Source organism: Triticum aestivum, chromosome 5B (genome assembly GCF_018294505.1).
Source record: "Triticum aestivum cultivar Chinese Spring chromosome 5B, IWGSC CS RefSeq v2.1, whole genome shotgun sequence".
NCBI lineage: Eukaryota > Viridiplantae > Streptophyta > Magnoliopsida > Poales > Poaceae > Triticum > Triticum aestivum.
Window position 1 is genome coordinate 700,271,362 of NC_057807.1, and position 72,089 is coordinate 700,343,450.

General features: G+C 41.8%; 1 pseudogene; it reads left to right on the plus strand.

Annotated features, from left to right (window-relative positions):
* Positions 1-6,585: 6,585 nt before the first annotated feature.
* LOC123114341 (parkeol synthase-like) lies at positions 6,586-44,486 on the plus strand (annotated as a pseudogene).
* Positions 44,487-72,089: the final 27,603 nt, after the last annotated feature.

Here is a 72,089-nt window from a genome sequence, read left to right on the forward strand (position 1 = left end):
CATCGCCGCCCGCGTCCCGCGCCACCGCGCCCCGACATCGTCGCCAGCTGTCGCCCCTGCCCCGAGCCCGCCGTCCCCGTCGCCGCCCCCGAGCCCTCTGTCCTCGTCGCCCCTGCCCCGCGCCGCCCCGAGCCCGTCGTCGCCCCTGCAACGCGCTGCCTCGACGCCGACGTGAGCGTTTTTTTATTTTTGTTAGATTTTTTTAGATTCTTTTTGTAGTTCATAGATTTTTTTTGTTAGGTTAGATGTGTAGTAATTTAGATATGTAGTTCATAGATTTTTTTGTTAGATTAGATTTTTTTGTGTTAGATTACATGTGTAGTAATTAATTTGTTCATATTATGTTAGATTTTTTTCTGTTAATAGATTTTTTTGGTGATATTATTATTGAATATGCATGTTTGGTGATATTATTCTTAATAGATTTTTTTTGGTGATATTTAGATTGTTTAATTAATTTTGTTCATAGAATTTTAATGATTTTTTTGTTCATAGTATTTAGAAAAAGGAAAAAAATAAGAAGTAGTTTATATATAGTTGAACTAGCTAGTTGATTTAATAAACTAATTTATTTTACTATATAATGAAGTAGTTTGTTTTTAGTAAGTACTACTTATTTATTTATAGTAAGTGCTTAGTAGTTGAACTAGATAGTTGATTTAATTAGATTTTTTTGTTAGATTACATGTGTAGTAATTAAGTTTTTCATATTATGTTAGATATTTTTGTTAGATTAATTAGATTTTTTTTGTTAGATTAGATATGTGTAGTAATTAATTTCTTCATATTATGTTAGATTTTTTTTCTGTTAATAGATTTTTTTGGTGATATTATTATTGAATATGCATGTTTGGTGATATTATTATTAATAGATTTTTTTTGGTGATATTTAGATTGTGTAATTAATTTTGTTCATAGAATTTTAATGATTTTTTTGTTCATAGTATTTAGAACAAGGAAAAAAATAAGAAGTAGTTTATATATAGTTGAACTAGCTAGTTGATTTAATAAACTAATTTATTTTACTATATAATGAAGTAGTTTGTTTTTAGTTAGTACTACTTATTTATTTATAGTAAGTGCTTAGTAGTTGAACTACATAGTTGATTTAATTAATAAAACTACTTTTATTTAACTATATATAGAAGTAATTCCCGCGTCGACGTCGGCGATGCCTATCCCGCATCCTCGTCGTCGTCGACTCGGCGGTGGAGGCCTGCTTGATCAGGGCCATGTTCGGGACTGGGCTCCGCCGGGTTGGTATTGGGAGGTGCTACCTTCCGGGGGACGTAGGTTGGTGAGGAGGCAGCCCATTGTTGACCCGATCCTTGTTTGGTGGCGGTCACGTGGGCCAGTGACGGTGGTGAGGCATCCGGACACCGCGGAGGTGGTACGTCACCGTGTCAGCGAGGAGGACGAGCACGTCCGTCGCTACATGGTTGCATTGGAGGGGAGGTTCGACAATACCTGGCAGGTTCTTCAGGGATCTCACTCGAGCTATGATCCTGTGATGGTTCCTTATCTTTGGGTGTCCACCGCCCGCGTCGATACCCGTCGGGAGCTACGGTTCTAGTTGTATTAGTGATAATATTCGACGATGTACGGACACCAAGAGATGATGTACTTTTGCTTATAATTATTGAATGCATGCTAATTTGAATACCATACTTTATTTTATGATTTGGTTTTGCTTATTTTATGATTTGGTTTTGCTTATTGAATGCTCATATTGGATAATTTCTCCTTCATTCCCGTGTGCTAGACAATTTGATATAATTAATAATGCATTCGAGAATGAAAGGAGGAGCTACGTACATCGATCATCGATAGTCAACCCGTGATTAATAATAATGATCTAGTTTAATATTTGAATTATGAACGTATAGGCCGGAAATGTCGTACTCATCGGACGACGAAAACCGCCCGGGGAAGTGCGACTGGTGCCACGACGATCGAGGTATCTGCGACAGGTTCATTGTGCTGGACGAAGATCGGCGCTTCAGCATTAAGCTCGAGGAGACCTTCGATGTTCATACGGTATGCAACCGACGATAATAGTTTTTTTCGTAATTACTCATGACTTCAACTATTTTAATCATGACAATATTTTTCATTTTTTCCAATGCTTTGCAAGACGCTATGTCTTGGAGAGGATGGGTTTTGAAGACCATGAAAGGTTCGAAACCAAAAAAATTATCCTAAGTACCCATCATGGTGTGGATTTTCAAGTAAAGCTGTACAATGCTCAGAGTGTAACCCATTTTGGTTGCAAAAATTGGGAAGCACTTTGCAAGATGTATGGTTTTGATGAGGGTATGCTTGTTACCATGGATCTTGGTGATCCTACAATCGAGCAAGAGAGACCTACGATTTTCGTCCTTGTGGATACACCTCCAATTCTTCCCCCATGTGAGCTTAACATAGTTATTAAGTAATTTATATTGTTTATTTGAAAATAGTTGACAACTTATTCTCCATTGACAGCTTATTTTCATTCTTCAAAGAATGTGCGGAAGATGGTAGACAGAACCTACTACACCGAAGGCTCCGAACTAACTTATCAGGAGAAAAATCATCTGGTCGGATTTTGTACTGATCTTGAGAATTACAATGTCTACAATCGAACTCCTCAACATTATGGTCAATACGTGCCACTAGTGCACGTGTTGAACTACGGTAACTACCATGGAGATACCCTGGTATGATTTTTTACTATTACAACATTCGTGCATCTTTTTGCACACTTCTAAAACTAGTAGATCATATCATTGTTAACTACGAAGTTATTACTATATTTTTCAACAGATAATCCCAAATGATTGTGTGCCTCATCTGATGTATACACGGGGTAGCCTTCATGTTTTGAACATACACCCAGGTCGTCCTACGAATCTCAACTGTCCATACCGGGTTTCTAAAAAAAGTGGAGACATGATAATCAAAGAATGGAAAAAATGTATGGACAGTCGTAAGGAGCTTCTTGGAAGCAACATTCAGCGAAGGGCAAAAATTGGAGACAGGATGATCGCCATTCTTAATAATGGAGAGTCAGGGTCTATATTGTTTTATGCTATTTTACCTTAAGGGTTTTTAGGTCCTACCTGATACTGATGATCATGTGCTAAGAACAATTATGTAGGGTTGGGTTCGATGACTATGAGGATGATGATCGTATGACTTATTATTAATAACGAGTAGAAGTTGTATATGATGATGCATGATTAGTAGGACTTGTTATTATATATATATATATATATATATATATATATATATATATATATATATATATATATATGATGTATGATGCAAGCATGCATGAGCATTTTATATCTGCGGGTGCAATGAACATAGCAGCAGCGTTGATAAACCAAGGACGAAAATAACCCCTAGAGCAGCCACTTTTTAAAAAAAATGACTTTTGGTCCCGGTTGGAGCCACCAACCGGGACAAAAGGCCCCCTGACTGGGGTGGGCGCACAGGGCCACGTGGAGGCACATTGGTCCCGGTTCTGGTTTGAACCGGGACTAATGAATGGAGGTATTAGTAACGACCCATTAGTCCTGGTTCATGAACCGGGACTAAAGGCCCTTACGAACCGGGACTAATGGCTGGTTTTCTACTAGTGTTTTCTCCCACGTGCCCAAGTTCACACTGCTCTACACCCTAGCTTGCGCCACCATCGTCCACACACCAAGAAGGCCGGTGACCCCCTTGTCGTTGGCGTGTTGCTACTGCACCACCATCATTGTTGTCGCCCTCTCCCTACTCTAGCTAGCCGGGCTAAGGAGCCCCATAACATAATGTCTAATAGGATTCATGTACGGGGTGGGTATGAACCTGAAGCTTTGTTCTCCTCCTCGATCAAAGTCTTCTTGGTCCTCCCAGAACCCAATTATACAAATTTATACATAAACAATAGAATTCTACTTGCATAGAAAGTACAAATAACTACAAACTTTCGACTAACATTTAGAGCTCATTTAACAAAAAAGTGGAACTGGTTTCAAACTACCATTGCCGGAGAATGAGAATTTGACTCTAACAATACTTAGTCCCTTTGGTTTTAAATTGTTGACGCCGGTTTAGTACAAATTTGCACTAACCGGCGTCAATAATTTAAAACTGGAGGTAGTAGCTAACGCAAAACTTGATATAAATATATCATACATATGCTGTGATAGGATTTAATATTGTGTTCTTAAGGTGTTTTTTTGTCTTACACGGAAATACATGGCAAAGTATACTATGAGCATTGCTATACAAACGATATATTTGGGCCCAACGCCTGCACGATCCAATGCGGCAGCATCTACAGCCAGCATGCACGCTTCAAGCAATTGTTTTTCTTACGAACATCAGTACAAACACAAGCGCTCATATACACGCACACACACTCATCCCTATAAACGCACACACGCACACCATACCCCTATGAGCACCTCCGAAAGACTGAGCCGGCATATCATCTTGAGATTTACAAAATCACCGTAGGCGCCTCGTCGTCGACGTGAAGGTCTCCTCCCACTGAATGCGCATCGCCGGAAATTCTGAAATAAATCTAGGAATAAATGCGAACACCAGAACTTGAACCCTGATGGGCTGGAGATACCATAATCCCTCTAACCATCCAACCACAGGTTGGTTCGCAGGCAATTGTTTTGTTTTTAAAGCTGCTGCTAGCGTTCGTAGTACAAAAGTTGTTGTTCGATAGGCTTGGAGTTAATGTGCATGACATCTGTCCAGTAAGAATAAAAGCAATGCACAACAACTGGTTCGGTCAGTGCATGTTCAGAAATAATGTTGTTGGATAGGTTTGGAGTTAATGTGCATGACATCTGTCGAAATAGAGTATTTAACAAAACAATAGGAGTACCACAACTCGTGCTACCGTGCCTACAAACTACTCCCTCCGTTGCAAAATAATGTTCAGATTCAACTTTGACCACAAATCTAACCAACAAGACCGACTGCGGCGGGAGTGGAAACTATACCAGTGAATTTGCATTCAAAAAAGTTTTCAATTATATAATTTTTACTTCCACCGCAGTCGGTCTTGTTGGTTAAATTATGGTTAAAGTTGAAGCACGAAAACTGAGGACGCACTGTATTTTGAAACGGAGGGAGTAACACTTTACAAATTTGTGCCAAAAATATCATTTTCTCACTAATTCTTGACTAAAAGATACCATGTCTGAAAAGAGCCCGATTTGGCTCTTTTAAACTCGATTATGACAGAGTTGGCCCACACATCAGTGTCTCTCCTCTTGCTCCTTCTGTATCTCTCTTAGGCATTTTAACAAACACCTCATCTTCGTGCCCCACAGAGGGGAGCTTGCCGGCGAGGTAGTTGTTGGCGAGGCCCAGCACGCCAAGCCCAGGCGCCCTGAGGAGCGCTGCGGGGAGCCAGCCCGCGAGCGCGTTGTTGGAGAGGTTGAGCTCCTAGAGCGCCCGCGCGTAGGACGCGTCCTGTAGCATGCCGGAGAGGTCGTTGCCAGCGACTGAGAGCATGCACAGCTCGGTGGCGTTGAGCAGCACCGCGGCGGGGAGGGTGCCGTTGAGGCCGTTCCCGGATAGGTCGAGGTGTCGCAGGTGCTCGACGCGGGCCAGCTCGGCAGGGAGTGACCCAGACAGCTGTCCACCGGGAGAGGAGTTAGCCGGCCTCCGCTGACTGCTGCAAACAGGGGAAGGGTGCATGTCGGTGCACGTCCTTGCCACCGCCACCCGCTGCTACCTCCGGCTGCTCGCCACCCCTGGTTTGGCCACTCGCCGCCGCCACCTTTTTCTACCCCGAGCAGCTCGCCTGAGGCCGCATGGGAGGTCGGCCGGCGTGCGGCAAGGCCCACGCAACCAGCCGTAGCTTGGAGTTGGCCACCGCTCATGGCTGCCTCCGCCCGTGGCTGGCCACAACCACGGCTTGGCCACAGCCACGACCGGCTACAGGACTGGATTGCTTTATTGAAAAAAAAACTAGGGAACCGATTGCTTTCTGAGCCCGATTATGTGTGGGCCCAACTGGCCAGAAACGCGTTTAAAAGAGCCAAATCGGGCTCTTTTCAGATATGATAGTTTTTAGTTAAGGATTGGTAAAAAAATGATAGTTTTCGGCACAAATTGTAAAGTGGTAGAAGTAGTTTGTAGGCACGGTTTCACGAATTGTGGTAGTTTTTTGTTAAAAACTCGTCGAAATAAGAAGAAAAGTAATTCACAGCAATTGGTTAGGTGAGTGCATGTCAGAAATAATGTGAAGTCGATGGCATTGAAGACTACTCCTGTATGGCACTAGTGCCGGGTCCATAGGATAGTACATGTAACAGGAGATGTAACATGCACAACATTAATATGAAATCGATCGCTGTTGTGCCTTAAGTTTTAAAATACTAGTACAAAAATAAGTTGAACATAGTACCATCACGCAGTAAGTGTCTTGTACTCCAACTAACTGTGCAAGAAACATTTAATCACCTCTGCCCAATCAGTGGCTCTCTATAAAAGACAAGACTTGCACCATGCGCCTCCAAGTCGCAGCTAATAGACCACTTCTTGGGTCCTTGAGCATCGTATTGCTGGTTACGGAGGCGTACGTGTATGTGGAGGCTGAAGGTGTCGGAGGGAGCAGCCCATGGCTGCGGTCGGTGAACAACCTCCTCGGGCGGCAAGTGTGGGAGTTCGATCCTGAACTCGGCACGCCAGAAGAGCGCGCCGAGGTGGAGAAGGCACGGCGGGAGTTCGCGGAGCACCGCTTCGAGCGACAGCATTCTAGCGACCTCCTCATGCGGATGCAGGTATTTGTCCATGCCTACGTCTGCTCGACACATACATGATCTCAACAACTCAAACTATGTTATGCTTTTAGAAAAATAACTAAAATAATGTTATAAGTAACACGAGTTTCATTTGGAAGATTGGAACATATAGGGCCGAGCTAGAAAAAACGTGGTTCGTCCTGATACGATCTAGCTCGGCGGAGTAATAAAGGAGGTGACATTACTTCAACATTAAATAAATGTGCCGAACTCGAGCTTTCATACAGGCATATGGGCGGGAAATGAAAGGACACTAAACAAACGGTGTTTAGGTACGGGCCAAATCCCATTTTCATGAACGGTTTAGGTACGGGCCGGCGTGGTTGCTCCCATGCTCCCCGTACCACTGGGCCACACGCCCATCCGCTTTGAAAGTACGTTTTCAAGGGCAGTTGTCCTAATGGCCTATTGACCCGGGGGTTAAAAATGCCAAATGAACTAATGGATGGTAGCAAAAAAATGGCCTAAAAGGACTGTGGCTATACAAAAATGATATTATGGCCACATGTGCTCTACAAAAATGATATTATGGCCACATGTGCTCTACATTGCCCAGCTGGAATAAGTGAGTAGGAAAGTTGAGACGTCACTTGAGGTGCCCAGCCCGATTAGCACCTTCATCAGCTCCGTGCCTGGACAACCACCTTCATCAGGTCTGTGATTTCCCGTCGCCCTTAGATAAATGCTGACAAAAGCTCACTGATCCAAGGGAAGAATCTCGCGCTCGTTGTCTGGAGGCAAGATGTTGTGTGTGGCGTGGAGGGACCGCTCCGTTTAGAATGGATGTGGGCCGTGCCCGGTCCTCTCTTGTTCGTGCCGTCTCATGCCGAGAAAAATGTCCGTCGCGCCCCGTCGTGCCGTGCCATGGCCAGGCTGAAGCACGGCCTCTCGCAAAAAAAAAAAATAACAAAAAAAAACACGGCCGTGCCGTTGTCATGCGATGCCGGTCCAAACATGACCGGCGATTTAATCTTTTATTATGCTATTTAACACAAATATGTTTATTAGGTGAAACTCTTTTATAATACGAGAATCATAAATTCCGAGCCACCTGGATTTAGGGACAAAACCGAACGATTCTGTCACCGTTCGATCTGGATCGAGCGCTCGTTCCATTCTCTTTCTCTAGTGTTTCCTCTGTGTCATTCTTTTATTTTTTGAAACGAGGCAAAAGATTTGCCATTTTCATTGATTAAGAAGAAAAGAGTTGCCTGGTTAATTAGAGGAAAACTGGGCACCGACTTCGGTCATGGCAGGCGATGGCGGCGTCTTCGGTGTCGTTTCCTTGTTGAGGCATCGTTGTTGCAGTTTGCGTCATCAAGCTAGGGATGATTGGGGGAAACCCTAGATTTGGGTCTCCCGAACCAGACGATGACGACGCCGTCGGTGTCGTTCACCCTCCTGGGGGGGCTCATTTTGGAGCACGTGCTGGCTGGAGGGGACTAGGGAGTGCGATATTCCATCTACCGTGAGGCCGACGGCGGATCCTGGTGGCATGGCGCTGCGGAGCTTCGGCGACGGGTGTGGGCTGATGGATACGTGCAGTATTCAGCTTGGATATTCGGCACCACTTCATAAAGGGCATATGAGTAGCGACAAGTGTTGCCAAGATGATGGTTTCAAGCTTACTGATGTATTATTTTGTAAGGTCTTTGTGAATAATTAATTAAGTGGGTGTATGCATCACCCAGATGTAGAGGCCGGGGGTGTAAAAAGACACCTAGATTACAAACCCCACGGGACACGTGGAAGACTTGGCCACAAACGCCAAACAGTCGACCGAAGCACTGAAGGCAAGCCAGCTTCGATTTTGCTAACAAGCATCACAAAGGTAGTTGAAAGCCTCGCACCGACCTAGTCCAGTGCAACATTCTGAGAGCACCCATTAGTAGAAAAGAGGGCTTTGGTCCACCCCGGGTTAGCCCATTAGTCCCGGTTCAGTCTAGAACCGGGACTAATGGGGCATTAGTCCCGGTTCATGCGCCCAGAGGCCACGTGGGCCACTTGTACCGGTTCGTCTGGACCTTTTAGTCCCGGTTGGTGCAACGAACCGGGACTAAAGGGTGATGCCCTTTAGTACCGGTTCGTGGCACCAACCGGGACTAAAGGTTAGACCTTTGGTCCTGGTTCGAGCCACCAACCGGTACTAATGGGGTTTGAGGCATTAGTACCGGTTCATGGCACGAACCGGTACTAAATGTCACATTTTCAAACTTCACCCCCCCCCCAGTTGATCGCCTTTTCAGTTTAAAAAATAAATAAAAGAAAATGATGAAAATGTCAAAAAAATAAAAAAATAAGTTTCTCATGTGATATGTGGTCTAGTTGTTGGAAAAATTTGCAAATGTGAATTTCGACATTATTTGCAAAATCTCTCTAGAATTTAGTAAAATGGGCATAACTTTTGCATACTGACTCGGATGAAAAAGTTTTCTATATGAAAAATCATCTACTCGAAAAGTTAAACATTTTCAAAATCCTCAAAAACCTAACAGAAAAAAAGTTACGGGGCTTTTAAGATCTAGAGTAGAAAAAATCGAAAAAAATTCAAACTGTGGTCAAACAATGGTCAAACTAATTATTCTAGAATATTAGTGTTACTAAATAATTATTTCAGTTATTTTGAATTTTGGTTAAATCTGGTGAAACTGTGGTCAAACAATGGTCAAACAATGGTCAAACTAATTATTCAAGAAATATTAGTGTTACTAAATAATTATTGTTTTTTAAAACAATAATTTCAAACTCAAACAGTGAAATGTGTCACTTCATGCTCACGCAAAATTCCTGAGGGTTAATAGGATTGACATCTTACTATTGTCAGGAAAACAACAAGTGCAGTCTTGGAAACGAGGGAGAATAGAACTCGGAAGTTAAGCATGCTCAGGCTGGGGGAGTGGGAGGATGGGTGACCGTTCGGGAAGTTAGATGATTAGGAATGATGAGGGGTGATTAGAGATTAGAGGATAAATTGAGCAGTGATTAGGGATGGTGATTAGAGATTAGATGTTAAAATAATTCAGAAATTTGAAAATAAAAAAAATTCAAAAAATAATGAAAAAAATCATAAATTTCCTTTAGTCCCGGTTGGTGTTACCAACCGGAACTAAAGGTGGAGTTCCACGTGGCCGCGACCTTTAGTCCCGGTTTCAGTTTGAACCGGGACTAAAGGGGGAGGCATTAGTAACGACCCTTTAGTCCCGGTTCAAGAACCGGGACTAAAGACCCTTACGAACCGGGACTGATGCCCCCATTTTCTACTAGTGACCGCCCGTTAAAAACCGTCCTCATCGAAATCCCCTCCAACCGTAAGATCCTTCCACATGACAAGGAGATGCCCTGCCACTGCATGGACTTAGTCCGGCAACGGCGAGGGGGAGCCAGAGATGAGAGAGGGCCGGTGGCGGTTCGATCTAGGGTTCCGTCTGAGCCACCCCTAAAGGGGCCGCATGGGACAGGGTGGTGCTTGTTTGCAAGTGCATTTGTCGTGTCGTTTGTTTCCTTTAAAAGTACGTGTGCGTGTACCAGCGGTCGAGCTCTTGACCTCTGGTCACGCTCGGTTTAGGCAAGCATATTGACCAACTAGTCTAGGCTATGTTTATATCTACAATGAAGAAAATTTATCTACTTTTAAAACTACAAACTTAATTTGGCACAGACCACAAAATAAAGCATCGATTTGGCATAAAGTAAAGAATTAATTTTGCACACTACAAAACTGAAACAGATAACGGGCGAAGGCCTTCATTTTAGGGATACCTTCGAATGACTCATGAGCCGCATGATCCGGATCTAACGCTCTCACACTTCTGCTTTTCTTTCTTGATTTCTGTTCGCCTCTATCGCACCACGTGTCTGATTTTTTGATGATTACCTACCAACTAGGCTACCGAATCAGTTATGCACGAATGCTAAGTTAGATCCTATTTCTATCCACATGAATCACGGTTGAGCCTAGTAGCAGTCAGGACATCGAACTAGCAAATTGAAAGTTTGATTGGCTCGGTCACCGATCATATTTTTTTGTATTTCACATTTTTACTGGTTGCTCGGTGACCGGTCATATTTACCATTGTAACTATCGACCCCGGGGATAAAAGTTGTTTGAAAAAACATACCTCGCCGGTAGTCACTATGTAAATAGCATGACAATATACGCACATCAGAGATGATAACTCACCTACAAATACCGCGATAATTTTTGACCCGGAATAAAAGTTGTTGAAAAACATACCCAGTAACCTATGTCCAAATACCATGGTAATCCACGCAGAGCAAATATGATAATAGTGTGGTAATATACACAGAGCAAAGGTGATAACTCACGTAGAAACACCATGATAACTTTTGACCCGTGATTAAAATTATTGGAAATATTCCCCTGGTATCGTCTGTGTAAATACCATGGTAATCCACGCAGAGCAAATATGATAACTCACGTAGAAACAACACGGTAACGTTGGACCCCATGATGTCAATGACATGGTAATATAGGAAGAGCAAAGATGATAAGTCATGTAGAAACACCGCGGTAGCTCCCCCCCCCCCCCCCCCCCCCCCCCCCAATATTCCGGGGATAAAAGTTGTTTGAAAAAACATACCTCCCCGGTAGCCACTGTGTAAATAGCATGATAATATACACACATCAGATATGATAACTCACCTACAAATACCGTGATAATTTTTTACCCGGAATAAACGTTGTTGAAAAACATACCCAGTAACCTATGTGTAAATACCATGGTAATCCACGCAGAGCAAATATGATAATAGTGTGGTAATATACACAGAGCAAAGGTGATAACTCACGTAGAAACACCATGATAACTTTTGACCCGTGATTAAAATTGTTGGAAATATTCCCCTGGTATCGTCTGTGTAAATACCATGGTAATCCACGCAGAGCAAATATGATAACTCACGTAGAAACAACACGGTAACGTTGGACCCCATGCTGTCAATGGCATGGTAATATAGGAAGAGCAAAGATGATAAGTCATGTAGAAACACCGCGGTAACTTTGGACCTTGCCATCCCCCCCCCCCCCCCCCCGCGCAACCTTTGTGTAAATAGCATGGTAATACACGCAGAGCAAAGGTGATAACTACATAGAAACAATGTCGTAACTTTGGACCCCGGCATAAAAATTGTTGGAAAACATACCAAGTAACCCCTACGTAAATAGCATGGTCATATACGCACATCAGAGATGATAGTTTACTTAGTCCATGTGTGCTAAACTTTTAACCCGACAAAAAAAGTTATTGAAACATTCCCTGGTAACTCATGTGTTAAACACAATGTGATAATAAAAAAAATAAAAAAAATCCTAAAATAATACATTCTATTTGTTACATAAAAACTAAAAACATCAAATTGCATAAGGGTCTAGATTGCACCGACATGAATTGTTTGAGGGAGTAAATCCAACCAAAATTTTATTTAGGGTGTCAAGCAGACATAATGAATTGTTGGAGTAAAATGGACCTCTTCCATAGGTATTCATAAGATTCATTAGGTATGGCCGTTTTCATTCTTGCAAATAGTCTATCATCTAAACTCTTGCTAAAACTAATGCATATATATAATTTCCCTTTATTTTTGGATTAGCATAGGTATTTCGTACTAATTTTTTCCAACAATCATGAAGCTCGAGCAGGCCACCATAGTACATTTATATGCTTTTAGTTATTTACTTGGGAATCATACTCCTAATTGTACATGGTATACTTCTTGATATTTTTAATTCTGGCTTAGAGTGTCCCAAGGGAATTGTAGCCGGATCATGCGTGAATAAACAAACCACATCTTATTATTTGATTTGCTTTGGATTTTCTATATTTAATTAATGCAATGGAGCTGGACTCAAGTTCGACTATATTCTAACTGCAATAAAATAAGAAAAAACATCAAGTTATTGTCTTTTACGTTTCTTTTTGTTGCGGAGGTTTCAGATGAAGATATGATCTATTGTCGATTGATGACTATAGTTTGTCTAGAATCCTAACCAAAGGATAGATCTTTTGTTTTTTGTGATATTTTTTGAATTTTCCTTTCGTGTGGAGACCTGAAAATAAGCCTCCAATTAGTGAATATAAGAGTATGTAACCAAAGGGAATAAATTTTGAGACCCCATAGCTAAATGATATCACGCATGTTCTACTGTCTGCCATGACCTAAATTGCATTTCTGTGTGCGGTCCACCTTGAGAAACCATCCCTAGAAATCAATTTCTAAGGGTGGTTAGGCTCCTGGCCCACTGGGAATTTGGCAACGGGGGCTCCGTTCTTGATAATGGAAACTGAAAGGAGGTATAACTAAAACTCGTTTCTTAGTAGTGGGAGCCATATTCAAGCAGTCCTAGAAGGTTAATTCACACTAAAGCACTTACCTTCTTGTAAAATTGGTACTGAACGAAAAACAAGGATGCCCTGTGCTTGATTGGTTAATTCTTCTCAGGGATCTCATTCTGAACTGATGACTGGAGTGACTCGCTTATATACCTTCTTCTGTCGTCGTGCAGTTAGCTAAAGCAAACCCTCAGAAGGTGGACCTTCCAGTTGTCAAGCTTGGGGAGCATGAAGATGTCACCGAGGAAGCCACATGGAGCTCTTTGAAAAGGGCAGTAAGCCGCGTCTGTAATTTGCAGGCACATGATGGACACTGGCCCGCGGATTATGGAGGACTTTTGTTCATTTTGCCAGGCTTGGTACCTGCTCGAGCTTGTTCTCTCTTGCATTCCCCGCACATCTTGCTATTTTCGTTACCCACACTTCCAAAATTATTACAACATTATTATGTTTTGACTTGCATGTGCTCAGATTACAACATTGTATGTGACTGGAGCTCTGAACACTGTTTTATCATTGGAACATAAGAAGGAGATGCTCCGGTACATCTATAATCATCAGGCAAGATTATTTTGTTGATAAACTATACAATTCTACATTGGGAGAAACCAAAATTCATTACTTCCAATTTTGTGAATACAATTGTAGAATGAAGACGGAGGGTGGGGAATGCATATTGAGGGCCACAGTACCATGATTGGCTCATCCTTGAACTATGTTGCCTTGAGATTGCTCGGGGAGGGCCCAAATGGTGGGGATGGAGCCATAGAGAAAGGTCGGAACTGGATTTTAGACCACGGAGGAGCCACATTTGCACCATCGTGGGGGAAGTTCTGGCTCTTGGTAAGGGATCGATTATACTTCTCTGCATATGGATTTTATGCAATGTCAAACTTTCTCAAACTGCAGGTTTTCATAGCAAGAATTTCCTTATATATATTTTACATATTTCAGGTACTTGGAGCATATGATTGGTCTGGTACTAACCCAGTGCCACCAGAATTATGGCTGTTACCATATCACCTGCCATTTCACCCAGGTTCTGCATATTTCTTGAGGCATTGTACTCATGCATGTGTGTAGGTCATGTTTGCGTTGAGCCCCACCAAATTTTAGTGACGAACAAAATTTTGGTAACCTGGGGTGTTTGGATTATAGCTCTATGCCAACATTATCATATATCCATCAACCAAGTCTGCAGCATGTGGGCTCTATGTGCATATTTTGTTTGAGCCCCATGGGCAGCCACCGCACCCCCATCCTGTTTTTTCAGCGAGCAGTAAGCAAAGGACGGGGATACTATAGTACTAACATGGGCCGGCTGGGACTATTGTACTCTCCCTACCGGTGGTGCTTGCTGTCAGTGTCAACCAGCAGGAATATCTGCTCAAAGGCTAAAAATATAATTCATCTGTTCTTAAATTATTGTCTCTGGCTAGATCAATTTTGAACTAACCGATGACAATAAAAAAAGAACGGAGGGAGTATGTTGCTTCCATCCCGGCTTGTGTTAGCCTGGGCACACACGAGCTGCCTACTTTGGTACTCCACTTGTTTTTAAATTGTTGTCGCTGATAGTGCAAATTTATAATTTTATACTAGCCGACGGCGGTAATTTAAAATAAAAGGAATAGTTCATGTCATCTCCTAGTAAGAAAAGTCTTCGTGCACACATTTCACACATTCTCAAATGGCAGGCCACGCAGGGCGCAGAAACAAAATTGACTGAATGCTATCATCAAATACCGATGCACATACCAAATTGATCTTATTCCTTGGATATTCATGATGTGTTAAAATTCCGTAATTTTACGTATATGCAAATTCATAGACGTTCAAATTATGTTCTATTGCAAGCTGCAAACTGGGACAACTAATTTATGGCTAAGACATGGCAGGGTAGTTAAACACATACAGTATAAGGAACTTATTCTAGTACAGAAAACACAAGAACTATATTTGGATCAAACGTCAGTTAAGTAAAACAAATGTAATTATCACATAGCTAGCCATGTGCAAGCTAGGTCAGTAGATATGTATGATCTGAGGCATGTTAAGGCAGGATGAAAGAAGATAAGCATACTTAACCAAACTTGACTGGTGCAGTGGGGATTTACTGGATAGTTTCTGTTTTCTGAAAGCACCCACATCAAGTTCATTGGCTGCTGCCCCCTCTCATTCTCCATGACCTGCATGCACAAAACATTTGATATCAGTGACCAATTTAAAGGATCTATGTCAATTAGGTTTCTATAATGAATAAGCTGTTGGATTTACCTCCCTTTAATCCTCCCAACATCTTTCCCCAGCTTCTTAAGATCTCTGAAGATCATAGTATTGTTTGCATCTCCCACGGTCGTCCTACTAGTTCATTGGACAAGTCAGACTATAATATACTACTATTTTTGTCCAAGACAGAAAAAATCTAGACATGTTGTATAATTTACTACTAAAACAGACAACCTGATTTCAGAACACATATCCATATTTGAAGCAGATTTGCAGGAGCAAACTAAATAAAATTAGGGCATTAAGCAGTCTAGAAATCTCAGGACAGTTAGCAAGTTCAATATGGAGATTAATTCACGTTCCACAAACAAAAAGAATCGACTGAATATGATAATTTAGAGGACTTCAAAACGTGCAAAAATTCAAGAGCACACGTGGTTTTGCATAGCTTGCAGTGGACAGTGAAATCTTGTACAGGCAATGCTTTCTAGTATCCAAATAGAGACAATGCCGTCCATTAATTCAATGGAACCCTGCACAGGTAATTCTTTCTAGTGTTTTTCATGCTTAGGATCCAGCTGCACATTCCAATTTTGTGATATTTTACCATTATAATCCAGACTTTTGAGTTTAACATTTACATTAGCTCCAACGGCACCAGCTAATAAATCTATTTCCAATCAGTTGTATAACAAAGGTCTTCATTGTGTGGCTAATCAATTCCATTTAGTAGAGAACAAAAAAATTATTTTATTACAATACTCCAAATTCAGTAAATGTTAAAAATTCTAGCTTGCTTGCTAATATGCTACAATAATTTACAACATAATGCAGGTCGATTTGCGTGCTATATCCGAATGGTGTATTTACCCATGTCTTATATTTATGGAAGGAAGTTTGGTGGCCCAGTCACACCAGTTATACTGGAACTAAGAAATGAACTCTACAGAGTGCCCTATGATGAGATTAACTGGAACAAAGCTCGAACTGAATGTGCCAAGGTGGGTATCATCAAATAGTATCTACAATAGAGCTCCTAGTCAATGTACTATATATACTATTTTTTGTGAACAATGTATTGTACCATAATCAATTGCTGTACTAAGAATAGATCAACAATAAGGTATTGGCTCATTACATATCACTAGAAAGCAAGTTCAGAGTTACATTTCCTCGCTTATAAATATATGACTTTTAGGATAAGCTAATTAGTTTATTTTTAATCCAATTAGCTTGTCATTAGTGTCATAAATTAATAAATGAAATATTAGATGAATAAGATAAGAAAAATTCTACCTGTTGTACATGCACGGGACATGTATATACAGAGTCTGTAATAAGATGACCAGTCTTCCTCACAATAGATTAAAAATGGATTTATTTTGAGGGAAGATTTAGTCAAATAGTCATACCAGGTAACTATCGATCATTTTTTATAATATAATTACCACATATCAATCAGTTGAAAATTCCTAAAATATGAACTTGCTTGTCGGGTTTGGGGGTGCCCTCATGTCGGGATTGCCTCAGGGCCCCACAAACAATAGAGCCGCCACTAGTAGTGATGCAAAGTCAATTGGTTGCAGATCACTATCATCTTATTGGCTCCAATAAATAGTGACGACTAGAAGCCAATAACAGGAAGTAACCAACGATGACTTATGATTGAAAGGTTCTTGATGACACGTTGGTGTTAGACACTATCACTCTTAGTATTTACTTGATATGGTCATTGATAGGGTACAATGATATTTCTTAACTAAGTTGGTCACTAATAGGTGCAAATACTACTTACTATCTTCTTAAGGTAGTTAATGATAACAATCTTTCTTCTGTAGTTTTATAAGGACTACCAATGATAACATTTAAGATTTCCCACATTGGTTAAATTTATAAAAATGATAAGAAGCCATTCTAACTTACACAAATTTGTATGCAAGGTCACCTCTGTTCAAAGTAAATACTTGTAAACTATAAGGCATCCTGAAGTTCACCTGCCATTTAATCCTAATCATCCAAGCAATCTACCATTTAATCCTACGACTTGAGGCAATCAAAACCAATCCACCGAAATTACTGAAGGGGTACATGTGTCTCTTTTATCTGGCACAAACTGTCAAAAAAAATCCTTGACACCGTCATGTTTTGTAGGTCAATCTAGTTAACACCATGATTATATCAAACTATTATGATAGGAAGGCAGATCAATTGTATATCTGAAATAAGCATGCAAAGTAAGCGCAATATTAATAGCACTAGTGCTTGCATCACGTCCATAGTAGATTCATCTGTAGGTCAGTATTTCACAATGTTCACATCAAACTATTAGGAGAGAAAAGTAGCTCAACTCTATACCTGAAATAGGCACAATGTGAATCATACATTCAGTGAGCATATGAGAAGAAGCCTATATACAGAACCTTATGTGTTCAATAAAAATGATTATATGATACCATGGAATAAGTTGGTGGCTGAGTCACATTATTGATAGTTGAAAAACATCTATGGTGTGTTTAATTATGAGCGGTCGGTGGCAACAAGTAATAAACTAGACATTTATTGATCCAGTTTTTCGATATTTTAGATATTCCTCCAATGAAAAAAATAGACATTTTAGGTTGCTTGCAAAATAGAGATAAGTAAATTTTGACAGTCAGTATTGTTTTCCATATTTCCATTATACTTTGAAAACGTGGCATACCTAAATTTTTCTTCAAACCAATTTAAAATATATCACAATTTACGTACTATAGTTCACAAGGAAACTACATTAGTAATTTATAGTCAATTGGTATTTTTTGGGAGGAACCCAGTCACTATCAAGAATGGCACTCTTTTGTGATAGCGTACTTATCAATAGTGATGTGAAACTTTGACTTAATTAACAATTATGTACCACAAATCAATCCATGAGGTTAATATTTTCCCAAAATTTGCTTCCAGCAAGCCAGTATGTGCAAGCCTCTTATATTTTCCTCATCAATGTAATAGAGTTAACCTGGAGGTGCCATTTGTAGAGCACGTAGGAGTATAAGTTAGCTTAAAGCTATCTGACACCATCGCCAACAAAAGGGACTTTGGTCATGGTCGCCTCACTGCAACACTAAAAGTATTACAAGAGTTGGCCACCCTTAATAGTCTACAAGTGGATCTTATGAGCTAAAGGCGATCCTTATATTCCTTTTCATCAAGAACACAAATTATTCAACAATCAAAATGACTAGGTTTACTATTTTAACATGCAATACAGTTGAGGTGCAACTTCCAGACTAATGTCTGTTGAAGTACTTTTGTTCATACCAGATAATAACCGAGCACAGAACAGTTGCGTCACTTGAGAAGTTATTGTAGGAAAATTGTGAAAACGCATATAAGACTTCACATTTATCTTGCTTTGTGATAGAGACATTTGTAACGTATCTTTTTCCACTAATGAAATGATTCCTTATGTGCTCACACTTCAGGAAGATATGTACAAACCACATTCATCATTCCACGATATACTCTCGTTCATTATCAACAAGTTTGTTGAACCAGTTTTGTCACGTTGGCCTTGGAGAAAACTGAGGGAGAAAGCTCTGGCTACTGTCATGAGGCACATTCACTACGAAGATGAGTGCACTCGATACATCAACCTTGGTGCTGTACCCAAGGTAAACCAATGACTATGACTCTTTGTTACTTTTTTTTACATAATGGAATTACAGTCTTCTCGTTTTGAAATTTCATGATGCTTACATTAATGCACCAACATTTTTACGGACAAGCGAAGAAAAACTTTACATAATAAGTGGGATGTAACAATAAATTTATTTTACAAATAAGTCTATTTTTGTCCTTTAAGACCGGGTGCATCCCATCCCTCGTATGTTCATGCCGGTGCAAATCATTTCCCTATGGCACCATTTCATATATGGTTCTGTCTCATGTGCCATGTCATTGCATGGTCCCACACATCACTAGCCCTAACCCCTTTCCTACTTTCATCTCTTTTGCATCTCGTTTACCTATGTACCCAAATGCCACTGAATCTGCATTGCGCTGCACTGCAACTCTAGGCACCTCCTCAGCTAGCTTTCATTTGACCGACCAGACCTTGATGTTATGGAAGGGCAGCGTGCAAGTTGCTGATGGGGCGAATGAGCTGTGGACAAAAAGAATGTGATGTTCAATGGGTTCAAGATATGATGTAGGTGGGGGATGGGATTGCTGTGTAGTCGCAAGGATTATTGGGTGCTTGCTACTCACAATGGACTTTTTGGATTTCCCTGAAAAGGAAGGGTGATGTAGCACGGCAGCAGAAAATATTTTCCTCGGTTAAGAACCAAGGTTTGTCGAACCAGTAGGAGTCACCAGCTAACAATGGTGGTAGTACCTACACACAACCAAATAATTTGTTTGCACCCAACAAAGGCAAGGGGGTCATCAGTCCCCTTGTTCTTGCTAGCCACAAGATTAAAAGAAAATAGTGATAGGGTAAAGCGACAAAAAAGTAAAAGAAAGTTAAAAGAGAAATTGTTGTACGAGTTTTTCTATTGATGGAAAATAGACTTGTGGGCCATTGGTTCACTAGAGACATCTCTCTCTAAAGCATGTAGTGGAATGGTAGACAAATTACTGTTGTGCAATTGACAGAATGGCAGCAATTATAACTATCATTCATGGCATAATCTCACATAGGAATTACGTCTGTGATAAGTAGATTGTTATCCAACTTCATCTACTACTATTACTCCACCCCAAGACTGCCATCCAGCATGCATCTCAAAGTATTAAGTTCACAAGAAATAAAATAACTCAATAACCAAGATGACATAATGTAGACAGAAGAAAACCTACCAATACGATTAACCCCATCATTTTATCCTTAGTGACAACAATACAAATACGTGTGTGTTCCCTTTCTATCACTGGGATATATAGATCACCACCAAATTGAACCCACTACAAAGCACCTCACCCGCTGAAGATAAATCAATCAAACTTGGCCAAAGTAGACCTGTAGATCGGAAAGAAATACAAAGCTACAAAATTATGCTGCAAAGAAGCTTCAAAATATTCATCTAAATTCAATGAACAATCTAATCATAAATTCATAGTTCATCGGATCTCAACAAACACACCACAAGAATTACATCGGATGGATCTCTGAAGAGATCATTGTATTGACGATCAAATGTACGAGAGAGAGAGAGAGAGAGAGAGAGAGAGAGAGAGAGAGAGAGAGAGAGAGAGATCTAGCTACTACTATGGAATAGGGCTCCAGATGGAACTACTCACACATCATCATGGAGGCAGCAAGGTTGATGAAGATGGCCTCCCCAATGATTCCCCCCTCTGGTAGAGTGCGAGAACAGGACTTCAAATGGGATCACTTCAGAACAGAGGCTTGCGGCCATGATAAAAAAATTTAGGTCTCGCTCCAAGGGTTTTAGAATATATGGGAACTTATAGGGCAAGAATTAGGGCAAATGGAGCACCAGGGGGCCCACAAGCCACCTCGGCACGCCCTACCCCCTAGGGCGCGCCCTACTGGCTTGTGGGGCCCCTGTTGATCTTCTCGGCCTCCCTCAAATCTTTTAGGGTCTCTTATTTTCCATAAAAAATTGTCAAAAAGTTTCATCGTGTTTGGACTTCTGTTGGTATGAATTTTCTGTAAGACTAAAAATATGCAAAAAAAATGGCCAATAGGCACTAAATTAATTGGTTAGTCCATTAAAATAATATAAAATGACATAGAAAAAGTGATGATATAATAGCATCTAACAATAAAAAATTGTATACATGTTGGACATGTATCAGTGGTACATACATGGGGAGAGGTCAGCATTTGAGAAAGTGACTAATTAACAAAGAAGGATGAGTCAGCTCGTCAATAGTCAATGTCAAGTAGGATCCTTGACAGCATGCATGCCCATGTATACAAAACCTGTTTCATTTGGGTTAAGGGACGACATTTCTTGAATGGTTTTCATAGTTGTAGAACTAAAAATAACTTATACTAAAGACTAGAGACCGTTTCTGGCCCGTGGGAAAATGAGGGTCCAAAATACACTTTTCTTTATTTACCAATGAAACGCCATAAAGTTCATTGGCACATAACACATGTTTAGTGTTTCTTTGCATGGGTTTACACAATTGGTTCTGTAACTGGTGGTGCTCTGACTATAGTGGATTTCCGCAATAGCACGGTTGGTTTCAGGTGACCAACGGCAGCGGAAGTAGAATACTCACTTTTAGTCTAGTGACTATTTGATGGTAGCTGGGGAGGTAGGCATTTCAATTCACAAATCAGGCTTCCAATCCATATTTACACCACATGTATGCAGATATTGTTCTAGTGCAGAACATTACAACACAAGACTTCAGATAGTGAGGCATTATTTCTTTTTCTTTTGAGGTTGGGGTGTAGGGCACTGTATCTCCTGTATTTATAGTGTCTCAAGTCCAACCAGCAGTTTCAATGTAAATAAATATAAGTATTGCAGCTCAACACAAGCAATTACATGTCACCTTTTTGAATAAAATATACTTGGGTTATGATCTGATGCCTTAGGAATCATCTCATGACGCGAAAAATTTATATGGTTGAGCTCGGAGTCAACAAGTGAATTAAGGTTAGCAATGACATTACATGTTGAAATCAAACAGTGATATGGTAAAGCAGTGGGAAAACCTTGTAATATCTTCTTGTTACCTATTTCCACACATAATCAAAAACATAGTAACCCTATACCACCGTACCACGTGGTTATATGTGGCACTGCAAAATAAAATTATTAAGCATTTGAAGAGCTTTCATATTGCAAATCAAAAGGTGGTAGAAGAATTTTGTGATTGCTAGATAGGTTTAGTACGAACGATTGATAGTTTCTTTGATGGCTTGTGATAGGAATGCAAGTGAGTACTCAATGGATAGTTTGTGGATCACTGTTTAGTTCATTTTTCTCCATGAATAAATTTACTGTCTATTTGGGAAAGTTTTGAGTGGACCCAGTGACAAAAGAAATGAAACTTGTATCACGAGCTGTGTTTCCCATCTTAACCAATGTATCTGGGATAAGCATGTATCTAAAAATTTTACACAAGTTATTATCAACAATTATTATAATACAACTTAAAGGATTGTTTGTAAAGAATTTGCTTTACCTATGGATAAAGCCTATATAAATTCTTGGCACATGCTAGATTGTATGTACTCCATGGGGTGAAAAAATTCACATAGATCTGTAGTGTCATCTGGACAACTAAGTATACAATGGTTACTGCACGTGCAAATCAATCGTCAATTGCTCTTCTTGAGAGTGCATATACCACATTTCAATTTTTTAGATACTTCCAGCATTTTATTTTTCAGCTATCCAACTTGATGATCTATGGCACAGATTATATCCAACACTAGAGGTTTCTAGAACAATAATTCTATTACACCACCTTTGCTAAAAAGAACTACACCAAAAAGTGGGAGTAACTCATGTTTAAAGTAGCTGCAATTTTAATGTAAGCCTTGGTAGCATACTGAGCAATATGCATCTACCAGTTGCACAAAAAAGCATAAAGCTGACACGAGAATCTGGAAAACGGGCTTGTACTTTATCACCAAGATGAACAAACACACATGTATAGCATGCTACTTCAGCTCTCATTGTCTATTGACCCAAACGAGAGAATTATCAGGTGCTTTGTCCAACAAGGATTAAATGCAAGCACATGCAGTATGGTCCTAAAACTATCGGCCGTTATTGTCTAAAGTCCTATCTTATTAAAGGGCACACTCCCTCTGCACAAACTGTCCAAGATGACCCTGTTTTGTACATGGTACAGCTCCATAAAAATATGGCAGTGGTGCGGGATCACTCTCCTGTTATTCCTAACATCATTTACCCCAAAGATTACTTAAAGAAATGTCATGCCTAGTAACATACTCGTAGAATACATGGTTGTACAGTGTTAGTGGCGTTGGAGATGCCAAGAAGGCCATGGAAGTACTGATGTCGAGCAGTGAAGATATATATAGGCTTTAACACCAGATGCCACAGCTTGATTACCTTGAGGTTGTTTACTTCAAAGGACACTTCTGCAAATAGTATGAAATACGTTAATATAGTAAGACGCATCTGATAAAGTAGATACTTATTTATTGAAGCCATTGCTATGATATGATATCAAGCACCGACTGCCGTATGACCCAGGCCAATAAGCTGTTTGCGCTGCCTCGCGCAACGCGGCGCTTCTTCTCTCACGAACACACACCATGAAAAAGCTCAAAGAAAATACACACACGCACACGCACCAAGGAGAGAACCAGTTTCTTTGCATGAAACACTCCTTGGTGACCACCAAGACTACATTTTCTTCTGCGCACCTCTTTTCTATTTCTCAATACAAAGTATATATAAACATTTGCAAGCACTAAACTCACGGCACTACTTTGACCCACTAGCTAACTACCTAGCTAGCTAGCATGCACACACGCGACCACTTCTGCCATGCATGCACATACACCGGCCAGCCACACACATTGGGTTGGTCCGGTTATTACTCAACTGACTAACAACACACATTACGAAATAAACATGATGAACAATGATACGACAAGGTAGGGATGAAAATGGAGTGGAAAGTTTCCGCTTTTCCGGAGAGAAAATGGAAACGGAGAGGGAATATGAAAGCGGAAACGGCAATTTGCAAAACCGAAATGGAAATGGAATTTTTTATGCGGAAACGGAAACAAAAACGGAATGGTGTTTTCCGGTGGAACACACGTGGAAACGGAACTTTCCGTTTCCCTTAATATGGAATTTTCGTTTCTACTATAGGCTCATGGCTGCTTTGTAGCCCAACTACCAAACAATACACAATGACACAGTGAGTAAAATGAGCAAAATGTATTATTTGAGTACCAAGTTTTACTACCACACACATACTCAACTAGACCCTATACGGAATTGTCATGTACTACTAAATACTACCCTATTAGGCCAACACAACCATATTATTTTGTAGCCTCGTTAACAATTCCATCAATTTGTTTGTTTTTTGTCTGTATTCCTCTATTATTCAAGGGGGTTTTAAGTTCCGGTCAACAAACAGTTTTGTTTCCATGTCCGCATTGTATTCGCTCCGTGTTTGTTTCCGGTGGTATCTGTTTCCATATTCGTTTTTGGGGTTTCTGTATTCGTTTCCGCTTCTGAAAAAAATATGAAAACAAATATGGTAGCACCCAGTTCCGTCTGTTTCCCCGCCGTTAACTCTAACATAAGCCGTCAGCCCTTGGTCGCAGCCGAGACATTTTGCGGCTCCCCGGTCGCTTCCGCAGTCTCCTCATGTATTTTCTATCGACTACTAATACAAATCGACACCATTAACTATACTGCAGTCAGCTAAAGAGGATCTGTATGCTATAGCCTGACACCCTGTTGTAGTGACTCTTGATAGTTGTACTATTCAAAGTGGTTCTAGTTGTGTTATGCATGCTCCTGTCCACTTTAAGCTTTTGCTGGCTCAGTTTGAAATTAATTAAGTTGAATTCCACAACCAAGTTGAACTCTGGTCCACAGCACCATGTTGTCTTACTGAACCCTTGGTTTGCCTTTCTTGTGTAATTATTCCTTCTCCCTATTCTGTGGCATTAGGGCGAACGATGTGCATGTATATACTTTTGACTGAATCTTTTTGTACTTCATATATACTTAGTGAACTTCTATCAGAAATATATGCCTACTGCGTTTATTTTCAATCATCTAGTCACTATAGCTAAAAAGGAAAGTAATTAGATAAACTGTACACAGCCGTTAAATATGCTTGCTTGCTGGATTGAAGATCCAAACTTAGAGGCATTCAAATGCCATATTCCACGAGTATATGATTACATATGGATTGCTGAAGATGGCATGAAGATGCAGGTAACTATTGATTGCTCTTTTTTATTTAGTATTCATATTATTCTTATGACCCACTTCCTGCTATTTCATTCGCATTCCATTCATACAGCTACTCCATCAATAAGCTTATCAACATGTGCACTTTAATGGTGTTTGCTAACAGTTTTGGCATGCTAAATTAGGCCTTTTATCGAATCTGCCAGGTATTGAACATTGTTGGGATTGTTATACTTGTATCGCTGTAGTGTTGGGAAACGTAATAGTAAAAAAGTCGCACCTAAGCATGCCCAAGATCAATACGAAGGGGCATTTTTTTTTGCGGAAAAACTTCCAATCTATTCATCTTCAATCATGGCAGTACAACGAATACCAGAAATAAAAAATACATCAAGATTCGTAGACCACCTAGCGACGACTACAAGCACCGAAGCGAGCCGAAGGCGCGCCGCCGTCATCGCCCCTCCATCGCCGGAGCTGGGCACAATTTGTTGTAGTAGACAGTCGAAAAGTCGTCGTGCTAAGTCTCCATAGTACCAGCACCTCAGAACAGCAACCGCCGCCGATGAAAAATAAAGTAGATCGGAAGGATCCAAACCAAAGACACACCAACGTAGACGAACAACGACGAGATCCGAGAAAATCCACGAAAGATAGATCTGCTGGAGACACACCTCCACACTCCCACCAACGATGCTAGACGCACCGCCGGAACGGGAGCTAGGCGGGGAGACCTTTATTCCATCTTCAGGGAGCCGCCGCCGTCTCGCCTTCCTGAGTAGGACACAAACCCTAACAAGATTGAAAAAAACGACTAAATACGGAGCCCTCCCGCCGGCCCTTGCAAAGATCCACCGCGCCTCCATGACCCTAGGGCCACCGGAGACGGGACGGACATACGCCGGCGCCGGCGAGAGGCACGAACCCTAACTTTCTTTCTTGGAGGAGGAGGAGGAGGAGGAGGCGGAGCCCTGGATCTTGCATTACGGGTTGGAATCACAATCGATACCGTCACCGAGTTGCAGCGGAAGAAGAACGTGTCGGTCCATATCGTCCTTGGAGTCCCTCGAACCACCGATGAACTATCCCGGCGAACAACTCACAACAGTTCCTCGAACCGAATACCGAAGGCATGACCTCTCTACTTGGTTGCAAGCATGCAACCTTCACGATCCGGCAGCGCTTTGCCATCCAGAGCTAATCGTCGCTGAAGAATTAGAGGGAGGAGATTAGAACCATACTAGGCTTCTATTTATCAGGATTAGAGGATCTAGGTCTAGGTTAATTATATCAACTAGAACTAGAACAAGGGGAAACTAGAGGAGGCTAAAACACTGATATATCTCCATAGAGCAAAAAAACCTATAGGTTGGAGGGGAGGGAGGCAGCCACCAAGGAGGGTAAGTCCCTCCTTGGGCCGCGAGCCTTGGGAGGAGGAGTTGGTCCTACTGGGCCAAGTTGGCCCAATGCTCCTTCCCCGGTTTGGCCTTTTAAGGCCCGTTGGTATTAAATTTAATATAAAAGCTTTTTAACAAATATTAGACCCTTTTATATATAATTTATGAGCACCGGAAACAATTTCCGCCTATATATTATTTATACCCGGTATTACCCGATACTCTGTGAAACCCTTTTGTGACCCCGAAACGCTTCTGGATCCTCTTGAAACTATTTCGAGTATTTATGAAACAATTCCACAAAAATATTCTCATCACTCCCGTCCTACTAACACTCAGCAGATCAAGATTGCCTTAAACTTGTGACCCCGTATGTTCTTTCAATGACCGATAGCGGAACCATGGACGTAAATATCGATCCTTATGAGCACACTAATAATATTCGAGTGAACCTTTGGCTATCATGTGATGTTCTCTTTGCTTCGCGATACTTCACAAAAGCCAGGATGCATCGGTATCCTTCGGAATCATCACATGCTCACTATATCGTTATCCTCGTTACCGGTTTTGTTCTTCTTTCTCGTTGTCATGTTCCGACTTCCTCGTGATGTAGTCACCTATGTCTGGCCAAATGATGATGGATGTCGTCACACCAAGAGGGCCCTGAGAATATCTCTCCATCGTTGGAGGGACAGATCCCACTCTCGAACTATCTAGTCCCATGTCAAACTTTCTGATGAGCCTGTAAATTATCGTTATGATCACCATGTTACAAGTGACATTGGAGGAACCCCAAAGTGCACCGTACGGTAAGAAGTGACTACGATACTCTCATGGTCTAAGGAGAAACGTCACACGTTAACAATCCACGCTATTACAATTGATTACATACGATATAGACTCTTCATAACAGACAAGTTTGGGTCAATTCAATATGATCATTCTTCCAACGTCATTATCTCAGTGTTCTTTTAGAACTATCGTTTACACTTAGCGATATCCTAAGATTCGAAAAAGGTGATCACCAACAACACTTGATCTAGTCCTAGAGGCAAGACTAGGAACCTTTTATTTAATCTTTTATCAGTACAGGATCATAGCTATTATAGCATAGAATGTAAAATCTTTAATTATGAATACAAAAATATAATAATACTAATCCTAATAGGGCATGTTTCTAACACTCTCCCACTTGCACTATAGTCAATAATCTAGTTGCATGCTTTTCTAACACCCATGTCTATCTGGTGTTGCTCGTGCTTTGCTAGTGGTAGAGCCTTCGTCGCCAGATCTACTCTTCAAATCCTAATGTTATTTGTGTCGGTAATATCTGGTTTTTCTGTGTAATTCTTAGGTTGCATTAATGGTAACAATATACCTCTATATAGTCCATTTTATAGTAACATTATATCTCCATATAGTCTATTTACTATATCTTTATGTAGTCAAATTTCATTTGGAACAACACCATAGTCTATCAATAAACTTTTAATTATCCAGATTATATTCTATTGAAAACTTATCAAGCCTCAATCTATATCATTTATAAAATCCACAATTACATTTGTTTTCTGAAACTATTTTAAAAGTTGTAGCCCGATAGTTTATTTATATCAGTCATGAAGTTGTCTTGTGTAACCTATGCAACAAAAAAATTGTGTAACTATTTACAACAATATCTTCATCTCCTATCTGGACAAGAAGAAAAACCTTTGTCTAACTGAGGTACTTAATCTTGAAGCAATTACCCCAGTGAACCTCTCTAGGATCACTATGGTACTTACTACCAACATTTAGTTTATACATATGTAAGATCAGAAATTGCATTGAGCTCCCACTAAACTTCTTGTATCTACAAGCTTCTTGATAAAGTTAAATTTCTCCAATTACTTCATCAAATTCCAGCCAATTGATAATTTATTTCAAATCATACACATGGCTTGAAATATATATATATATCACTCTGGTATTCCTAACAAAACCTTTTGGTTGTATCTTCTACACATCCTGTTTGAAATATTTTTCAATATAGTTTTGTTACTTATCGTTTATATATCAATAATATACAACACTCACCATTGTAATCCATTTTTACTTTTAGTATTGCTGCTAAAAAGAAGATTTGACAAGATCAACTGTCCATTCCTACAAAACTCTTTTGTAAAACTTTTCTTTCAGGATCATTATCCATGAATATTCGAAGATCCGTTTACATTTTTGTGCCTAACACACCTTTTGAAGGTTTCACTAGGTTCAAAACTTGTTCCTGGTATATGGACTTCACTTTCGATTTCAATTTTCTAAGCCATACCCCTCTAGCTGGGCGCCATCACTACTTCCTCGTAGTGTGCAGGTTTATCTTCTTCTTAGACGAAGTATTCAGTAGATTCGATAATCTTTTTTGACATTCATCTTTTGTTACAGTCTTAACCGAAGCTCCTACATATAATGTAGTAGTTTCTTTGCTCAGTTTTATGGACAAAAATACTCCAGAACATTTCTGGTTTAGTCTTGTTTTAACTTAAGTTGGAGATTCAATAATCTTCATAAGTTCTTACTCCTTTAAGGACTAAACCTTTTACGAAAAAATATTCATTCTCTGACAAACATTTTGTCCTCGAATTTTGTGTGTGGAAAGAACACAAAAACCTACAATCAAGCATTGGTCTAAAATATTCTATAACTCTTTATAGTTTTCATCAGAACTTTAGAAGGTGCATCTGTTTAGTGAATATTTTGCTGATTAATTTATAAATCCCTAAAAATTTAATAAGAGAAGATCAATGATTGTAATAATTTCACAATTATTCAATTGCTTTCTAAAAATATGACTTAGATATATTTCTTCATGAAAAAAGAATCATGTTTATATTTTGTCATAATGATATTATATCTTCATCCAGAATTTGTTTGAACTATTTCAAATATTTCAGTCCTTATGTTTTATCAAGTAAATCATATTTACTCGTAACATTTGAAGAAGTATAAATATTTACGGGGCCCTGTCATATCCATCAGACTTCATACATCACAAGGTATTTAGTCAATTCAAATAAAAGACTTTTATACTTCATCTCTATGAAGATTAATTATCCGATACAACCAAGCATAACCAAGCAGTGCCACACACAAGTTGTTTTATCAGTCTTCTCAAGATGTTTAGATTCAATGTTATAGATCACAAAATTCAAGATTCGTCATTAATAAATCATCAAAAAATAGAGGTTTAATCAAAAACCATATTCTCGTAATAATTTGAACAACTATTTTTTAAAACTTATGAGAATATCCATCGCATAACCCATAGGATAATGCATTACATAATTCAAGAAAAATAACTATTATTTCAGTTCTAAGATAAATCTTGAAGATAAACTAAAGACACTACTTCGACGGTCTCGGACCAGCGATCCCTTCACTATTCCCGACTTGTATGATGGCTTCATTTCTTCTATCCTTGTGAGCTCTCTATAGTCCTTATATCGGTTTGCAAAATGAGAGCAATCGATCAGTATCAAATACTCATGACATACAGAAATTTATATGTAGAATAACGATTATACCTTTATTGGAAGAACCGTTCTTCTTATCCGCCAAATACTTCTTACAGTTATGCTTCCAATGTCCCTTCTGTTTGCCGTAGAAACATTCAGTCTCTTTAGTGGCTCTGCCCTTGTCCCTCTTCGGAGACTCGGTCTTATCGGCTTCATTAGATTTCTTTTTCTTGGACTTGCCCTTCGTCTTGAAACTGGCGGTCTTATTTACCATCAACACTGTACCATCAACACTGTTTTGTTCTTCCACATTCCATCTTTCGTAGCTTTGAGCAAAGAAAACAACTCGTTTGCACCTTTCTACATCGATTTCATGTTGTAATTTATGATAAATCCATCGTAAGATGGGGGAGTGAAACAAGCAAAATATATGTACCGAGTGTTGGAGGAATTTTGAATGCCAGAGAAGCCAATCTATCAACATAGGCAGTAAGCTTAACTATATGATCACTCATTGAGGAACCCTCTTTCATCTTGCAATCAGTCAAGGCGTTGGTTAATTAAATGTTTTTTGGTTCTTGCCTGCTTCTTGTACAGAACTTCCAGTGACGCAATTATAAAATTAGTAGTAGACATGTCAAAACACTTCTGTAGTTCAGGATCCATGCAAGTTAACATGAGGCACTAGACTGAATCATAGTCATCACTACAAGCAGCATAAGCAACAACTTCTTCCGGTGGTGCATCCTTTGCCGGAGCATCACCCAGGGGTTGATCCAACACATACTCCTTAGCACTCCTGAGGACAAATATGAGGTTTCAGATCCAATCCGCGTAGTTTCCACCATTAAGAGCCAACTTTTCTTACTCTAACATAGGGGCTAAGGAACATATTGCGAGCCATTGATCTACCACATAGACACAAAATTCATTTAGACATTTATTCATAATTAAGGTTGCACTGGTGTTTAAACAAATCTTCTCTATCTAAATAGCTAGCCCCCCACTAACTATTTATCTCAACATGCAAGCATGCCATGTTACCACACAACATGCATGAGAAAAGGATCACCTCCACTACCATATATCTCTCAACATGCAAGCATGTCACTTCATCATGACATGCATGAGAAAAGTCTCATCTCAACATGCATGCAAACATACTTGAGAATTTTATTCTATTATGCTATATATATTTAATAAACATTTTACAAATATATAGTAATCAAAATATTAAATTATTTGTAGTTTTAGTTTTAGATTTTTATATTATTACTTCAAATATTCATGTTTCATACAACAGATCACATTGAAATATGTTGCAAAACATTCCCGCAACAACGTGCGGGGTATCATCTAGTTTTATATAAAAATGCACTCCCACTCAAATCAATATCACTCATAATTGAAAGCTAGTGATTCAAGTTCTTGATCTCATTCACATACATGGATGCTAGCATCTCATATGACGTGAATTTCAACCGGTAGGTAATATTTTGCCGATCATATCACCATATGACTCATGTTCATCTTTCGATGCTTTGCGCTCCGAACTCAAAACTTTTCTACCAGGACTTCAAGAAAACTGAGTGTTTGTTGCTGTCAAGTCTTACCTCACCCGCCTTGCACTTCACCTCCCGTTTGTACTCATGGTAGCATGTAGTACTCCGAAAGGCTGCATGTTATAGACGGTTGCAACACTAGGAAGGGCACCTTTTAACTTGATATTTACTGTGAGAGATCGCCCTACTAATTGACTACTTCTCAATCAAAGGGTGAAACAACAAAGGGATACACATCTCAGGAAATTCATAAAAGCATGGTATGGTTTAGCTCGGCTCTAGTAATCATTCATGACCATCTTCAGTCTTCAGATGAAGCATTGTGATACGATTATCACGTTGTCGTGCAACCGTTTTAAAAACGCTGTTGTGGCGGCAATTTTCGAAAATCTTGTCTTGGCAACAAATTCAGAAATTCTGCCATGGCATGAAATTATAGCTCCTCGTCACGCGCCTAGGACACCTTCTCCACGTCGTGGTCCTCCGTGTACGCTTGCCATCGGCACGTGTAACCTGTAGGCTATCTCTATGATATTTACATTAACGTGGAAATCTCATGGCTCCAGCCATCGTCACATGTAATATGTAGGTTATCTCTATCAGTAAGTAGTGATGATGATACTCTCATGGTCTAAGGAGAAAAATCACACGTTAACACTGTATTATTACAGTTGATTACAGACGATGTAAAGACAATTCATAATAGCCATGTTTTGGTCAATTCAATATGATCATTCTTCAACGTCATAATATCAATGTTGTTTTAGAACTATCCTTTACACTTAATGATATCCTAAGATCTGGAAAACGTGATCACCAACAACACTTGAGCTAGTCCTGGAGGCAAGACTAGGAACCTTTTATTTAACCGTTTATCATTCCACACGCGCACATGAGTTACCACTGAATTTCATATTGTAGGATCATAGCAGCTATAGCATATCATATAAACTCTTTAATTATGAATACAAAAATATAATAATACAAATATTATTACATCTAGGGCATATTTCCAACAGTGAGGTTCTATGTATATCCGCCTATGTTATTCCAACATAGTCGGTCACAAGCCTGGATAAAGCAGGAGGGGTTGTGATAGATGTGGTGAGCCAATAACTATTGAAGCCATTCTTATGGAGATTAAATCCTATAAAAATTCGTGGAGGTGTAACCCTCTTAGCAAGACGCCATATCGAAACCCGGGTATGGTGTTAAATGGGCAAGGGTCGGGCTGCCACCCCCTTGCTGGTGTGCCATATCTTGACCTGGATACGGTGATAAGTGAGCAAGGATCGGATCATTGCATCCTTAGTGACGCGCTACATCGCCGTCTGGATGTAGTGAAAACAAAATGCATCTACTGCCTCCTTGCTCAAGGGCTTCATCAAAAAGATTTTCCCATGAAGAAGCTTAGATCACCATTCTCACTCGGATGAAAGAGTTGTCCGATCTATCCAAGACTAATGCTCCAAAGCTAGAAAGGTTAGATAAAGTGCTTAAGAATTGTGCTCTGGAAGTTGTGGATGCCCTTCAACCAGCTCTGAATGTGCCTCAAGGGTCTTCGCATTTGAGTAGAAGGATGAGAAGGGTAAGGAAGCTAGTTGAGCCTACTAGGTTGTGTGTGGGTACTTGTAATGTAGGGTAGCTCATGGGTAGGCTCCAAGAGGTAGTTGATACAACGATTAGGTGATGTGTGAATGTTCTTTTCATTCGAAGGAGGTGGAAGATACCGGTTTCAAGCTATGGTACTGGAACCAAAAGTGGAGTTAGCATCGTGATCTACAAGAACATTAAGGATGGGATGGTTGACATCAAGAGCAAGGAGATAGGACTATTTTAGTGAAGCTGAACACTGGTGATTTGGCTCTTAATGTTACTAGAATCCCCTCAAATAGATCTCAATGAGAGCATTAAGACGCATTTTGGGTACGAGATGGATGCATTGGTCAGTAGTGTACCTATCTCTGAGAAGCTCTTTATAGGAGGATCCTCAATGGGCATGTAGGCTCGTCTAGAGTAGGCTTTGAGGGGGTGCATGGGGGTTTCAGGTTCAAGAGTAGGAACCAAGATGGGGTGGGTGCTTTGAACTTTTCTTTGGCCTACGACTTAATTGTAGAGAATACCTTCTTTAGAAAGAGAGACTCTCATCTAGTCACCTTTAGCAGTGGTGAACACTATATCCAAATTTATTTCATCCTCTCGAGAAAAGTGGATAGGGATGCTTGCTTAGATTGTAAGATGATACCTAGAGAGTGTGGGGTGCCTCAAGATAAGCTTGTGACAACAGATTTTCGTTTTTGGGTACGCACTCAACGGAGTAAGCTCATCAAATTGACAAAGACAAAGTGGTGGAAGCTCAGAAGAGTCAACACATACTTTCAAGGAGAGGGTTATCGAAGAGGGCCCTTGGATGAAGGAGGTGATGCAAACAACATATGGATGAAGTTGGCCCCTTTCATTAGGTCAGTGGCCTCAGAGGAGCTCGGAGTGACTAGAGGAGGTATAGGCATGAAGCTAAGTATACATGGTGGTGGAATGAGAATGCCCAGAAGGCTATAAAGAGAAGAAAGAATGTTTTAGACGACTGGGCACGAAGGAAGGGCAGAATGAAGGGGAGTAGGACATCTATAAGATGGACAAAACTAGAGAGAGGAAGACAAGGGACATCATCCAAGTTAAATGCATTAAGGATGAGACAGAGCAACTCCTAGTAAAATACATAGAGATGAAGAACATATGGTGGGGGTAATTCAACAAACTCTTCAACAAAGATAGTGGAAGCCCGTCCATTGATTTGGACACCTCTTCCGACGACCTCAACATGCACTTGGGGCATAGGATTCAAAAATTTGAGGTCAAATATGCATTGTAAAGGATGAAAGGAGGCAAGACGGTTGGCCCGGATGGGATCACCATTGAAGTGTGGAGATGTCTTGGGGACATAGCGATGGATCTACTCAATAAGTTGTTCAACCTTATCTTCTGATCAAATAAGATGCCAGATGAGTGGAAACATAGTATTTTAATACCAATCTTCAAGAATAAGGGGGTGTTCAAAGTTGTACTAATTATTGGGGGATCAAACTAATGATCCATATAATGAAAACTATAGGAAAGGTTTACTGAACATCGTCTAAATGGATTGACTAACGTCTCAAAAAACCAATTTGGTTTCATTCCCGGGAGATTGACTATGGAGGCGGGTTTCTTGATAAGGCAACTTATGGAGAGATAAAGGAAACAAAAGAAAGACCTGCATATGGTCTTCATTGAGTTGGAGCAGGCTGATGACAAAGTGTTGAGGAATGCCATGTGTAGTGGCGAAGCTTGAGCCATGGATTGGGGGGGCTCATTAATTTAGAAAAAAATGATAACAGTAACAAATTTACTATTTATTTGACGTAAATTTGAGCAGGCCGGTGAGACATGGCCCACCCTGGCCTCAATGAAGACTCGCCTGTGGTCATGCAGTGGGCCTTAGAAAGGCACAAAGTGTCAATAAAGTACACTATTCTCATGAAGAATATGTACAATAATGTTATGACAAGTGTCTCAACAAGTGATGGAGACACCGATGTACCAAGGGTCGGCTCTGAGCCCTTATCTATTTTCTTTGGTTATGGATGGGGCCACAAGAGGTATATAAGGAGATATCCCTTGGTGTATGCTCTTTGCGGATGATGCGGTGTTAGTGGTTAAGAGCATGACGAGGGTTAATCAAAAGTTAGAATTACGAATAAGGCCTTTGGAGTCAAAAGATTTTAGGCTCAGTAGGTCTAGAACAAAGTACATGAGGTGTGATTTCAGTGCTACTACATAGGTGTAGGGAGATGTTACAATTGAGGGTTAGGTGGTACCCAAAAATGTCACTTTTCGCTACTTGGGATCTATGTTGCATAAGGATGAGGATACCAATGAAGTCATTAGCCATAGAATGAAAGCCAGATGGTTGGTGTGGCTCCAAGCTTCTAGTGTCCCATGCGACAATAGGGTGCCACAAAAGCTAAAAGGCAAATTTTATAGGACGACGATCCGACTTGCAATGTTATATGGAGCAGAATGTTGGCCTACTAAAAGGCAACATGTCGAATAGCTAAGTGTAGCTGAGATGCACATGTTACAATGGATTTATGGCCACACAAGAGGAGATCGTGTTCGCAATGCTAACATACGACAGAGAATATAGGTGGCACCAATTGAGGAGAAGCTTGTGCAACATCGTTTGAGATGGTTTGGACATGGGGAACGGAGGCCATAAGAGGCACCCGTTCATAGCAGGCTAATAAGTCAGCCCGATAATGGGAAGAGAGTTAATGGAAGACTAAATTTGACATGGAAGGAGTCCCAAAAGAGAGATTTGAAGGATTGAAATATCGCCAAAGAGCTAGCCTTAGATATGAGAGAGTGGAAGCTAGCGATTCATGTGTCAACCTTGATTTTTTTTGTTTTCTTCCCTTTTACCCTTTTGTGTTTTTTTTGCCGTTTCCTTCCTTTTATTTGGGTTTGTTTTGTTATTGCCTTTTTTCTTCCCTTTTCATTTTGGTTTATTATAGCCCTTTTCCTCTTTTATTTTGCCTGCCATCTCCCTTTGGTCTTTGGGTAATGCGGGTTTCATCTATAGCCTAGCTCAACTTGTTTGGGACTAAAAAGCTTGGTTGTTGTTGTTGTTTGTTGTTGTCAAGTCCTATTTACTTTCAGATAGTCTACTGGAACATGGGTGCCCACTAGCTAGTACTCCCTCTGTCCCATAATGTAAGACGTTTTTTGACACTACACTAGTGTCAAAAAACGTCTTACATTATGGGACGGAGGGAGTAATAGATTTCGGCTACCCCAGCTACGTGAAGTTGTCCAGGAAGCCTAACCTGGCACGCACAAGCTCTGCTAGCGTACAAATCATAAAATTATTATCCATAACAGAGATATCTGTAGTGCAGCACTAGCGCCCCTATTTTATGCAAGTTAACGCCCTATTGGGCCATAGTGGGGTTTCAACTTTTATACGCCCTCCACTGCAGATTTACGATGGCAGCCAGGTCTGGGACGCAGGTTTCACAGTTGAGGCCCTTGTGGCTACTGACCTTGTCAATGAGCTTGGACCAACTCTTGAAAGAGCGCACTCCTTCCTTAAGAAGTCACAGGTACATTCATGCTATACTCGACATCAAATTTGTCTGAAAAATGTCAATTTCATTCGATAGTAGAGTACTTACAAATAAGTATTTTTTTTTACTATTGAAGTTGCTTGAGGATTGCCCCAGAGATTTCAACCACTGGTATCGCCATATTTGCAAAGGTGGTTGGACATTTACTACAGCTGATGATGGTTGGCAAGTTTCAGATTGCACTGCAACAGCATTAAAGGTGCAAAATTATATTTTCCATATTACCAATACAGAACTTTTTTGCCTAATTTAATTTCTTTCAATTTGTGTATTGAACACGTTATGTGCTCATGCATATACTAAAAAAAGTGTTGCTTTGATATGCACTAGCAGGTTGGTACGTACGACACGCATGCAGGAATATCCATTCATGCAACATATATTAAGATGAATTTATAGCGATAGAATATAAAATACGATATATACAATGTCTTTAAAGAAAACTAAATATCGCATGTCACACACAAATTTGTAATATTTATAATTATATTTATCAATTAATAACTTGCATGTGGAAAGCAATTAAGAAACCTTTGGATATGGAAAGAATTTTTTTTAAATGAGTTTAAAGATCGCAGGGGTTTATAGCAATGAAATCAACCCGTCTGGGTACAGATGGAGCTAACCATGGGGTGGGTGGAAAAAGTCTGAGTGAAGGAATTCTTCATCCGGTGGGTCCTCTCCAATCATGTGGTTAGATGGATAGTCCCCTATAAGTCCAAGGCTCTAGATTGATGGGTATAGGATGTAGGGAGTGAAAACAAGAGTCACAGGGATTCATTCTTTATTAGTTTAGATAAGAAACTTTCTCTAGACATCATTACTACCAACATTGACTTTAAAGTTGGTGCAGGGTACCGAGCTCACTGTTAAATTAAATTAAATTCTAGAAGGGACCCACATGTGGGGCATGAAAGAAAATTACCTTTTTTTCCTTGTCCGCCTATTCCTGAATTTCAGCTCCTTCGTGTACCCTTGCTCATAGTCTTGTTGTTTTAACCGACATGTTAAGGAGCGACAACACATATAAAAATCCATTTGAAACCCAATGAAGTTGGAAATCTAAGATGTTGTATAATCAATTTAAACTACTTGTAAGGGGTGGATTCCCCTGCCAACAACGACTCCAATAAGGATTAGGAGGTAGAGGCTGAAACTGAAGATGGAACAGACAGGGGGACGGTGCCCAATTTTTGGTCTCCAAATATTTATATTTGCTTTTGCCATGTAGCCACGCACATCACACACTATAGAGTCTGTTCAGGCTGGACCTGGCTCAATTGAAGAAATATCACAATCTGTTATAGCCTGTAAAAATAGTTTATTGCTGTTGGTTCTTAGAACCTCGTATGGGCCAACTATTGATTTCATATTTTGACTACCTGATAGATTTCTGTGATTTTCTTAAGTATTGATGCTGCTACTTTTACATTTACACAGGCATGTCTGTTGTTATCAAAGATTTCTCCTGAAATCGTTGGAAAACCACTGGAAATTTCTAGACAATATGATGGTATCAATGTTCTGATGTCTTTCATGGTAAGCATCATTCAAACTTATGTTACCATTCTACAAAATAGTTAATAATAAGATTTTAAACCGCATATTCACTTTTAAGTTGAAAACATATAGTACATGGTGTGCATACTCACTACTGAGTCTTTGAGGCACGACAAAACCAGTGGAATGTCAGAACTCTTATGCTTCAGTTCTGCTGGATCGCAACTTTGTGGATTTCTCTGCTATAATGCCTATAGAAATACAGTTATATAAAGCACATGGACTATCACAGGACTAGCAAAACATCTATATGTTTGCTGGATGCATAATAAAGTGTGGCTAGAGCCTGCAAATGGTTTTGCTAAGAATAAAATTGCAGCACATGAATGAATGATTTTCTAGATAAGAAAATGTGTTGCCGTGTTGTGACACCTCTAACACAGACTGCTAGATCTAACAACCAAAAAATATTTATTTTATAGCATAAATGTATTTATATTGATTACCTGTCACCAGTGTTTAAAAAAACGGAGGAATGAAGTGAGCAGTTGAGCAATGCCTAGCATCTAGGCATTCCTAGGCTATGCCTAGCTAGGCTATCATAGGAATTTGCACTTTTGGCTAATGAACATAAAAAGATACAGAAAACAAGGAAAACATTGCATATGGCGACATAATTATTAAAAAAAATGGGGAAACGCGTTATTAATAGCAGAACTGAAAGCAAAGAGGTGGAGCTCTTCCTAGCGCCTGGGCAATGCTTAAGCCATCCATAATTCAAACTCCTATATTCCCTATCTAATTCAGGAGAACCAAAAACAGTTCACGGCTTGATTAAACCGTTCCAATCTATTTCTCGATTTCCACATACATATTTTGGATATGTATGCTGCCTTCTCGTCATGAAGAATAAATACTTTTTTATGTATACTTAAATCTTGATCATGAGATATATTCTTTGAAGAACATAAAAAAGTAAGTATGCAACACAAAACACAAATATAGACTTAAAAAAGAAATCACTGATAATATATTAAAGGAAGAGCTAAGGTGAGCATTTAACCCAATTATGTTAATGTGCAATCAATGATTCAAATATCACCGAAATATTTTGGTAAAAATACAACAGAGTTGAATAATATATCAATGGCTAGGTTATAATTCTGTCGCATGGGCATTCGAACACAGACGGTATGTTCCTTTATGTGTAATCTCTCCCTTCTCCAAGAGCTGCTTACCGCCCAATCCCCACGTGGGGCGGCACGCGAGGTCATGCATTGCATTCCTCTTATGCTTTCGTCCTCAATTCAAGTAAAAGGGTCAACCGAGATATTCTATGGGATGAACAGCGAGGGTTATATGCTGACCCTTGCCCACCTAAATAACCAATATGTGACTAATCCTACAACCCCACTTCCACTTCTGGGCCTCTTGGCCGCAAACCATAACTGCTACGTGCTTTCAACAACTAGGGTGGTACAGCCACCCCCTTAAGAGCTGACACCCTTGGCAGCATACCATATATACGTCCTGTGGATACCTAGGATCTTCTCTCGGTCTATAGTGCGATTATACTCTAATACCACTATAAAAATTTGGCGATCATGATCTGCTTACCGCCCAGCCCTCACATAGGACGGCACACAAATTAATGTGTAACGGTCCTTTTATGCTTCGGTCCTCACTTCGTGTAAATGGGTTAACCAGGAGGTTGATTGGAACACCAATGGTTATACAATGACTCATACCCACCTAAATACCGAACATGAGACTAATCCCACAACTACACTTCCACTGATGGGTCTCTTGGCCTAACCACTACTACTATTGGCTTCCAATAGGTGGGGTGTTAAAACTTTGCTAATATCACAAGCCCACATCTTGTTGATTATGAATTATCATGAAAAGAGAAGCAAAAACAAAGTTTTAAATAACATGCCAATAATCAATTAGAATGGATGAAGTTTTCTTCCGAGGATCAGACCAAACCAACTTTTTGGAGCGTTTGGGCATCATGGCTTCCCCACACTGTGAGATTCCATCATCAATGGTCTTATGCTGTTCATCAACCAAGGAGGTGGGAAGGGGCGCCGATCCAATGCCACCATCAATGCAAGTAACTGCATTAACTAGAGATGGCTAGCAGGGTGATGCATCTCCATTGTTCCTCGCCAACGTCAATGCTAGCAGTGGCACAACAAATGCCAGCCGACTCCTATTTGTAGAAGACCAGCCAGAGGACATGCATGGAGTCGTGAGAGCGAGAGGAATGACTGCGGTGCTGGGATATCGTGGGGTAAGGGAGTTAGGGCTCTCACTTTGCAGAGTGGGCCTAATAAAGATGTTGAGAAATTAGTGGTGGGTAATTGTTCAAACATTATATAGTTATCATTTCTTTCATGCAATATAAACAATATAACCTTCTCTTCAATTGGTTGGCTCCTCCAATCTTACGTATGGACATGGAGTAGTACACATTCAAAAGACAATATCCATTTTTGTCATTTTTCCCTTTCAGTTTTATTATGCAGTTTTTTACCAAATGGGGCCCTGATTGTCGTCTAACTAAAATGGCATGATCTCATAAAATACAAACAAAATCATATGTGATGCAAAGAATATTGACACGACACGCTAGGATGGAACATGATTGGAGTGTTGCAATATCCTCTACAGTTCCACAACACATACTATATGCGATGCTAAACATGACTCATAGCAACACATGCCCCATGTGTTGCCCAAAGTCTGTCTTGTATTGTGATTTCCAATTTACTTTTGTCAGATCAAAACATGAAGGGCAAGAATCCAATTTATGATGGTTGTATATAGATAGTATTTCCAATTTTCTATGTTGAAACATTTATGTTCATGAAGTATCTTTATCAGCAGTTTCTCTTTGATGAGGCTTTTGTCTGATATGTTTGTGTTGATTAACATTCACAGAATAATAATGGCGGCATTTCATCATTTGAACCTGTAAGGTCTTATGCATGGTTGGAGGTGAGAAATTGACTTCTTTCAGGATCCTCCTTTCTTGTGTTAATATTTAGCAAGTTATATTTTTCCTTGATTTCATCACTAAATGAAAGCCTTGAAGATAGAAAGAGATGTGCACACATTGGTGCGCATCTCAAGCGGTGATGAATTTGCATGAACAGAAAACACACAGCAGTAAACCACGGGTATTACATAAGCTGGATTTGTTAGATCTACAACAACAACCAAAGCATATCACTTATAACCTATCTAAATCTACTAATAAAATAAGAAGTCAAGCAAATGAGACAAACAGAGATAACCAAATACTCTGCACCAAAACTTAGAATTTTATCTTAGTGTTGTATAAACTCAAGTAGTGCAATATAGCATGCAAAGTTATACCGGTAATCGACTATTAACTTTGCTAAATATATTGCACATATAAATATATAAATTAAAAATATATCTGATTATCACTATAATTACACTCTTGCTTTGTTGAAAAGCAAAGCTACTTTCATCAATGTGACTACATTTATCTATACTGACATGTTTTGTTTAAATTCAGGATTTTAATCCTTCTGACTCATTTGGGCGCGTTATGATTGAATACTCGTAAGATGAGATAACCTCTCGATGTTCAGTTCTTATATATACTTCGTTTTTCTCATTTATATGAAAAGATCCAATCACATAAATCTGAATTGGCAGGTATGTCGAATGTACATCATCATCAATTCAGTGTCTAGCATTATTCAGAGAGCTTAACCCTGGGCACCGCAAGGAAGAGGTGGAAAATTGTATCAGAAAAGGCGCTGATTTCATTGAGATTTCTCAAAGAAGAGATGGTTCATGGTTAGTATGAGTACACTATGCATACATAACTACAAATACTATATGCTGATTATATAATATCTACTTAGTTCTAATTGTTCGAAAACTATGTCCTAACAGGTATGGCTCGTGGGGAATTTGTTTTACTTATGCCACATGGTTTGCAGTGGAAGGATTAGTTTCTGTTGGTAGGACATTCAAGAATAGCGCTGCGATCAGAAAGGCTTGTGAATTTCTCTTGTCAAAAGAGCTTCCTTCGGGTGGCTGGGGAGAGAGCTATCTGTCAAGTCATGACGAGGTAACACTGACCTCAATTTGTCAATTTGTTTGAAGGTGGTATTTAGGGGTCAGGATTTTCTGTAGCTAGCGTTGCAAGCTGGTCTTTCAGGAATTAGTGTTTCTCTATAATTTCTGTAAGGAGTCAAAAAAATGAACACTACCGGGGTTGTTTGTTCTAGCTAGAAATTGTTCAAAACAGCTTATAGTTGTGGATTGAGGAATCTTAGATTGTGCTAGATAAGGTTCTAAACACCAATACACCTATATAGGCCCTAAATCTAGAGTATAATAATAACCCTGTAACCGAGAGCTGACCAACCATATTATGAATTGCATTGAATCAGGTTTACACAAATCTAAAAGGCAACCGACCTCATGGTACACACACTGCCTGGGCCATGCTAACACTAATTGATGCAGGGCAGGTCTGCTTTTTTTTTTGCATTTCGCTTGTGGATTTTCATAAGACGTGTACATTCGGAAAGGAAACTAATTCAAGGTGTTGTTATAGGCCGAACGAGATCCAATGCCTCTACATCGAGCAGCTAAGGTTTTGCTCAATTTACAATTAGATGATGGAGAATTTCCACAGCAGGTAAGTAATAGCTGTGCATAGAAAGGTCGTTTTACTACCATTGGGACATACCAAGGGATATTACTGAATTCTAAACTAGGATGGTAATAAGCTCCATGGATAAACAAGCATTAGTACCTTATTATACCTCACTTATTCTTGATTCTATACTACAATGAATGCTAGAGGAAATATGTTGGGTTTCACCTTTACTACTATTTTCCTTACTGAGTTAAATTATTCATTAAAGAGATAGTCATCACTAAGCCTTTGGTTGGGACGATGTTGATAAAATTGCTGGCAATCTAGTGGATATTATAGATAACAAGATTCCTACAGTTGGAGGATTACCAATCCTTCCAAAATTGGAAACTATCCTAGCTTATTAGCCCTATTGAGTTCAACATTCCACCTCACAAAACATTTTATGTGGCCCATGAGGAAGCTAAATGATTATGACCATATTAGGAACCATCTGGGCAAGCTTCACACAACTGTGAAGCTTCTACATTTGAGCATATCTTGATGTTTTTGTATGCATGTTCAACGTTAATCAAAATGGGTCCATCACATGGTGCTCACATATAGGTAGAACAACACCTAGGCAGATAAATGGTTGGAACATGATGAATATATCGACGTTTAAGAATGGATGTGGGTGATTTCTTATTTCTTACATAAAATCAACATTGGACTAAATTACTATTCTTTGTGCCATAGTTTTCATGATAAACAAACAAATCTTATAGATATGATATTATTATATTTGCTAAACATACCATGAATAGAATAAAAAATAAAAGATAGTGGGCTCACGCAGGTTTCCTATTTTTTTTATCTCAATATATGCTTAAATATAATATGCGTGAACATGTTGTGTGCTTATGTTTGTACACAGTTTTGCATTGTATTGAATATGGTCAGAGACCATGTATCAACCACTGATGATTTGAAATGACAGTACATATTTATTTTACTTACACAGAAACTCCTATTCCGAACATATTTAGTTTATGCACTGTTACATTTTGGTGTAATGATTATTTATAATGTTGCATTGTGCTGACAAAAAATTCGGTCAACAACAGGAGATCATTGGAGTTTTTCTCCAAACTGCCATGGCCAGTTACTCCCAGCACAGGAATGTCTTCCCTATCTGGGCTCTCACAGAATACCGTCGTCGAGTATTGCTTGCAGGCAAGAAATAGGCGCTTGATTTAAAGTTACCTCTTACTCCTAGCAGCTTGTACTCTCTCTCTCTATCTTTCGTTTGATTTATACTATATTCTAGCTATTGTAGTTTCTAAGAATAATAAAATGTGTAATCGTAAGCAATCAGTTCTGTTAAATTGTTAGTCCTTTTCTTTGTAATAAAACATGTAACCTATAGTACTGCTTCCTTATATCTTTCCCTAATCTCTCCCTAATAATAAAGCACGGATTGAGTCTCCGGGTTCACCGTCGCGGCGTTTTTACGCAAAAGTCCCTGCTGTTTTAGTTATCTAAAACGCAGTCCTCTTTTAATCTGAGAAAAACGTTTCAATTTTACTAAAAGCAACATGGGGCGTGCAGTGACGAAGATGGCCGCGGCGGCGTTCATTCTCCGGCCGGATCACACCGGATTCTGGCGGGAATGGTTCGAAGGCGACCAAATCCACGCATGGGGAGGCGAGGCAGGCACTTGAGGTGGCGACGCGTCTCGATGCAGAGGAGGGTGGCGTGGCGGGACTTGCAAGGTATGGGGAGGCGTGGATCCAGGCGACGGCGAGAAGGACAACAGGAAGGAGGTGCGGGGTGAGCTTGAGCTCCTGCGGGTGGCCATGGCAGAGAAGAGAAAGGGAACGAGGAGAGGGACGGCAGCGGATTACCTCGGGACGACGGCAGGACTCGCCAGCCTCGTCCTCAATGGGGTAGGGGAGCGGCAGGGAAGGCGCGGGGTTAGCGACGCTCACCGCAGACCACGGCAGAGCATGGCTGCTTCGAGCAGGACGGCGCGAGGAGGGAAAACGGGAGGAGGAGAGGCGGAGCTTGCTGGAGGCACGGCATCGGGTGGCGAAGTTTCCGGCCGGAGGCAAGCGTGCGAGGGGCGGCGGCGGCCGAACCTCTCTCTCGTGCGTGTCTCTCTGGTGGCTGGGGATCGAGAGGAGGACGAGGGGGCTCGGAAGAGTGGGGATTGGGATCGAGCGAGCCTCTCCCCTGGCGGGAGCTCCTACTCAGCGCCCGTTAGCGGTGCTGGCGCTCGCAGCCGCGGCATAGCGGGCCGGCGAGAAATCTGCTCAAAAATTACAGTATAAAAAGGTGAAGCGGGACTCGAACTCCTACCGCCCATGACACAAAGTGCTTAACCACTAGGCCACGTTGGACTTCCTTTCGTACGGCGAGGAAACAATCTACTTAACCCTTTCGTCAGTACAAGTTAATTGACTTGACAAAACTTTCATCGTTTCCGAATTAAAAAAATCTCGAATTTGAAAATAGTTCACGAGGTTATGAAAAAAGTTCATCCAATTTGAATGAAAAAAATCACGAATTCAAAAGAAGTTCACTGGGTTCTGATAAAAGTTCACGGATATGAAAAAAATTCACTGATTCTGAAAAAAGTTCACAGATTTGAAAAAAAGTTCATTAAAATCGAAAAAAGTTCATCCATTTTGAAAAAGTAGTTCACTGGGTTTTGAAAAATGTTCACGGATTTGAAAAAAAGTTCATTAAAATCTAAAAAAGTTCATCCATTTTGAAAAAGTAGTTCACCGGGTTTTGAAAAAAGTTCACGGATTTGAAAAAAAGTTCATTAAAATTGAAAAAAGTTCATCCATTTTGAAAAAGTAGTTCACTGGGTTTTGAAAAAAGTTCACGGATTTGAAAAACAGTTCATTAAAATTGAAAAAAGTTCATCCATTTTGAAAAAGTTCATCAATTCTCAAAAAAGTTCACAAATTTTAGAAAGAGTTCATTGATTCATAAAAATAAAATTAACAAATTTTCGCGCATTTGCAAAAGAAAAAGGAAACAAAAGAGAAACAGAGAAAAAACAAGAAAAAGAAAAAATACGCGGGCATCGCGATCTTTGGAAAGAATAAGAAGCGAAAAACGAAATAAACTAGCAGAAGTGGGTCGTTATTCTAGTGGTTGTTGCGTTGTTCTGCGAACCTATAGGTCCTAGGTTCGAATCCGGCAAACAATGATTCCTTTTATCAGCTTTTTCTATAAAGGAAGCGGAAGATGGGCCGGGCCCAACTAGCCGCGCCCTGCAGGCGCCAGTTTGCGAGCGGGCGCATAAGCGCCAAATAGGATTCCCCTCCCCCCTGCAGGCGCCGGTTTGCGAGCGGGCGCATAAGCGCCAAATAGGATTCCCCTCCCCCGGCGGCTAGGGTTGACGAGGTGCGGCTGGGCCTTGGGCCAAAAGGGCCGGCTGGCGCTCTCTCTCCCTCTCTTCCTTAAGTTTTTCACTTTTTCTATTTCTGAAAAAGAACCCAGAGATTTGGAGAAAGAAAAGGAGCTCTAGGAAAAGAGTTTGGGCATGGGGTTATTTTCCCTGGACTCACAAAAATGATCGTGATCCATAAAATATAAATGGTCATGATTGAAAGTTTAAATTCAAACTCTAGGACTAGGTTTTATAAGTGTCCAAAAATATTGAGAATTTTAATGGAACTTGGGGAAAGATAGAAGAAATATCGGCAAAGTTTGGAGGTCTACCTTGAAGTAGAAAAAGGCATGGGTTTTTTTGAAAGGCTCAAAAGGAATTTGAAAGGGCTATTAAATAAAATAGAAGGAAGGCTCAAATGATTTTTTGAAAATGTTCATAGTTTTTTATTTGGTCATCCAGGCTTTTTAGAGGAGAGAGAGAGATCTGAGAGTTTGAGAGAGAGACATGAAAGAGAAGGGTACATGAGAAGTGAGTGAAACATGAGAGATAGAGGCATAAAAAAGATATGCAAAAGATTGGGAGAGATACATACGTGAGAAGTTGAGGCGTGCAAGATTTAAACCCAAAAAAAGTATGGAGACTCACGTTCATATCCGTGGGAAAGAGACCATCACAACCAAGAAAAACAAAGCAAACGTCCGTGCTCAATGTGCCCACAGGACGACCTGATCATATCGCACAGGTCATGCGGGGTCAATAGGATTGCCGACCTTGTTTACAGAACATACTGTGATGGGCTGGATTCATTCATTGCTTCATCGTTAAATTTTACAAATATTAACAATTAATGATTGTTGCATGAGTAGTATTCTTACGAGGGTTAAGATGGAGACATGTCCCATATAGAGAAAAGTAATTTATTGGTGTGGTGCCGTTGGATCGATGAAGAAGAGGGACATGAACAAGATGTTGGTGTTTGTCACAATAACATAAATATATCAATATTTTTGTTTCCCGTTACAAAGCATGGGCTCTTTTATACGTTAGGAAGATGGATAAATGGGGCGAGTTTCTGAAGTTCATTATCCAATAAAAGCATCACAAAAGGTGAACAACATAGTATTCAAAGGGATGAAGGATTCATCTTTAATTTCTTTGTAGAGGAATTAACGAGTCAGTATCTGATTGAATAACTTCAAACTAACTAGTACATTTTTAAAATAGGTGTCATCTCGTAATGGATGATTTGAATATGTGGGGATTTTGAGCTGTGCATATTGGGTTAGAGTTTGTGATATCATCCCGTTGCAACGCACGGGCATTTTTACTAGTAATAATAAAGCAAGGATTGACTCCTTGGGTTCACCGTCACAATATGTTTCTTCCCGTGAATTTACGCTGTCAATTTATATTATTTTCGCTATCCGAGGTGGTACTAATTCTAATTATGGGACCTCTTTGTAATGTTTCGGCCGAAAGAAAGCAGCCCACCTCGTCGCGAACCTGGCCCAGGAAGGAGGCCCACCCCGCCGCGGAACAGGCTCTAATGGGAGGCATTCTATGATGTTTCATCTTTAAGTGAAAAAAATCGACAGACACCTCTCTCTCCCGCACGAGAACCCGAGACGCCCCGGTGCTAGGGTTCCCTCCGCCATCGTGCCCCATCCCTCCGCCGCTGCTCCCCATCCCTCCACTCCCGGCAACCCTCGTCACCTTCTCCTAACCCAAGTCACCGTCGTAGTACCTTGCTGTCGGTCCGATGCGGGAGGGGAAGGAGCCATGCGAAGCACCAGGCTGGTGGAGGCGCGGGGGAGGAGGGGGAAGACGAGGCAGCAGGATGGTGAGGGGACGACGCGAGAGGGCGGTCGCGGCGGAATGGGAGGACCACTCCTCCTACTGCGACTGTCGGTGTCAAAACCGGCGGATCTCGGGTAGGGGGTCCCGAACTGTGCGTCTAAGGCTAATGGTAACAGGAGGCTGGGGACACGATGTTTACCCAGGTTCGGGCCCTCTCGATGGAGGTAATACCCTGTGTCCTGCTTGATTGATCTTGATGATATGAGTATTACAAGAGTTGATCTACCACGAGATCATAGAGGCTAAACCCTAGAAGCTAGCCTATGATTATGATTGTTGTTGTCCTACGGACTAAACCCTCCAGTTTATATAGACACCAGAGGGGGCTAGGGTTACACAGAGTCGGTTACAGAGAAGGAGATCTACATATCCGAATTTCCAAGCTTGCCTTCCACGCAAAGGAGAGACCCATCCGGACAGGGGACGAAGTCCTTGTATCTTCATAGTCCAAAAGTCCGGCCAAAGTAGATAGTCCGGTTGTCCGAGGACCCCTTAATCCATGACTCCCTCAGTAGCTCCTGAACCAGGCTTCAATGACGATGAGTCTGGCGCGCAGATTGTCTTCGGCATTGCAAGGCGGGTTCCTTCTCCGAATACTCCATAGAAGATTTTGAACACAAGAATCGTGTCTGGCTCTGCAAAACAAATTCCACATACCACCGTAGAGAGAACAATATTCCACAAATCTAATCTGCTGACATATTTTCACAGCATGACATCACGCCACGGCCCAGTCATTATTCGTACCGTTTCTTTACAACCAGCTACTGCACGTATTGCGAGGCGGTTTCCTTGGCACGTCCTGTCGAAGCAGAGATCGTGTCCCCTTATTGCGGGATTGTCATCAATAAGGGCGTGGGTAACCCAACCGTGTGTGTTAATATGACTCCTCGAATTTAGGCGGGCTCCAAACGGTCACGCGGGGGACGCTTGATATTCATCACCTTTATAAAGGGATCAAGGCCTGTCCTTCTCTTCCCACGCTCGATCCTTCCTCTTCCCCCCACCTCGAGTTCTAACACCCGAGGCTCAAGTTTAGGCGCTTCAGACCTTCAATCATGTCCGGATCCAACCTTCAAGGCCGGTGGATGGCCTCCTCTGTCACAGAGGAGGACATATAGAAGCTTAGGGAGGCCAGGTATCTGACCGCCGACATTTGGCATAGGCTGCCTGCTCAAGGGCAAGTCATCCCCACTCCCGATCCCAACGAGAGTGTCGTATTTGTTTCCCACTTCCTCCGAGGGCTAGGCTTTAGTCTTGATCCCTTTGTTAGAGGGCTCATGTTCTATTACAGGCTAGATTTTGATGATCTAGCTCTGGTCTCCATTCTTCACATCTCGTCGTTTATCGTCGTGTGTGAAGCCTTCCTCTGCATTACCCCACACTTCGGTTTATGGCTCAAGACCTTCAATGTGGAGCCAAAGATGATCGACGGGCGTCTCGCGGAGTGTGAGGTGTATAATAAGCAAAGGCGCCGACGCCCTATGGCCAAAGGGTTCCTTCCCGAAGGTGTCCGATTTATGGCAACGGGAGTGGTTCTACATCACCGCTCCTCGAGGCACAAAGTGGGCGGCCGCCCCTGCCTTCCGCTCGGGCCCTCCTCCTCAACTGGCATCATGGGTCAACAAGGGACTGGACTGGGGGCCTGCTAATGACGTACCGACATTGCAGAGCCGCATTCGGCATCTTCTTGAGAGGGATGCCATCCTCATCAAAATAATTCATGTAATGCTAGTTCGTCGGATCCTACCGTGCAAACGTCGACCTCTCCGTATGTGGGAGTTCAACCCAGAAGGACCGCAAACTATTCAACACTTCTTCGTCATGACGTCCGAAGGGATGTATCGATTATTCTTCGGATCACGAATAAAGTGTCCGGACACCACCGAGGATGCAGGCCTGAATTGCAATCGTCCGGATACCCAAGTAAGTAACTCCGCAACCAAACATGCTATTTATGTTTATCATAACATTATTCTGAAAAATGTCTGCGGCCAGGATTGGCTAAGAAAAGCGGAGCGGATCAGGTGTTCGGCCCCTCTTCCCGAAGGCTCGCCAGACCCCGTGCCAACCAGGATGCTCGAGCGCGCACCTCACCAAGTGCCATTAGGAGAAGATGAAGGGAGGCATAGAGAAGCCGAGAGCGGGCTTCTTACATTATACATCCAGACGGGGGGAATTGATGTCTCCAAGAAGGAGGATAATCGGGGAGGTGAGTCGAAAATCCCCTCCCCTCACAGGAAGAAAAGGGCCGCCTCTGAAGACTTGGAAACGGAGGTTTCCAGACGAGGAAAAAAACCTTCGTCAGGGGGGCCTGCCCCAAAGGGCGTCCTCACCGCGCAGCGCCCGCAAGAGGGCCAGCCCTCCACTGAGCTGTAAGTGAATCAAAAAGTAATTTGATAAATATATCCTGCTTTATCTTTGAGAATAATAATCAAGACCTATCTCTCGCAGTCCGACTCGTAGCCCGTCTCGACAGAGTTCGTCTTCGGGGGATCTTCTTCTAGAGATGATGAAGAGCGAAACGCCTCCTCCCGCCTCCCCGCCTCATGGGGCGGACGACCCTGAGGTGTCGTCACGGAGGATTTCTCCTGATCCACCAAGGCCAGAAATTAACTCTTCGGCTGCCCGAAGTCCGGAGTATTCGGCTCCCAAGGGGAACAACAGAAAGGGTCCGGGGCCGTCCGGTGCATAGCCGGATACACTGACGGGTCTTTTGGAGCAAGCGGCTATCTCAGAGGCGCATCGTACCCTAATGGGTATGGTAGTTCAGAGGATTTTATCCGCCAAAAGCGGGTTGAATGAAGCTTTTACTAGCCTGTTAAGAGGCTTTGAGGTACGCGAAGTAATATATGTGTATTTTGGACGGTACCGCCCACGCTAGGTGTGCTCCGTATAGGTAGTAGCCCCTGAGACTCTGGTTTCCATCCAGAGGTGGCAAACAGAGGATCATAATCGCAGGGTAAGGACCGCACTGCTTTTATGTGCAGGCGGCTGAGGGTCCGACAGCTGACCAGACTGCTGATTTTGCCGACCTAATGCGGCAGCTTGACGTGGCGGATGCCGACATCGCGCTTGTGAACAAGCGGCTTGACGAGGGCCAGGGTATGTATTTTCGGCTTGTCAGCAAATATTAAGAGGAGCATGATGCTAGTAACTATAATATGATGTGACTGCAGATCGAGCTGCTACCATGGAGACCCTTCGCGCAGAGCTTGCCCGAGCCAAGGAGCAAGCTAGGAGAAGTGATGCGGCTGCCCTAAAGGCGGCCTAGGAGTTAAAAGCTGAACAAGCTGCTCATCGCCAGAGCGAAGATAAGATGGCCACGATGGCTATTGAGCTGAAAGATGTGACAAAGGGAACAACGTATGTTGTTATGCGGTTTTACCGATAAAGATCTTTGTAGAATATGTGGGAGCCAATATGAGCATCCAGGTTCCGCTATTGGTTATTGACCGGAGACATGTCTCGGTCATGTCTACATTGTTCTCGAACCCGTAGGGTCCGCACGCTTAAGGTTTCGATGACAGTTACATTATGAGTTTATGAGTTTGGATGTACCGAAGGAGTTCGGAATCCCGGATGAGATCGGGGACATGACGAGGAGTCTCGAAATGATCGAGATGTAAAGATCGATATATTGGACGACTATATTCGGACTTCGGAAAGGTTCCGAGTGATTCGGGTATTTTCAGAGTACCGGAGAGTTACGGGAATTCGCCGGGGAGTATATGGATCTTATTGGGCCATACGGGAATAGAGGAGAGAGGCCAAAAGGAAGGAGGCCTGCGCCCCCCCTCTGGTCCGAATTGGACAAGGGGCGCAGCCCCCTTTTCCTTCTTCCTCTCCCCCTCTTTCCCCTTCTCCTACTCCAACAAGGAAGGAGGGAGTCCTACTCCCGGTGGGAGTAGGACTCCCCTTGGCGTGCCCCCTCCTAGGCCGGCCGCCCCCTCCCCCCTTGCTCCTTTATATACGGGGGCAGGGGGGCACCTCTAGACACAACAACAATTGATCCCTTGGATCTCTTAGCCGTGTGCGGTGCCCCCCTCCACCATAGTCCACCTCAATAATATCGTAGCGGTGCTTAGGCGAAGCCCTGCGATGGTAGAACATCAAGATCGTCACCACGCCGTCGTGCTGACGGAACTCTCCCTCGACACTCGGCTGGATCGGAGTCCGAGGGACGTCATCGAGCTGAACGTGTGCTAGAACTCGGAGGTGCCGTAGTTTCGGTGCTTGATCGGTTGGGCCGTGAAGACGTACGACTACATCAACCGCGTTGTGCTAACGCTTCCGCTTACGGTCTACAAGGGTATGTAGACAACACTCTTCCCTCTCGTTGCTATGCATCACCATGATCTTGCGTGTGCTTAGGAAATTTTTGAAATTACTACGTTCCCCAATAGTGGCATCCGAGCCTAGGTTTTATGCATTGATGTTTTATGCGCGAGTAGAACACAAGTGAGTTGCGGGTGATACAAGTCATACTGCTTACCAGCATGTCATACTTTCGTTCGGCGGTATTGTTGGATGAAGCGGCCCGGACCGACATTACGCGTACGCTTACGCGAGACTGGTTCTACCGACGTGCTTTGCACACAGGTGGCTGGCGGGTGTCAGTTTCTCCAACTTTAGTTGAACCGAGTGTGGCTACGCCCGGTCCTTGAGAAGGTTAAAACAGCACTAACTTGACAAACTGTCATTGTGGTTTTGATGCATAGGTAAGAACGGTTCTTGCTCAGCCCATAGCAGGCACGTAAAACTTGCAACAACAAAGTAGAGGACGTCTAACTTGTTTTTGCAGGGCATGTTGTGATGAGATATAAGTTGTTGTATGAGATGATCATGTTTTGTTGAAGTTATCAGCAACTGGCAGAAGCCCTATGGTTGTCTCTTTGTTGCATAAGATGCAAGTGCCAAATAATTGCTTTACTTTATCGCTATACGATAGCAATAGTTGCAAGAGCAATAGTTGGCGAGACGACCATGTGACGACACATTGATATAGGTCAAGATGATGAAGATCATGGTGTCGTGCCGGTGACGATAGAGATCATGACAGTACTTTGGAGAAGGAGATTAAAGGCGCAAGATGATCATGGTCATATCATGTCACATATTTTGATTGCATATGATGTTTATCTATTATACATCTTATTTTGCTTAGTTCGGCGGTAGCATTTTAAGATGATCTCTCACTAATTATCAACAAGTGTTCTCCCTGAGTATGCACCATTGTGAAAGTTCTTCGTGCTGAGACACCACGTGATGATCGGGTGTGTTAGGCTCTATGTTCAAATACAACGGGTGCAAAACAGTTGCACACGCGGAATACTCAGGTTAAACTTGACGAGCCTAGCATATAATAGATATGGCCTCAGAACACGGAGACCGAAAGGTCGAGCGTGAATCATATAGTAGATATGATCAACATAGTGATGTTCACCATTGAAACTACTCCATCTCACGTGATGATCGGACATGGTTTAGTTGATTTGGATCACGTGATCACTTAGAAGATTAGAGGGATGTCTATCTAAGTGGGAGTTCTTAAGTAATATGATTAATTGAACTTAAATTTATCATGAACTTAGTCCTGGTAGTATTTTGCAAATTATGTTGTAGATCAATAGCTCGCGTTGTTGCTTCCCTATGTTTTATGTGTGTTCCTAGAGAAAACTAAGTTGAAAGATGTTAGTAGCAATGATGCGGATTCAATCCGTGATCTGAGGATTATCCTCTTTGTTGCACAGAAAAATTATGTCCTTGATGCACCGCTAGGTGACAAACCTATTGCAGGAGCAGATGCAGACGTTATGAACATTTGGCTAGCTCAATGTGATGACTACCTGATAGTTTAGTGCACCATGCTTAACAGCTTAGAATCGGGACTTCAAAGACATTTTTGAACGTCATGGACCATATGAGATGTTCCAGGAGTTGAAGTTAATATTTCAAGCAAATACCCGAGTTAAGAGATATAAAGTCTCCAACAAGTTCTATAGCTAAAAAGATGGAGGAGAATTTCTCAACTAGTGAGCAAGTGCTTAGATTGTCTGAGTACTAACAATCGCTTGAATCAAGTGGGAGTTAATCTTCCAGATAAGATAGTGATTGGCAGAGTTCTCTAGTCACCATCACCAATTTATTGGAACTTCGTGATGAACTATCATGCAAGGGATGACGAAAATGATTCCCGAGCTCTTCGTGATGCTGAAATCGGCGAAGGTAGAAATCAATAAAAGAGCATCAAGTGTTGATGATTGACAAGATCACTAGTTTCAAGAAAAGGGTGAAGGGGAAGAAAGGGAACTTCAAGCAGAATGGCAAGCAAGTTGTCACTCCCGCGAAGAAGCCCAAAGCTGGACCAAAGCCTGAAACTGAGTGATTATACTGCAAAGGAAATGGTCACTGGAAGCGGAAATGCCCTGAATATTTGGTGGATAAGAAGGATGGCAAAGTGAACAAGGGTATATTTGATATACAGGTTATTGATGTGTACCTTACTAGTGTTTATAGTAGCCCCTGAGTATTTGATACTTGTTCAGTAGCTAAAAATTAGTAACTCGAAATAGGAGTTACAGAATAAACAGAGACTAGTTGAGGGTGAAGTGACGATGTGTGTTGGAAGTGGTTCCAAGATAGATATGATCATCATCGCACACTCCCTATACTTTCGGGATTAGTGTTAAACCTAAATAAATGTTATTTGGCATTTGCGTTGAGCATGAATATGATTTGATCGCGTTTATTGCAATACGGTTATTCATTTAAAGTCAGAGAATAATTGGTGTTCTATTTACATGAATAAAACCTTCAATGGTCATACACCCAATGAAAATAGTTTTTTGGATCTCGATCGTAGTGATACACATATTCATAATATTGATGTCAAAAGATGCAAAGTTGATAATGATAGTGCAACTTATTTATGGCACTGCCGTTTAGGTCATATCGGTATAAAGCGCATGAAGAAACTCCATGCTGATGGGTTTTTGGAATCACTTGATTATGAATCATTTGATGCTTGCGAACCGTGCCTTTTTGGGCAAGATGGCTAAAACTCCGTTCTTCGGAACAATGGAACGAGATACTGTCTTGTTGGAAATAATACATACTGATGTATGCAGACCAATGAGTATTAAGGCTCGTGGTGAGTATCGTTATTTTCTGACCTTCACAGATGATTTGAGCAGATATGGGTATATCTACTTAATGAAACACAAGTCTGAAACATTTGAAATGTTCAAAGAAATTCAGAGTGAAGTGAAGAATCATCGTAACAAGAAAATAAAGTTTCTACGATCTGATCAAGGAGAAGAATATTTGAGTTACGAGTTTGGCCTTCATATAAAAACAATGTGGAATAGTTTCACAGTTCACACCACCTGGAACACTATAGCGTTATGGTGTGTCCGAACGTCGTAACCGCACTTTATTGGATATTGTGTGACCTATGATGTCTCTTATCGGTTTACCACTATCGTTTTGGGGTTATGCATTAGAGATAGTTGCATTCACTTTAAATAGGGCGCCATCGAAATCCGTTGAGACGACAGCTTATGAACTGTGGTTTGGCAAGAAACCAAAGTTGTCGTTTGTTAAAGTTTGGGGCTGCAATGCTTATGTGAAAAAGTTTCAACCTGATAAGCTCGAACCCAAATCGGATAAGTACGTCTTCATAGAATACCTGAAGGAAACTGTTGGGTACACCTTCTATCACAGATCCGAAGGCAAAATCTTTGTTGCTAAGAATGGATCCTTTCTAGAGAAGGAGTTTCTCTCGAAAGAAGTGAGTGGGAGGAAAGTAGAACTTGATGAGGTAACTGTACCTTCTCCCTTATTGGAAAGTAGTTCATCACATAAATCAGTTCCTGTGATTCCTACACCAATTAGTGAGGAAGCTAATGATGATGATCATGAAGCTTCAGATCAAGTTACTACCGAACCTCGTAGGTCTTCCAGAATAAGATCCGCACCAAAGTGGTACGGTAATCCTGTTCTAGAAGTCATGTTACTAGACCATGATGAACCTACGAACTATGAGGAAGCGATGATGAGCCCAGATCCCGCGAAATGGCTTGAGGCCATAAAATCTGAGATAGGATCCATATATGAGAACAAAGTGTGGACTTTGGTTGACTTGCTCGATGATCAGCAAGTCAAGTTAAATAAATGGATCTTCAAGAGGAAGACGGACACTGATAGTAGTGTTACTATCTACAAAGCTCGACTTGTTGCAAAAGGTTTTTAACAAGTTCAAGGTGTTGAATACGATGAGATTTTCTTACTCGTAACGATGCTTAAGTCTGTCCGAATCATGTTAGCAATTGCCACATTTTATGAAATCTGGCAAATGGATGTCAAAACTGCATTGCTTAATGGATTTATTAAAGAAGAATTGCATATGATGCAACCAGAAGGTTTTGTCAATCCTAAAGATGCTAACAAAATGTGCAAGCTCCAGCGATCCATCTATGGACTGGTGCAAGCATCTCAAAGTTGGAATATATGCTTTGATAAGTTGATCAAAGCATATAGTTTTATACAGACTTGCAGTGAAGCATGTATTTACAATAAAGTGAGTGGGAGCACTACCGTCTTTCTGATAAATATATGTGAGTAACATATTGTTGATCAGAAATGATGTAGAATTTTTCTGGAAAGCATAAAGGAGTATTTGAAAGGAGTTCTTTAAAAAGAAAGACCTCAATAAAGCTACTTACATATTGAGCATCAAGATCTATTGAGATAGATCAAGACGCTTGATAAGATTTTCAATTAGTACATACCTTGACAAGATTTTGAAATAGTTCAAAATGGAACAGTCAAAGAAAGAGTTCTTGCCTGTGTTGCAAAGGTGTGAAATTGAGTAAGACTCAAATCCCGACCACGGCAGAAAATAGAAAAGAAGAATGAAAGGCATTCCCTATGCCTCAGTCATAGGTTCTATAAAGTATGCTTTGCTGTATACCAGACCTATTGTATACCTTGCTCTGAGTTTGAAAAAGGAATACAATTTTGATCTAATAGTAGATCACTGGACATCGGTCAAGAATATCCTTAGTGAGGACTAAGGAGATGTTTCTCGATTATGGAGGTCATAAAAGAGTTCGTCGTAAAAGTTACATCGATGCAAACTTTTACACTGATCCAGATGACTCTAAGTCCCAATCTGGATACATATTGAAAGTGGGAGCAATTAGCTAGAGTAGCTCCGTGCAGAGCATTGAAGACATAGAATATTTGCAAAATACATACGGCTCTGAATGTGACAGACCCGTTGACTAAACTTCTCTCACGAGCAAAACATGATCATACCTTAGTACTCTTTGGGTGTTAATCACATAGCTATGTGAACTAGATTATTGACTCTAGTAAACCCTTTGGGTGTTGATCACATGACGATGTGAACTATGGGTATTAATCACATACCAATGTGAATATTGGTGTTAAATCACATGATGATGTGAACTAGATTATTGACTCTAGTGCAAGTGGGAGACTGAAGGAAATATGCCCTAGAGGCAATAATAAAGTTATTATTTATTTCCTTATTTCATGATAAATGTTTATTATTCATGCTAGAATTGTATTAACCGGAAACATAATACATGTGTGAATCCATAGACAAACATAATGTCACTAGTATGCCTCTACTTGACTAGCTCATTAATCAAAGATGGTTAAGTTTCCTAACCATAGACATGAGTTGTTATTTGATTAACGGGATCACATCATTAGGAGAATTATGTGATTGACTTGACCCATTCCGTTAGCCTTAGCACTTGATCGTTTAGTATGTTGCTACTGCTTTCTTCATGACTTATACATGTTCCTATGACTATGAGATTATGCAACTCCCGTTGACCGAAGGAACACTTTGTGTGCTACCAAATGTCACAATGTAACTGGGTGATTATAAAGGAGCTCTATAGGTGTCTCCGAAGGTACATGTTGGGTTGACATATTTCAAGATTAGGATTTGTCAATCCGATTGTCGAAGAGGTATCTCTAGCCCCACTCGGTAATGCACATCACTATAAGCCTTGCAAGCATTGCAACTAATTAGTTAGTTGCGGGATGATGTATTATGGAACGAGTAAAGAGACTTGCCGGTAATGAGATTGAACTAGGTATTGAGATACCGACGATCGAATCTCGAGCAAGTAACATATCGATGACAAAGGGAACAACGAATGTTGTTATGCGGTTTGACCGATAAAGATCTTCGTAGAATATGTGGGAGCCAATATGAGCATCCAGGTTCCGCTATTGGTTATTGACCGGAGACATGTCTCGGTCATGTCTACATTGTTCTCGAACCCGTAGGGTCCGCACGCTTAAGGTTTTCGATGACAGTTATATTATGAGTTTATGAGTTTTGATGTACTGAAGGAGTTCGGAGTCCCGGATGAGATCGGGTACATGACGAGGAGTCTCTAAATGGTCGATACGTAAAGATCGATATATTGGACGACTATATTCGGACTTCGGAAAGGTTCCGAGTGATTCGGGTATTTTTCGGAGTACCGGAGAGTTACGGGAATTCGCCGGGGAGTATATGTGCCTTATTGGGCCATACGGGAATAGAGGAGAGAGGCCAAAAGGAAGAAGGCCTGCGCCCCCCCCCCCCCTCTGGTCCGAATTGGACAAGGGGTGCAGCCCCCTTTTCCTTCTTCCTCTTCCCCTCTTTCCCCTTCTCCTACTCCAACAAGGAAGGAGGGAGTCCTACTCTCGGTGGGAGTAGGACTCCCCTTGGCGATCCCCTCCTAAGCCGGCCGCCCCCTCCCCCCTTGCTCCTTTATGTACAGGGGCAGGGGGCACCTCTAAAAACAACAACAATTGATCCCTTGGATCTCTTAGCCGTGTGCGGTGCCCCCCTCCACCATAGTCCACCTCGGTAATATCGTAGCGGTGCTTAGGCGAAGCCCTGCGACGTTAGAACATCAAGATCGTCACCAGGCCGTCGTGCTGACGGAACTCTCCCTCGACACTTGGCTGGATCGGAGTCCGAGGGACGTCATCGAGCTGAACGAGTGCTAGAACTCGGAGGTGCCATAGTTTCGGTGCTTGATCGGTCGGGCCATGAAGACGTATGACTACATCAAGCGCGTTGTGCTAACGCTTCCGCTTATGGTCTACAAGGGTATGTAGACAACACTCTTCCCTCTCGTTGCTATGCATCACCATGATCTTGCGTGTGCGTAGGAAATTTTTGAAATTACTACGTTCCCCAACAAGATGCCACCGACCGCTATGAGCTCCTTGAAAAGGAAAGCCAAGTGAAAGCGGCTGACCTGAAGAAGGCCCTGGAGGCAGCTAAGGAAACCTGCTTTGGAATGAGAGGGATAAGGGAGGAGCTTCGTGAAGCAAGAGATATCACGGCTGGGAGGCCCTATTTGTTGCGAATGAAGTTCGGAGATCCGAAGTATGCCCCTTTGGATCAGTTGTGGAGTGTTGCAGATGCGTATGCGGACCTGGCAAAGAGTGCTGCTGATGCGACTGAGTTTTACAAGGATCGGAAAGACCATGAGGCAGAAAGGTTGTTCTGGTCGCAGTTCAGTGCCCCGACGCGTCCGCTGCCATTGAATGAGAGAATGGCCGCATGGGCCGAGCTCCATAGGTTGTTCGGGCTTGCTATGAGGTCTGTCGTGGATCATCTTTGGCCGAGGGGACCAAGGACGGACAATTATTTTTGTTTGGTGCAATAATTCCTTGGTGTTGTATCGCATATCGATGTTGTGAAGAGGTCGGCCTGCGTGGAGGGGGCGCGGATGGCTCTTGCCCGTATCAAGACATACTGGGCAGGAATGGAGACCACCGCTATTGCCACCCGGGGTCCGGCGGGAGGCCAGGACCCGGCCGAGCACTATTTTGAAGAAGTCCTAGAGGGTGCCCGCTTAATAGAGGCTTAGTGCTCGAAGAGTACCATGTTCGAGTGACATGTATCTGAATTGTAAAATCAATGCGGTATTGATTATAAAGGCTATATTTATACTTTTTCCTGAAAGTATTATAGTGCCTCCTGTGCGGCCGTTTAGTATGTATGTATATAACCTGAAAGTTAGCAGTCGTCGCCTTCATCCCCCACGCATATAATGTGGGGGTGTTTGAAAAAGGCGCGTAATCACACTTGATCCAACATCTCGGTTCATTTAGGAGGTGATAGCACGTCGAACTAGGCAATCAGACTATATAGCTTTAACACTTTCACTTAGCCATAGGAGTTTGACTGTGGGGCTACTATATAGCCCCTGGTATTTCTGCGTTCATCCGAATACGGTGCGCGTACGTACATGACCGGGAAACCGGTCCTTCGTTAAGGCGGAGGAATCCCGAAGATTCCGCGAGGTCATCGAGTGGTTGACCAGTCTCTTGCTGTATCATGACAGTCAGTTTCGGCTTTCTCTACTGAGGTGCTCATCTGGAATAACCATGGCACAATCGCAGTAGTTCTCCTTTGGCCGCCTTAGCCGATAAAACGGGACGTAAGGTAGAAAAACCTAGGAGTCGGACAAACCCAACATTTGACCAAAGACATGATTCAAAGCTGATGCATATAAGGCCAAACTCGCGACGCCGAACACTCCAAAAGGTATTCGGACTTTGTAACATATACTGGGCTGAGGAACGCCCTCGATAATGCACCCCGAATTTCCAGGTATGTGCATTAATCTGTCGTCACGAAATGCCAATAGCGCCAGTATCCCTCTTGGGTGTGTTAAGTACCCGGGGGATGTCAAGCAACAAGAGACATTAAAGAAGGTTTACACAGGATCTTAATTTAAAGAGAAACCTTTGAGCGGGGCCCTGCTGCACGTCTTCGCCTTTGTCTCTGTTGTGCCGTATCCTGGAAGGGTGCAGCACGATGGTTATCTGTAAAAAGGAAAAACCCAGGTAAAAGAGTCTGGTGTAATCGTGCGAAGAGTCGGTTATTCTCAATGAACCATAAAAATGTGATATGTTATTATATTAATAGGGTCAAGCCGAACTATGGGCTTTTTTACATGCAGGCAGCCCTTAGCACCGCTTATGGGGGTATATCCATAGACCCAAGCTCAGGTTTATCTAGGCTGTTACAACCGGCAGTGCGCTGGACTCGTCTAACCGTATCCGTGGTCTTAGCGACCGGTCATTTCTTCTGGTTGGAGAGGCCGCTCAGTGTTTGGCTGCTATAGCCGCCACATATTCTTCCGCACGTAAAGAACGCTCTGTGTTTCCGTTAACTGTGATGACGCCACATGGACCGGGCATCTTGAGTTTAAGGTAGGCGTAGTGCGGGATTGCGTTAAAGCGAGCAAAGGCCACTCTTCCGAGTAGTGCATGATAGCCGCTTCAGAATGGAGCAATGTCGAAGATTAATTCTTCGCTTCTGAAGTTGTCGGGAGAACCGAATATAACCTCTAGTACTAGAGAGCCCGTGCAGCGGGCCTCAACACCTGGTATTACTCCTTTAAAGGTAGTATTACTTTGGCTGATTCTTGACGGGTCTATCCCCATTGTGCGGATAGTGTCCTGGTATATCAGGTTAAGACTACCGCCGCCGTCCATAAGGACTCGGGTGAGATGGTATCCGTCGATTATTGGGTCGACCACCAAGGTAGCCAATCCTCCATGTCAGATACTAGTCGGATGATCCCTGCGATCAAAAGTGATCGGGCAAGCCGACCAGGGATTGAAGTTCGGGGCGACGGACTCTACAGCGTATACGTCTCGGAGTGCGCGTTTGCGCCTTCTCTTTGGAATGTGAGTTGCATAAATCATGTTCACTATTTTGACTTCTGGTGGGAATTTTTTCTGTCCCTCAGTGTTCGGCTGGCGAGGCTCATCCTCGTCTTCACTTGGCGTCTCCCTCCCCTTATGTTCGGCATTTAGCTTGCCGGCCTGCTTGAAAACCTAACACTCTCTGTGGGTGTGATTTGCAGGTTTTTCGGGGGTGCCATGAATCTGACATAACTTGTCTAGAATCTTATTTAGGCTCGACGGTCCATCTCTACTGCCTTTAAATGGCTTCTTCCATTGACCGGGTCGGGAGCCCTGAATCCAGCGTTGACTGTCCTATTATCCGGGTTGTCGTCATTGTTCTGACGCTTGTTTTTATTGCGTCGTGGCTTCCTGTTGCCATCCCTGACTTTGGATGTGCCTGGGTCGCTGGTGCCACTACGGGCCAACCAGCTGTCCCCGCCAGCACAAAAGTGGGTCGTAAGGCTTGCTAGGGCTGCCATTGTCCTTGGCTTTTCTTGGCCGAGGGGTCTGGCGAGCCATTCGTCTCGGATACTGTGCTTGAAAGCCGCTAAGGCTTCGGCATCCGGACAGTCGACGATTTGATTCTTCTTAGTGAGAAATATGTTCCAAAGCTTACGGGCTGACTCTCCAGGTTGTTGGATTATGTGACTCACATCGTCTGCATCTGGAGGTCGGACGTAGGTCCCTTGAAAATTGGCCCTGAAAGCATCCTCAAGTTCCTCCCAACTTCCAATTGAGTTTTCGGGAAGGCATTTCAACCAATGCCGAGCTGGTCCTTTCAACTTGAGGGGTAGGTATTTAATGGCATGGAGATCATCTCCGCGAGCCATGTGGATATGAAGGATAAAGTTCTCGATCCAGACCCCAAGGTTTGTCGTTCTGTCGTATGCCTCTATATTCACGGGTTTAAATCCCTCTGGAAATTTATGATCCAGCACCTCATCGGTGAAGCACAGGGGGTGCGTGGCACCCCTATGTTTGGATGTGTCATGGCATGCTGTCCACGGTTGTTGTGTTTGGCGTTGATTCCGAGCTGGTATTCGATCGATACGACTGTTTTGGTGGTTGTGATCCTGCGCCGCAGGACGTTTTCTAGATCCGTAAATGGACCTAGCCACACCGTCTTTTTTGTCCATAAGCTCACGTAAAGCGTGTGCTGAATTGTGCGCGGCACCATTAGCCGCCCCGTTGCGTCCACGGGGTGGTCGGTCCGGCTGATCGGCCGTATTATTTTCGACAGAATGGGCTCTATGGCCTCATCGTCGAATTCGCGCAGTAGCTTGCGCTTTGGGTAGCTCTTTGTGTGGTGATTGTCGCCATATTTTTTCTTCAGTGTCGAGCACTTTGTTCCATCTGTGGTTGAGCATATGCTGCGAGGCCTTAAGCCTTTGCTTCTACTTCTTCAAGCTCCCCGCGGTGGCAATAAGCCTTCGATGGAGGTTCTCTTATTCCAAGTGTTTTCCCAGGATGTTGAGTGCATCGTCGTCCGGACTGTTCTCCTCTTCGGAGATAGGTTGATGAGTTTTACCCTCGGGATCACCGTCATCAGACATCATATCCGGACTGTGTTCATCGTCCCCTGGCTTATCATGCTCCATCGCAGGGTCCATGGGGTCGTCGTTTCCTTTGGATTCGACCGGGGTGTTGTTCTTTCTTGTGCTGTCATCGCTATTTTTGCTGTGGCGGGATTTAGGGTGGCGCCTACGTCGTCGCTTTAGTTTCTGCTCGAGGGGATTATCCTCTGTTGCGTCCTTCCGCTCGTCGCCATTGTTTTCGTTGGGTGTATCCACCATATATACATTGTATGATGAGGTGGCTGTCTAGCGCCCCGTGGGCGGTGGTTCCTGTTCATCTCCAGCATCGCCGTCCATACCGTCGATGTCTTCGGAGTCGAAATCAAGCATGTCGGTTAAGTCATCGATAGTGGCTATTAAGTGGGTGGTGGGTGGAGAATGAATTTCCTCGTCGTCCGCTTCCCACTCGAGCTAGACATAGTTCGGCCAAGAGTCTCTTGACAAGGAAAGAGACCTTAATGAGTTTAGCACATCGGCCAAGGGCGAGTGCTGAGAGATATCCACGGAGGTGAACTCCATGACCGGTGCCCAATCGGATTCGATAGTCACGGGCGTACGCTGTTTGGATCCTGTAGCCGGAGACGAGTCCGAGGGTCCAATGATACCAGCCTCATAGGAGGTGGGATCAGTGTTCGGCTCCAAGGCCAATGAGTGTGCAGCCTCCGTGGCGGGGTCCATCCACCCGTCCTCGGATGGCACAATCTGCTCCGGATTGAGTCCCGGAGCAGCCGCAGGCGCGATCCCCCGAATACTGTCCGATGGCAGATCTAAGTCATGCTCGTCGAGATTGTTCGACGCACCTAACACAGGGCCGAATCCGTCGAAGATCAAGTCTCCACGGATGTTGGCAGTGTAGTTCAAGCTTCCAAACCTGACCTGATGGCCAGGGGCGTAGCTGAAGGAAATATGCCCTAGAGGCAATAATAAAGTTATTATTTATTTTCTTATATCATGATAAATGTTTATTATTCATGCTAGAATTGTATTAACCGGAAACATAATACATGTGTGAATACATAGACAAACGTAGTGTCACTAGTATGCCTCTACTTGACTAGCTCGTTTATCAAAGATGGTTATGTTTCCTAGCCATGGACAAATGAGTTGTCATTTGATTAACGGGATCACATCATTAGAAGAATGATGTGATTGACTTGACCCATTCCGTTAGCTTAGCACTTGATCGTTTAGTATATTGCTATTGCTTTCTTCATGACTTATACATGTTCCTGTAACTATGAGATTATGCAACTCCCGTTTACCGGAGGAACACTTTGGGTGCTACCAAATGTCACAACGTAACTGGGTGATTATAAAGGAGTACTACAGGTGTATCCAAAGGTACATGTTGTGTTGGCGTATTTCAAGATTAGGTTTTGTCACTCCGATTGTCGGAGAGGTATCTCTGGGCCCTCTCGGTAATGCACATCACTATAAGCCTTGCAAGCAATGTAGCTAATGAGTTAGTTACGGAATGATGCATTACGTGACGAGTAAAGAGACTTGCCGGTAACGAGATTGAACCGACGATTGAATCTTGGGCAAAGTAACATACCGATGACAAAGGGAACAAAGTATGTTGTTATGCGGTTTGACCGATAAATATCTTCGTAGAATACGTAGGAGCCAATATGGGCATCCAGGTTCCGCTATTGGTTATTGACCAAGAATAGTTCTAGGTCATGTCTACATAGTTCTTGAACCCGTAGGGTCCGCACGCTTAAGGTTTCGATGACAGTTATATTATGAGTTTATGAGTTTTGATGTACCGAAGGAGTTCGGAGTCCCGGATGAGATCGGGGAGATGACGAGGAGTCTCGAAATGGTCGAGACGTAAAGATCGATATATTGGACGACTATATTCGGAGTTCGGAAAGGTTCCGAGTGATTCGGGTATTTTTCGGAGTACCGGAGAGTTACGGAATTCGCCGGGGAGTATATGGGCCTTATTGGGCCATACGGGAATAGAGGAGAGAGGCCAAAAGGAAGGAGGCCTGCGCCCCCCCCCCTCTGGTCCGAATTGGACAAGGGGCGCAGCCCCCCTTTCCTTCTTCCTCTCCCCCTCTTTCCCCTTCTCCTACTCCAACAAGGGAGGTGGAATCCTACTAGGACTAGGGAGTCCTAGTAGGACTCCACACTTGGCGCGCCCCCTCCTAGGGCCGGCCACCTTCCCCCTTGCTCCTTTATATACGGGGGCAGGGGGCACCCCATGACACACAAGTTGATCTACGTGATTGTTCCTTAGCCGTGTGTGGTGCCCCCCTCCACCATATTCCACCTCGGTCATACGTCGCGAAGCTTAGGCGAAGCCCTGCGCTGGTAGAACATCATCATTGTCACCACGCAGTCGTGCTGACGGAACTCATCCCCGGCACTTTGCTGGATCGGAGTCCGGGGATCATCATTGAGCTGAACGTGTGCTGAACTCGGAGGTGCCGTACATTCGGTACTTGGATCGGTCGGATCTTGAAGACGTACGACTACATCAACCGTGTTGTCATAACGCTTCCGCTTACGGTCTACGAGGGTACGTGGACATTACTCTCCCCTCTCGTTGCTATGCATCACCATGATCTTGCGTGTGCGTAGGAAATTTTTTGAAATATGTCATACTTTGGCTCAGCGGTATTGTGAGATGAAGCGGCCCGGACCGACATTACGCGTACGCTTACACGAGACTGGTTTCACCGTTACGAGCACTCATGCTTAAAGGTGACTGGCGGGTGTCTGTCTCTCTCACTTTAGCTGAATCGAGTGTGGCTACGCCCGGTCCTTGTGAAGGTTAAAACAGCATTAACTTGACGAACTATCGTTGTGGTTTTGATGCGTAGGTAAGAACGGTTCTTGCTAAAGCCCGTAGCAGCCACGTAAAATTTGCAACAACAAAGTAGAGGACGTCTAACTTGCTTTTGCAGGGCATGTTGTGATGTGATATGGTCAAGACGTGATGCTATATTTTATTGTATGAGATGATCATGTTTTGTAACCGAAGTTATCGGCAACTGGCAGGAGCCATATGGTTGTCGCTTTATTGTATGAAATGCAAACGCCCTATAATTGCTTTACTTTATCACTAAGCGGTAGCGATAGTCGTATAAGCAATAGATGGCGTAACGACAATGATGCTACGATGGAGATCAAGGTGTCGCGCCGGTGACCATGGTGATCACGACAGTGCTTCGGAGATAAAGATCACAAGCACAAGATGATGATGGCCATATCATATCACTTATATTGATTGCATGTGATGTTTATCCTTTATGCATCTTATCTTGCTTTGATTGACGGTAGCATTTTAAGATGATCTCTCACTAAATTATCAAGAAGTGTTCTCCCTGAGTATGCACCGTTGCGAAAGTTCTTCGTGCTAAGACACCACGTGATGATCGTGTGTGTTAGGCTCTACGTTCAAATACAACGGGTGCAAAAAAGTTGCACACGCGGAATACTCAGGTTAAACTCGACGAGCCTAGCATATAACAGATATGGCCTCGGAACACGGAGAGCGAAAGGTCGAGCGTGAATCATCTAGTAGATATGATCAACATATTGATGTTTACCGTTGAGACTACTCCATCTCACGTGACGATCGGACATGGTGTAGTTGATATGAATCACGTAATCACTTAGAGGATTAGAGAGATGTGTATCTAAGTGGGAGTTCTTAAGTAATATGATTAATTGAACTTAAATTTATCATGAACTTAGTCCTGGTAGTATTTTGCAAATTATGTTGTAGATCAATAGCTTGCGTTGTTGCTTTCATATGTTTATTTTGATATGTTCCTAGAGAAAATTGTGTTGAAAGATGTTAGTAGCAATGATGCGGATTGGATCCGTGATCTGAGGTTTATCCTCATTGCTGCACAGAAGAATTGTGTCCTTAATGCACCGCTAGGTGACAGACCTATTGCAGGAGCAGATGCAGACATTATGAACGTTTGGCTAGCTCAATATGATGACTACTTGATAGTTTTGTGCACCATATTTTACGTCTTAGAATCGGGACTTCAAAGACGTTCTGAATGTCATGGACCATATGAGATGTTCCAGGAGTTGAAGTTAATATTTCCAGCAAATACCCGAGTTGAGAGATATGAAGTCTCCAACAAGTTCTATAGCTAAAAGATGGAGGAGAATCGCTCAACTAGTGAGCATGTGCTCAGATTGTCTGGGTACTTCAATCGCTTGAATCAAGTGGGAGTTAATCTTCCAGATAAGATAGTGATTGACAGAATTCTCTAGTCACCATCACTAAGTTACTAGAACTTCGTGATGAACTATAGTATGCAAGGGATGACGAAAATGATTCCCGAGATCTTCGTGATGTTGAAATCGACGAAGGTAGAAATCAAGAAAGAGCATCAAGTGTTGATGGTTGACAAGATCACTATTTTCAAGAAAAGGGCAAAGGGAAAGAAAGGGAACTTCAAGTAGAATGACAAGCAAGTTGTCACTCCCACAAAGAAGCCCAAAGCTAAACCAAAGCCTGAAATTGAGTGCTTACACTACAAAGGAAATGGTCACTGGAAATGGAAATACCCTGAATATTTGGTGGATAAAAAGGATGGCAGAGTGAACAAGGGTATATTTGATATACAGGTTATTGATGTGTACCTTACTAGTGTTTATAGAAGCCCCTGAGTATTTGATACTTGTTCGGTTGCTAAAAATTAGTGACCCGAAACAGGAGTTACAAAAAATAAACAGAAACTAGTTGAGGGTGAACTGACGATGTGTGTCGGAAGTAGTTCCAAGATTGATATGATCATCATCGCACACTCCCTATACTTTTGCGATTAGTGTTAAACCTAAATAAATGTTATTTGGCGTTTGTGTTGAACATGAATATGATTTGATCATGTTTATTGTGATACGGTTATTCATTTAAAGTCAAAGAATAATTGTTGTTCTGTTTACATGAATAAAACCTTCGACAGTCATACACCCAATGAAAATAGTTTGTTGGATCTCGATTGTAGTGATACACATATTCATAATATTGATGCCAAAAGATGCAAAGTTAATAATGATAGTGCAACTTATTTGTGGCACTGCCGTTTGGGTTATGTCGGTGTAAAGCGCATGAAGAAACTCCATAAAGATGGATTTTTGGAATCACTTGGCTATGAATCATTTGATGCTTGCGAACCATGCCTTTTGGGCAAGATGACTAAAACTCCGTTCTCCGGAACAATGGAACGAGCTACTGACTTGTTGGAAATAATACATACCGATGTATGAGATCCAATGAGTGTTGATGCTCGTGGCAAGTATCGTTATTTTCTGACCTTCACAAGATGAATTGAGCAGATATGAGTATATCTACTTAATGAAGCACAAGTCTGAAACATTTGAAAAGTTCAAAGAATTTCAGAGTGAAGTGGAGAATCATCGTAACAAGAAAATAAAGTTTCTACAATTTGATCGCAGAGACAAATATTTGAGTTACGAGTTTGGTCTTCAATTAAAACAATGTGGAATAGTTTCACAAACTCATGCCACCTGGAACACCAAAGCTTAATGGTGTGTCCAAACGTCATAACAAGTACTTTATTGGATATAGTGCAATCTATGATGTCTCTTATCGATTTACCACTGTCGTTTTTGGGGTTATGCATTAGAGACAGTTACATTCACTTTAAAAAGGGGCATCATCGAAATCCGTTGAGACGACGCCTTATGAACTGTGGTTTGGCAAGAAACCAAAGTTGTCATTTCTTAAAAGTTTGGGGCTACGATGCTTATATGAAAAAGTTTCAACCTTATAAGCTCGAACCCAAATCGGACAAGTGTGTCTTCCTAGAATACCCAAAGGCAACTATTGGGTACACCTTCTATCACAGATCCTAAGGCGAGTTATTCGTTGCTAAGATGGATCCTTTCTAGAGAAGGAGTTTCTCTCGAAAGAAGTGAGTGGGAGGAAAGTAGAACTTGATGAGGTAATTGTACCTTCTCCCTTATTGGAAAGTAGTTCATCACAGAAATCAGTTCCAGCGATTCCTACACCAATTAGTGAGGAAGTTAATGATGATGATCATGAAACTTCAGATCAAGTTGCTACCAAACCTCATAGGTCTTCCAGAGTAAGATACGCACCAGAGTGGTACGGTAATCATGTTCTGGAAGTCATGTTACTAGACCATGATGAACCTACGAACTATGAGGAAGCGATGATGAGCCCAGATTCCATGAAATGGCTTGAGGCCATCAAATCTGAGATATGATCCATGTATGAGAACAAAGTATGGACTTTGATTGACTTGCTCGATGATCAGCAAGCCATGTTAAATAAATGGATCTTCAATAGGAAGACGGACACTGATAGTAGTGTTACTATCTACTAAGCTCGACTTGTTGCAAAAGGTTTTCAACAAGTTCAAGGTATTTAATACGATGAGATTTTCTCACTCGTATCGAAGCTTAAGTCTGTCTGAATCATGTTAGCAATTGCCACATTTTATGAAATCTGGCAAATGGATGTCAAAACTGCATTCCTTAATGGATTTATTAAAGAGGAGTTGTATATGATGCAACCAGAAAGTTTTTGTCAATCCTAAAGATGCTAACAAAATGTGCAAGCTCCAGCGATCCATCAATGGATTGGTGCAAGCATCTCGGAGTTGGAATATACGCTTTGATGAGTTGATCAAAGCATATGGTTTTATACAGACTTTTGGAAAGACCTGTATTTACAAGAAAGTGAGTGGGAGCACTACAGCATTTCTGATAAGTATATGTGAATGACATATTATTAATTGGAAATGATGTAGAATTTTCTGGAAAGCATAAAGGAGTGTTTGAAAGGAGTTTTTCATAGAAAGACCTCGGTGAAGCTGCTTACACATTGAGCATCAAGATCTATATAGATAGATCAAGACGCTTGATAAGTTTTTCAATGAGTACATACCTTGATAATTTTTTTGAAGTAGTTCAAAATGGAACAGTCAAAGAAAGAGTTCTTGCTTGTGTTGCAAGGTGTGAAGTTGAGTAAGACTCGAAACCCGACTATGGCAGAAAATAGAAAGAGAATGAAAAGTCATTCCCTATGCCTCAGTTATAGGTTCTATAAAGTATGCTATGCTGTGAACCAGACCTATTGTATACTTTGCTCTATGTTTGGCAAAGGAATACAGTTTTGATCTAATAGTAGATCACTGGACAGCGGTCAAGAATATCCTTAGTAAGGACCAAGGAAATACTTCTCGATTATGGAGGTGATAAAAGAGCCCGCCGTAAAAAGTTACATCGGTGCAAGCTTTTTCACCGATCCAGATGATTCTAAGTCTTAATCTGGATACATATTGAAAGTGGGAGCAATTAGCTAGAGTAGCTCCATGAAGAGCATTGTAGACATAGAATATTTGCAAAATACATAAGGCTCTGAATGTAACAGACCCGTTGACTAAGCTTCTCTCACGAGCAAAACATGATCACACCTTAGTACTCTCAGGGTGTTAATCATATAGCGATGTGAACTAGATTATTGACTCTAGTAAACCCTTTGGGTGTTGATCACATGACGATGTGAACTATGGGTGTTAATCATATACATATATGAATATTGGTGTTAAATCACATGATGATGTGAACTAGAATATTGACTCTAGTGCAAGTGGGAGACTGAAGGAAATATGCCCTAGAGGCAATAATAAAGTTATTATTTATTTCCTTATATCATGATAAATGTTTATTATTCATGCTAGAATTGTATTAACCGGAAACATAATACATGTGTGAATACATAGACAAACATAGTGTCACTAGTATGCCTCTACTTGACTAGCTCGTTTATCAAAGATGGTTATGTTTCCTAGCCATGGACAAATGAGTTGTCAGTTGATTAACGGGATCACATCATTAGAAGAATGATGTGATTGAGTTGACCCATTCTGTTAGCTTAGCACTTGATCGTTTAGTATATTGCTATTGCTTTCTTCATGACTTATACATGTTCCTGTAACTATGAGATTATGCAACTCCCGTTTACCGGAGGAACACTTTGGGTGCTACCAAACGTCACAACGTAACTGGGTGATTATAAAGGAGTACTACAGGTGTCTCCAAAGGTACATGTTGGGTTGGCGTATTTCGAGATTAGGTTTTGTCACTCCGATTGTCGGAGAGGTATCTCTGGGCCCTCTCGGTAATGCACATCACTATAAGCCTTGCAAGCAATGTAGCTAATGAGTTAGTTACGGAATGATGCATTACGTAACAAGTAAAGTGACTTGCCGGTAACGATATTGAACTAGGTATTGGATACCGACGATCGAATCTCGGGCAAAGTAACATACCGATGACAAAGGGAACAAAGTATGTTGTTATGCGGTTCGACCGATAAAGATCTTCGTAAAATATGTAGGAGCCAATATGGGCATCCAGGTTCCGCTATTGGTTATTGACCAAGAATACTTCTAGGTCATGTCTACATAGTTCTCGAACCCGTAGGGTCCGCACGCTTAAGGTTTCGATGACAGTTATATTAT